This window comes from Tachypleus tridentatus, chromosome 6 (genome assembly GCF_004210375.1).
Source record: "Tachypleus tridentatus isolate NWPU-2018 chromosome 6, ASM421037v1, whole genome shotgun sequence".
Classification (NCBI taxonomy): Eukaryota; Metazoa; Arthropoda; class Merostomata; order Xiphosura; family Limulidae; genus Tachypleus; species Tachypleus tridentatus.
The window spans coordinates 123,000,488-123,065,955 of NC_134830.1; the positions used below are offsets into that span (position 1 = coordinate 123,000,488).

At 34.0% G+C, this 65,468-nt stretch overlaps 1 protein-coding gene across 1 annotated transcript; it reads left to right on the plus strand.

Annotated features, from left to right (window-relative positions):
- The first annotated feature begins 13,427 nt into the window (after nt 1-13,427).
- LOC143251702 (protein DENND6A) lies at nt 13,428-60,692 on the plus strand. Its single transcript, XM_076502951.1, has 20 exons — nt 13,428-13,673; nt 17,400-17,438; nt 17,723-17,875; nt 20,702-20,782; nt 26,851-26,956; nt 28,448-28,527; nt 31,487-31,543; nt 32,911-32,966; nt 33,484-33,544; nt 37,872-37,933; nt 38,355-38,450; nt 39,183-39,277; nt 41,812-41,880; nt 42,591-42,655; nt 43,926-44,015; nt 52,956-53,009; nt 54,601-54,710; nt 59,891-59,993; nt 60,138-60,212; nt 60,432-60,692. Exons 1-20 carry the CDS (start codon nt 13,521-13,523, stop codon nt 60,552-60,554), a joined length of 1,728 nt encoding a protein of 575 aa, XP_076359066.1. The 5' UTR covers nt 13,428-13,520; the 3' UTR covers nt 60,555-60,692.
- Nucleotides 60,693-65,468: the final 4,776 nt, after the last annotated feature.

Sequence of the window (65,468 nt, forward strand, 5' to 3'; positions counted from 1 at the left end):
AAGGTCTGTTCTGAAGGTGTAAGGTATGTGTATGTAATATACATTACCAAGGTCTGTTCTGAAGGTGTAAGGTATGTGTATGTAATATACATTACCAAGGTCTGTTCTGGAGGTGTAAGGTATGTGTATGTAATATACATTACCAAGGTCTGTTCTGGAGGTGTAAGGTATGTGTATGTAATATACATTACCAAGGTCTGTTCTGGAGGTGTAAGGTATGTGTATGTAATATACATTACCAAGGTCTGTTCTGGAGGTGTAAGGTATGTGTATGTAATATACATTACCAAGGTTCTCTGTATACTGGAGGTGTAAGGTATGTGTATGTAATATACATTACCAAGGTCTGTTCTGGAGGTGTAAGGTATGTGTATGTAATATACATTACCAAGGTCTGTTCTGGAGGTGTAAGGTATGTGTATGTAATATACATTACCAAGGTCTGTTCTGGAGGTGTAAGGTATGTGTATGTAATATACATTACCAAGGTCTGTTCTAGAGGTGTAAGGTATGTGTATGTAATATACATTACCAAGGTCTGTTCTGAAGGTGTAAGGTATGTGTATGTAATATACATTACCAAGGTATGTTCTGAGGATGTAAGGTATGTGTATGTAATATACATTACCAAGGTCTGTTCTGGAGGTGTAAGGTATGTGTATGTAATATACATTATCAAGGTCTGTTCTGTTCTGAAGGTGTAAGGTATGTGTATGTAATATACATTACCAAGGTCTGTTCTGGAGGTGTAAGGTATGTGTATGTAATATACATTACCAAGGTCTGTTCTGAAGGTGTAAGGTATGTGTATGTAATATACATTACCAAGGTCTGTTCTGGAGGTGTAAGGTATGTGTATGTAATATACATTACCAAGGTCTGTTCTGGAGGTGTAAGGTATGTGTATGTAATATACATTACCAAGGTCTGTTCTGGAGGTGTAAGGTATGTGTATGTAATATACATTACCAAGGTCTGTTCTGAAGGTGTAAGGTATGTGTATGTAATATACATTACCAAGGTCTGTTCTGGAGGTGTAAGGTATGTGTATGTAATATACATTACCAAGGTCTGTTCTGGAGGTGTAAGGTATGTGTATGTAATATACATTACCAAGGTCTGTTCTGGAGGTGTAAGGTATGTGTATGTAATATACATTACCAAGGTCTGTTCTGGAGGTGTAAGGTATGTGTATGTAATATACATTACCAAGGTCTGTTCTGGAGGTGTAAGGTATGTGTATGTAATATACATTACCAAGGTCTGTTCTGTAAGGTAGGTGTAAGGTAGGTGTGTATGTAATATACATTACCAAGGTCTGTTCTGGAGGTGTAAGGTATGTGTATGTAATATACATTACCAACCAAGGTCTGTTCTGGAGGTGTAAGGTATGTGTATGTAATATACATTACCAAGGTCTGTTCTGGAGGTGTAAGGTATGTGTATGTAATATACATTACCAAGGTCTGTTCTGGAGGTGTAAGGTATGTGTATGTAATATACATTACCAAGGTCTGTTCTGGAGGTGTAAGGTATGTGTATGTAATATACATTACCAAGGTCTGTTCTGTAATATACATTACCAAGGTGTTAAGGTGTAAGGTATGTGTATGTAATATACATTACCAAGGTCTGTTCTGGAGGTGTAAGGTATGTGTATGTAATATACATTACCAAGGTCTGTTCTGGAGGTGTAAGGTATGTGTATGTAATATACATTACCAAGGTCTGTTCTGAGGTGTAAGGTATGTGTATGTAATATACATTACCAAGGTCTGTTCTGAAGGTGTAAGGTATGTGTATGTAATATACATTACCAAGGTCTGTTCTGAAGGTGTAAGGTATGTGTATGTAATATACATTACCAAGGTCTGTTCTGAAGGTGTAAGGTATGTGTATGTAATATACATTACCAAGGTCTGTTCTGGAGGTGTAAGGTATGTGTATGTAATATACATTACCAAGGTCTGTTCTGAAGGTGTAAGGTATGTGTATGTAATATACATTACCAAGGTCTGTTCTGGAGGTGTAAGGTATGTGTGTGTATAATATACATTACCAAGGTCTGTTCTGGAGGTGTAAGGTATGTGTATGTAATATACATTACCAAGGTCTGTTCTGGAGGTGTAAGGTATGTGTATGTAATATACATTACCAAGGTCTGTTCTGAAGGTGTAAGGTATGTGTATGTAATATACATTACCAAGGTCTGTTCTGAAGGTGTAAGGTATGTGTATGTAATATACATTACCAAGGTCTGTTCTGGAGGTGTAAGGTATGTGTATGTAATATACATTACCAAGGTCTGTTCTGGAGGTGTAAGGTATGTGTATGTAATATACATTACCAAGGTCTGTTCTGGAGGTGTAAGGTATGTGTATGTAATATACATTACCAAGGTCTGTTCTGGAGGTGTAAGGTATGTGTATGTAATATACATTACCAAGGTCTGTTCTATACAAGGTGTAAGGTATGTGTATGTAATATACATTACCAAGGTCTGTTCTGGAGGTGTAAGGTATGTGTATGTAATATACATTACCAAGGTCTGTTCTGGAGGTGTAAGGTATGTGTATGTAATATACATTACCAAGGTCTGTTCTGGAGGTGTAAGGTATGTGTATGTAATATACATTACCAAGGTCTGTTCTGGAGGTGTAAGGTATGTGTATGTAATATACATTACCAAGGTCTGTTCTGGAGGTGTAAGGTATGTGTATGTAATATACATTACCAAGGTCTGTTCTGGAGGTGTAAGGTATGTGTATGTAATATACATTACCAAGGTCTGTTCTGGAGGTGTAAGGTATGTGTATGTAATATACATTACCAAGGTCTGTTCTGGAGGTGTAAGGTATGTGTATGTAATATACATTACCAAGGTCTGTTCTGGAGGTGTAAGGTATGTGTATGTAATATACATTACCAAGGTCTGTTCTGGAGGTGTAAGGTATGTGTGTGTGTAATATACATTACCAAGGTCTGTTCTGGAGGTGTAAGGTATGTGTATGTAATATACATTACCAAGGTCTGTTCTGGAGGTGTAAGGTATGTGTATGTAATATACATTACCAAGGTCTGTTCTGAGGTGTAAGGTATGTGTGTGTAATATACATTACCAAGGTCTGTTCTGAAGGTGTAAGGTATGTGTATGTAATATACATTACCAAGGTCTGTTCTGGAGGTGTAAGGTATGTGTATGTAATATACATTACCAAGGTCTGTTCTGGAGGTGTAAGGTATGTGTATGTAATATACATTACCAAGGTCTGTTCTGGAGGTGTAAGGTATGTGTATGTAATATACATTACCAAGGTCTGTTCTGGAGGTGTAAGGTATGTGTATGTAATATACATTACCAAGGTCTGTTCTGGAGGTGTAAGGTATGTGTATGTAATATACATTACCAAGGTCTGTTCTGGAGGTGTAAGGTATGTGTATGTAATATACATTACCAAGGTATGTTCTGAGGTGTAAGGTATGTGTATGTAATATACATTACCAAGGTCTGTTCTGGAGGTGTAAGGTATGTGTATGTAATATACATTACCAAGGTCTGTTCTGGAGGTGTAAGGTATGTGTATGTAATATACATTACCAAGGTCTGTTCTGAAGGTGTAAGGTATGTGTATGTAATATACATTACCAAGGTCTGTTCTGAAGGTGTAAGGTATGTGTATGTAATATACATTACCAAGGTCTGTTCTGAAGGTGTAAGGTATGTGTATGTAATATACATTACCAAGGTCTGTTCTGGAGGTGTAAGGTATGTGTATGTAATATACATTACCAAGGTCTGTTCTGGAGGTGTAAGGTATGTGTATGTAATATACATTACCAAGGTCTGTTCTGAAGGTGTAAGGTATGTGTATGTAATATACATTACCAAGGTCTGTTCTGGAGGTGTAAGGTATGTGTATGTAATATACATTACCAAGGTATGTTCTGAGGATGTAAGGTATGTGTATGTAATATACATTACCAAGGTCTGTTCTGGAGGTGTAAGGTATGTGTATGTAATATACATTACCAAGGTCTGTTCTGGAGGTGTAAGGTATGTGTATGTAATATACATTACCAAGGTCTGTTCTGAAGGTGTAAGGTATGTGTATGTAATATACATTACATTACCAAGGTCTGTTCTGAGGTGTAAGGTATGTGTATGTAATATACATTACCAAGGTCTGTTCTGGAGGTGTAAGGTATGTGTATGTAATATACATTACCAAGGTCTGTTCTGTTCTGAGGTGTAAGGTATGTGTATGTAATATACATTACCAAGGTCTGTTCTGAAGGTGTAAGGTATGTGTATGTAATATACATTACCAAGGTCTGTTCTGAAGGTGTAAGGTATGTGTATGTAATATACATTACCAAGGTCTGTTCTGAAGGTGTAAGGTATGTGTATGTAAGGTGTATACATTACCAAGGTCTGTTCTGGAGGTGTAAGGTATGTGTATGTAATATACATTACCAAGGTCTGTTCTGGAGGTGTAAGGTATGTGTATGTAATATACATTACCAAGGTCTGTTCTGGAGGTGTAAGGTATACCAAGGTGTATGTAATATACATTACCAAGGTCTGTTCTGGAGGTGTAAGGTATGTGTATGTAATATACATTACCAAGGTCTGTTCTGGAGGTGTAAGGTATGTGTATGTAATATACATTACCAAGGTCTGAAGGTGTCTGAAGGTGTAAGGTATGTAAGGTATGTATGTAATATACATGTTCTACCAAGGTATGTTACCTGGAGGTGTAAGGTATGTGTATGTAATATACATTACCAAGGTCTGTTCTGAAGGTGTAAGGTATGTGTATGTAATATACATTACCAAGGTCTGTTCTGGAGGTGTAAGGTATGTGTATGTAATATACATTACCAAGGTCTGTTCTGGAGGTGTAAGGTATGTGTATGTAATATACATTACCAAGGTCTGTTCTGGAGGTGTAAGGTATGTGTATGTAATATACATTACCAAGGTCTGTTCTGGAGGTGTAAGGAGGTGTAAGGTATGTGTATGTAATATACATTACCAAGGTCTGTTCTGAAGGTGTAAGGTATGTGTATGTAATATACATTACCAAGGTCTGTTCTGGAGGTGTAAGGTATGTGTATGTAATATACATTACCAAGGTCTGTTCTGGAGGTGTAAGGTATGTGTATGTAATATACATTACCAAGGTCTGTTCTGAAGGTGTAAGGTATGTGTATGTAATATACATTACCAAGGTCTGTTCTGGAGGTGTAAGGTATGTGTATGTAATATACATTACCAAGGTCTGTTCTGAAGTGTAAGGTATGTGTGTGTAATATACATTACCAAGGTCTGTTCTGAAGGTGTAAGGTATGTTCTGTGGATGTAAGGTATGTGTATGTAATATACATTACCAAGGTCTGTTCTGGAGGTGTAAGGTATGTGTATGTAATATACATTACCAAGGTCTGTTCTGGAGGTGTAAGGTATGTGTATGTAATATACATTACCAAGGTCTGTTCTGGAGGTGTAAGGTATGTGTATGTAATATACATTACCAAGGTCTGTTCTGAAGGTGTAAGGTATGTGTATGTAATATACATTACAGGTCTGTTCTACCAAGGTATGTGTATCACATCACCAAGGTGTAAGGTATGTGTATGTAATATACATTACCAAGGTCTGTTCTGAAGGTGTAAGGTATGTGTATGTAATATACATTACCAAGGTCTGTTCTGAAGGTGTAAGGTATGTGTATGTAATATACATTACCAAGGTCTGTTCTGAAGGTGTAAGGTATGTGTATGTAATATACATTACCAAGGTCTGTTCTGGAGGTGTAAGGTATGTGTATGTAATATACATTACCAAGGTCTGTTCTGAAGGTGTAAGGTATGTGTATGTAATATACATTACCAAGGTCTGTTCTGAAGGTGTAAGGTATGTGTATGTAATATACATTACCAAGGTCTGTTCTGGAGGTGTAAGGTATGTGTATGTAATATACATTACCAAGGTCTGTTCTGGAGGTGTAAGGTATGTGTATGTAATATACATTACCAAGGTCTGTTCTGGAGGTGTAAGGTATGTGTATGTAATATACATTACCAAGGTCTGTTCTGGAGGTGTAAGGTATGTGTATGTAATATACATTACCAAGGTCTGTTCTGGAGGTGTAAGGTATGTGTATGTAATATACATTACCAAGGTCTAATATACATTACCAAGGTCTGAGGAGGTGTAAGGTATGTGTATGTAATATACATTACCAAGGTCTGTTCTGAAGGTGTAAGGTATGTGTATGTAATACATACATTACCAAGGTCTGTTCTGAAGGTGTAAGGTATGTGTGTGTAATATACATACACCAAGGTCTGTTCTGGAGGTGTAAGGTATGTGTGTGTAATATACATTACCAAGGTCTGTTCTGAAGGTGTAAGGTATGTGTATGTAATATACATTACCAAGGTCTGTTCTGAGGTGTAAGGTATGTGTATGTGTAATATACATTACCAAGGTCTGTTCTGAAGGTGTAAGGTATGTGTGTGTAATATACATTACCAAGGTCTGTTCTGGAGGTGTAAGGTATGTGTATGTAATATACATTACCAAGGTCTGTTCTGGAGGTGTAAGGTATGTGTATGTAATATACATCACCAAGGTCCTGTTCTGGAGGTGTAAGGTATGTGTGTGTGTGTGTGGAGGTGTAAGGTATGTGTATAATACATTACAAAGGTCTGTTCTGAAGGTGTAAGGTATGTGTATGTAATATACATTACCAAGGTCTGTTCTGGAGGTGTAAGGTATGTGTATGTAATATACATTACCAAGGTCTGTTCTGGAGGTGTAAGGTATGTGTATGTAATATACATTACCAAGGTCTGTTCTGAAGGTGTAAGGTATGTGTATGTAATATACATTACCAAGGTTTGTTCTGAAGGTGTAAGGTATGTATATGTAACATACATTATCAAGTTCTGCTCTTGCCTACTGTAGAGTTAGTTAATTTCATCTGCTACACGTGCCACATCAACAGGTAATAAAATAATTAAGTTAGTTCCTAAAGACAGAATTCTGATTGTGGCATTTTTCCAGCTCTTTATTAGCCAGAGTACTCAGTCCCTGAAGTACCAGTTGCTTGCTTCATGTGTTTTGTAGTTGAGTTTGTGGTGTCTTGTCTGTGTATAGACATCAGTCACACAATTATTAATGAAATGAGAGACTGCCATCAGATTGATTCAGATAGTTATTAGAGATCTGTCAACATATGACCTATTAAATGGTCACATTTTATTTGTTCATCCTTCTCATGTACACAGTTTGCAACTGACGGAAACATACTTTTAATGAGACTCTTAAGTAGCTAGTTTATCAGATAATCAGTAACTACAGTGAGTTTGGATATCCTTTCATGTTACAACATCTAACTACGTTCACACGAGTTCCTCTAGGAATGTCATGAAGTAAATATATATTAATTTTTCTTTATTTATGTTTTCTTATAACCTATTAAGTTTTCAATTTTTACATTTTACTTTTGTTAAAAATATAGTTAAGTAATAAATGTACATATTGTTGAAATGAAAGACTTAGTACTGTGTTATAGCAGTAACTTATTATTTTAATCATCTGACTCGACCCTAATAATTCACACTCACATTTTGGAAAACGTTGCTTTACGTGAATGAGAACTTGAAACGATTCAAGACTAAAAATAAATACATAATATGTAAATATATCATATATAAATGTGAAGATACGAATACATTAAGCCCGAATCGAGGACAAGTTATAACTGAAAAACAACCAAAATTTTGGTGGGTTGTGACTTGTCTTAAGGTTTACTTGTTTGTCTATTGATAAGTCTTCAGATTTAACTGAAGCGTCGTATCCTGTGATTTAATTAAAACTTTTTTGTTTTAAGTTTAACTGAATGTTTCCAGCCTTAAGTTTGAAACGAATTAAAAACAACGCAATAACATAAAACGTCAGATATGAATATTAAATTAATTTTTAAAGAAAACAAAACATAAAAAATGTACACTGAAATGATTACAATGGAAGTAATATGTTGATATTTAAAGTACTATGAAATAAAAACAGAAACTTAACATTAAAATCATGCATGCAAAGAGGTAGAAGGTGGCTTATTTAAAACATGAATGTTAAGAAAGATCATATTTAGACAGTTTATTACGTATTTTAAATATGAACAGTTTTAAAACAGCGAAAAACACGGTTATGATTGTATTATTCGTTCAGTAGCCATTATAATACACACATATTTAGTTCAATATCTGTCTGATGTTCGCATTGTGTTTAAACCTGGCTGGCTCCTGGAACATGCAAGTGCTAACGAAATTTCTGTAAAAATTATTATAAGAAAAATGAAATAATAATTTCATTTGAAATAATATTAATAATGGTTAAAAGCTTGGAACTCATATTTTAAACAAAACTGTGTGTTAAATATAGAAATGAAGGTAAAAAATAGTGTAGATTAGATGGCTTGGATACCACACTGCAATATAAACTTTAATTCTTGCCTGTAGGCTTATCTCCAGGTTGTTTAAAATGTTATTAATTTATAAATAAAACTGATATGTACATTCTTAGAAATATAGCCAATGATTTAGCCGGCAGACTTGTAGAAAAAGACCAAACCGTTACATAAAACAAACATACAAACCAGTGAGACGCGTATGATAATAGAATATATAAAAACATAATCAGTAAATAGGCTTAAGAAGGTTACAGGTGTCACTCACTATTTCTTTCAATGTTGAAACAGATTAATAAATAAGGTATTGCACGTGTAACAATATTTTATCCTTCCTTCGTCACACCAAACGCGCTCGCTCTTTTAAGCGTGGGGGCATTATAAAGTGACGGTTAATCCCAATATTCGTTGGTAAAATAGTAGCCCAAGAGTTGACTGCGGGTGGCATGACTAACTGCCTTCCCTCTAGTCTTACACTGCTAAATTTGGGACGACTAGTGCAGATAGCCCTCGTGTAGTGGCCCGGCATGGCCAAGCGTGTTAAGGCTCGTAATCTGAGGGTCGCGGGTTCGCATCCTCGTCGCACCAAACATGCTCGCCCTTTCAGCCGTCGGGGCTTTATAATGTGACGATCAATCCCACTATTCGTTGGTAAAAGAGTAGCCCAAGAGTTGGCGGTGGGTGGTGATGACTAGCTGCCTTCCCTCTAGTCTTACACTGCTAAATCAGGGACGGCTAGCACAGATAGCCCTCGAGTAGCTTTGTGCGAAATTCGAAAAATAAACAAACAAACAAACCCTCGTGTAGCTTTACGCGAAATTCAAAACAAACAAACCTTCCTTCGTTATAACGATCGGCCTTGACAATATAATTTGGCTGTTACATATACGCATGAAAACACACATACAGACGCACTGCTATATAATATTTGTAAATGATTTTTGTATGTGGTTTAACAATACCTAAAGTACTTAGTAAACCCATATATCTTTTGTTTGATTAGATATTCTGACAAAGGCCTGGAAGTTGAATCTGACTTGGTTTCAAAATATGTGATTATTTACACACTTTAACCAATTAAAAGAGAACAACGTCCTTGGTTCATCCGCTCCTACAAGTGAATGGGTCGTTTCAACCAGTCAACAAACCATAGAAGCGTAATTTTTATGTTTTACATCAATTTAAAATATTTTTTATTTAGCTAGATAAATAAAAATAGTATGCGTTTTCTACCTCCTTATTTTGATATACACGACATTTGCCATTTATTCTGGTGTATTACATACTAAAACCTAATGATGTAATTACATTACAGATCTTGTACCAAGGGCTGGATATGATGCCAGACAAACAAAGTGAAAGATAGCGCTTTTTACACATATTTAGTTGTTTGTCTTCAAGCGAAAATACCTTAACATTATATGTGTGTGTTTAGGAATAGCTAAGCCACATCGAGCTATCTGCTGTGTCCACTGAGGAAAATCGAACTCTTTATTTTCGCGTTGTGAATCTTCAAACTGTTCCACAAAGGGGCTTATGGATTTTGTTCCAGGCAAATTAATTAGGGTATGAGAGTAAGACAAAAGGAATAATATTGACGATGATATAAATACATATGTTGCGAGGTCAAAGATCGCCATATGTCGAAAAATCGTTCTGAGTGCGAGTTATGTAGTTCAAAAATGTTTAAACATGATGATTAATATAACCGAGATTTGTGAAGGCAGAAATAAAAAGAACAATGACAAACACAGTGTCTAAATTGTGATGACGTTTACAGTACTGTTTATTTGATTCCAATACTGATTGTTAGAAGTAAAGAAGAGAGGAAAAGCTGGAAAAATGAAAATAGTATTACATGATGTCCTTACTTTTGAATTCACCGACTTGAGGGAGGTCAACAGAACCTACTGCCAGATCTTTTTGGACAAAAAAGTGATATTTGACCATAACTCAGTTATTCAGAGAACCACATGAATACTTGGTAATAATATTTATATTTATTGTAAAGTTCTTCGGGACGTCTTCTGTCATCCTTCATTTTGAATTGTTGACCAGAGAGAAAAGGCACCACCCAGGGACGTAGATTTTTTACACCCGATGAGGGTCTTTAGAACCTGCTGCTAGATCTTTTTAAACAAAATAGTGGAATTTGACCATTACTTTGTTATTGGCTAGAGAAAGATCAGAAGAACCTGCTCCTAGATATTCTTGGACCAAACAGTGGGATTTGACAATCACTTTGTCATTGACTAGATAGAGACCAACAGTATATCCTACCAGATCTTGTTGGATTGAATAGTGGGATTTGTTCATCATACTGTGGTATTCTTGATTTAAAGATATAAATAAAACCATAAAAAGTACTTCGAATATTTGACTTTTCCTGAGAAAGAAACTGATTACCACGACAAAGTGTTGATTATTTCTGCATTTTTTATATTACGTTTTTCCGATGTTGAGAAGACCAGATTAAAATAAAACTAAACAAATTTAAAACTACAACACGTTTGTTTGAAGTTAAGCACAAAGCTGCACAATGGGCTATCTGTGCTTTCTCCACCACGAGTACTGAAATCCTGTATCTAGCGTTGTAAGTTCCCAGACATATTGCTGTGCCACAAGGGGTATTAAAATAAGATGTGTATAATCAACTGTGGAAATAAAACAACCGGAAAAATAGGACTTGTGCAGCGGGCTCTAGCTCTCTCAAATTTAAGAAACAGATACTATGAGAGAAACAAGTATTAAGTATTTTAATATTAAAATTCTTATAATGTACTTGAGACTTCAAAGAGAGGGACGCGAATTTTTTGTTTTAAGTATTAATAGTATATAAACCCCCAAACCCTCAGTTTCATAGTATTGTGTAATAGCCATTGGACTGTATACAGCCTCACACCGTTAATAGGTAAGTGATGCACAGGAACATTTAATATTTCACGAATAATTATAGCATTATGGTACAGGTGTTAAGCTGTAATCATGTTTCTACAACTCCATTTATTTCACTACTTACTGTAATTGTTAAGTACTCTAAGAGAAGAGGTAAACTTGTTATTGTGATTATTAATAAGGTAATTATTGACATACCAGTAATTACGAGCCAGTATTAGGAGAAACGTAAATATATTTATAATGTATTTAATTTTCTGTTGTGATTAACTGGATCACCAGATAATATCAGACGGAGGAGGATCCTGAAGTAAAGAAGAGAAGAAAAGCTAGATAAATAAAAATAGTATGCGTTTTCTACCTCCTTATTTTGATATACTATTACACGACATTTATTCTGGAGTATTACATAGTGAAGAGTGGCTTTTAGCTGTTTTATTTCTAGTTGTCTCTCTTTCTTTATTATTCTTTGAATATACCACATATTCTTCCCATAAACAATATTGTTGATATACTATGAAGATTGTGTAATAATGTAAATTGCAGTGTCCTTCAGTGGTAGATTAAGTGATATCTTGAGGTTACAGCCTCTCCTATGTTTGAGTGAGAATGAACAATACTCTGTCAGAGCTAGTCACTCTGAGCAAATTCAACTTCACCTGCAAAGTAGGGAATCTTAAATTTAATTTGTCTGATAGATCAACTTGGTGTGATAGGTTTTGAGATAATATTCTACTGCTCAAAGCAAGGAGAGGCAAACAGTGTTTATATTATGTTATAATAAAAATTGTTAATTGAACTGGCTGTGATGACTGTTTGTTAAAGAGGCACTTGTAAACATGTATTGGTGACTGTACAGTATACTTGTATAGAACGATGTGTACAAAGTCTTCCACCTTTTGCTTGATTATTTACTTGTATTTTCACACTGTGTCCAGTTTTTTTATTTCGGTCTCATGAACTCAGGTGTCCAAAGAAACACTGTATTACTTCATATCTCATAATGGCTGGTATAGGTATTAACACTTTTATTGATAAAGAGAGAACAACGTTTCGACCTTCCTAGCTCATCTCCAGATTAAGAAAGGACTATATTACTTTGTATTAGATATCTTGTGGGATTTCCTGTTACCCGGTGAACATATCCTCTTGCTTTAGAACTAATCAATTTTACCCTGATAGACACCATAATACTGAAGAGTGAAATTTGAAAGTTGACTTCATCATTTTTAAGGTGTTAATTCGATTAAGACAATAATAATATATTATAATTTGCTCAACAACCTGTTTTTACACTTTTCGTATATTGCTCACAAGATCACTGTTCAACTTAAAGAGGTAAAATAAAAGAGAAACATTTAACGCGTTATATAATCACCCTTTTTGAATAATGGATATTTTAATAATTTTAATTGTAGGTTATAAACTGATAAATAACTGGGCTTAGACTTACAAAGCTAGAAATCGGGTTTTGATATCGTTGACGAGCATAGCACATTTAGCCGTAACTACAAACAACCAAACCAAAGACATAACTTGTACTGCTCGAAGTTTGACTCGGATTAGTTATATCGATAATAAGATATATGGGGTGGTTGTGAAAGTTACGTGATAGTGTCATTGTTTGTGTATTAAACTAGAACATTAAAAGTTGTTTGAATGATCTGAAACAGTAACTAGGATTTCAATTCAAATTCTTATAATTTCATTTGGAGATGCCCCCGGCCCAGTGGTAAATATGAAGGCCTATAATTATAAAATTTGGATTTCGGTACCCGTGATAGGCACAATGCAATTATTCACGGTGTAGTTTTGCGCTTAACAACAAAGCAAGCGATTATTTCAAGATTACGTATGAGTAGCTAAACATGCAGATACGATATTGCATTCATGTTTTTCTTTCTTTAATTTGAATCAAACAGGTTTTTTCATTCATTTTTTGGTATTTGAGTGAGATAAGAGTTCTACTCTAAATATAAATATCAAGACTGATATGTGTTTTATTTGTTTTCACACGACATTAATTTCGAAAAATATGAAAATGACAAGCTCTAATAGCATAATAGGCTTAATAGTAAACATGCAGATACGCTTGGTAAGTTTTGACAAAGCTCTGGGCCAGAGGTTAAGAATAGCGTTGCTATCAACATGGCGACGTACTGTGACGGTGGTGAAGATGAAGACAATGATTTTGATGTTGGAGGAGTGAAACCAACTGTTTTACCATGGGATAAATTTAATCAGTGGGTGTATGGAATATGCATTGTCACATTTGATTTAGAACTCGGACAAGCAATGGAAGTAAGCAGTCTCACTTATCTTTTTAATTCCAAAAAACCGAGATGATCTTCTTAAGTTCTACTAACTTCCAGTTCTGATGTAGTTACATATTATAGAAATTTGGAACACAAGTACAAAAATTAAAGAACTCTTGAATTAAAACTTAGTTTGACTTAGAATTTTATTTATACGTTGTAGGTTTATGTTCTAGGCTAATAAAAACAATCTAGCCCAATCTTAATATTCTTTTTTCTTTTAATTTGACAATATGACACCAGAAGTATCAATATTAAAAAGAAATAAGTATATAGCCCAATATGTGGCAAACTTAGTGCAGTAGCTTCAGAAATAAATACGTTAAATTTATGTGAAGAAGTAGATATTACAATAATTATGATGCTGACAGATAGATATATAACATAAGCATATTATTATTATTAGAATATTAAAGGAACAGTAAGCTATTCAAGTAAAATCTTTGCTAATAAATACAGAATATAATTTATAACAATATAAACAAACATTTTTGCAAGGGTCTTTAACCCTCACTTTATTTAGTGATCTTATATTTGCCCTTGGTATTTTTAGTGTGACTGTAACCAACTGACCAAACAAATTTGTAAAATTATTATTTTTTTAATGCTAAATATATAGGAAGCCCCAGCAGCAGGTTTGAAGGTATTTCTTTCAGATATTTTTGGGACATGTAGTTGTTAAGGCCTGTGTAACCAACAGAGTTATAGACTCACAGGCAGTTTAATGTATAATTATTTCAAAACCCAGTAATGTTCATATGGGCCATTGACCAGATATAATTACAAAATAACCAGTAATATTATACTTTGAACTGACTGATTGTATACAATTTAAACAGAGTAATTTAAGTGAAAGTTTTATATGGAAATGCACAGCCTTGTGTTGTATGTAGACACATTTAAACATAATAATTGTCTTTACAGCAGTTATATTTTCTCACGTAGATAACAGTAAGGTACCATTTTGTGACTGAGGACTACGCTTGCACATCCATTCCTGAAAGAAAGAAAAATAAACATATAAAGCCACCACCCACATCAACAGTATTATTCATAAGTGCTTGTAAGGTGGAATATTTCACTATTGCTTGTGGCAAATTCACTCTAAGTTAAAAATTGAATTAGAAAAGTAAAACTATCCTAATTCCTAATTTGTCTTTTCCAAATTCTAGATTTGTGGTCTTTATCCCTTTAATTCCATGGATACAAGTTCAGTAAGGAAGCCATTTTCCGTTCTTTTCACAAGAAAGATTAAGACATCTTAACTTCCCTTGAACTCTTACCAGTATTCCTTCTAAGATGAAATCAAAACTATATAGATTATTTCAAGTAAGATCTAACTAGTGATTTGTATAAGGAATTATTTACCTATTTTATCTTGTAATCAACATTTACACCAGTACATCCCAGAGTCATGTTAACTTTGACACCAACAACAAAGCAGTGTTTTGATGGCTCGAATAATTTATATTTACATGTGTTAGTCATAGTTAAGTTTTTTGTTGTTTTTTTGTGGGCAGTTTTGGTTCTTTTATTCTATAAAGAACATTTGGGTTATTGAGAGGGCTCAAACAAGAGCTATTAAGGTTCATATGGAAATGGATGTTGATAATATAGGATTATGGGAATAGGATGTTGATGTTGGTTATATAGGATTATAGGAACAGATGGTAATGCTGGTTATACAGGATTACTGGAATAGATGTTGATGTTGGTTATGCAGGATTACGGGAGTAGGGTTTGATGTTGGTTATGCGGGATTACGGGAGTAGGGTTTGATGTTGGTTATGCGGGATTACGGGAGTAGGGTTTGATGTTGGTTATGCGGGATTACGGGAATAGATGTTGATGCTGGTTATATAGGATTATGGGAAAAGATGTTGATGTTGGTTATGTAGGATTACGGGAGTAGGGTTTGATGTTGGTTATGCGGGATTACGGGAGTAGGGTTTGATGTTGGTTATGCGGGATTACGGGAGTAGGGTTTGATGTTGGTTATGCGGGATTACGGGAGTAGGGTTTGATGTTGGTTATGCGGGATTACGGGAATAGGGTTTGATGTTGGTTATGAGGGATTACGGGAGTAGGGGTTGATGTTGGTTATGAGGGATTACGGGAGTAGGGGTTGATGTTGGTTATGCAGGATTACGGGAGTAGGGGTTGATGTTGGTTATGCGGGATTACGGGAGTAGAGGTTGATGTTTGTTATGTGGGATTATGGGAGTTGGGGTTGATATTGGCTATGTAAGATTATGAGAATAGATGTTGATGTTGGCCATGTAGGCTCAGATTTTCTAATTTATTCTGTCCTGAAGAGAGAAGGGTGAGAGATAATTAAATTGAAGTATAAAAAATATGAAGGAATTGAGACAGTTTTTCATATTGAATTCTGAGAGCAGTAGGATGATAGATGATAAATGTAACAGTTGAAAAGTTCAGATACATCCTCACTTCAAACAGTTTTGTTTGTTTTGCATGGTGATAAGTCTGTGGAATAAGCTGCTGTTAAAAAAAAATTAAAAGCTACAACTTTAAGAAAAGGGTTAATGAATATTTGAGGGTATAGATGCTATATTTAGTGATTCTTGGACTGTATGTTGAGGTAGATTGATATTCCATATATTATATTTATTCATGCTGCTGAGTGAGTACCCATCAATTTTATAACCCAGGTGCATTATCTTGTACTTAATATAATTAAGGGGCACTTACCAAGTTTCCTCCAACTAACCAAATGATCCATGTCATCAATAAACCTTAATAATGTATTAATTATGCTTCTAATAATAATACTAGATAAATAAGAAAATAGGCTTAAGCATGACCCTGCCAGTAGTGAAATAGTTCTGATTTGCCCAGATCTTGATAACTGCAAACTAAAGTTCATCTTTAATTCATTAATTCAACCTCAACTAGAAACATTCAATTAGCTTGTTCAAATATCATCCAGAAATCTTTAACTGACTAGTCCAAAGAATATCTAGCCCTCTTAAACTGATTAGCTTAAAATCATCTAGAAATCTTTATCTGATTAGCTCAGAGATCATCTAGACCTCTTAAACTGACAAATATAAAGATGGTTTAGAATCAGTCAACTGGCTACCCCAAGATTGTTTCAAAACCTTTAACTGACCAACCCAAAGATTACCTAGAAACTTTTAACAAACTCAAAGCTCAGTTGGAAATCTTTAAGCAACTAGTTCAAAAGATCATTTAGAAACCTTAGCTAACCTAAACCTCATTGAGAATTCTTTGACTGACCAAAAGCTCAACTAAAGGTTTTTAATTGGTCAACACAGAGACCAACTAGAAACCTTTAATTAGTATAATAACTTATATTTCATCTTTATTTTTATTTTTAATACTCCTATTGTAATGACATAACTTATAAAAAGAAGAAAAAAAAGTACAGACTTGATGTCTTTGGTTCATCCTCACTGTAACTTTATTGTGTTTATTATACCAGTAACATTTTTAAGCTTAAGTTCAACTTTTTTATGTTAATTTCTGTCTTCAGTTGTATGGCTAAGATATGTAGCGTAATAAATCTTTGGCTTAGTGACTTAAAATTCATTGAAAACTTATTATTCTTAAGGATGATATTTCTGAATTTCAAAATAGATGTGTTAATTGTTCTGAAGACTATCATAAACCTGATTCATTGAACAATCTTGATTTGAATCTGAAATATGTTTTCTTTATTCTTTGGTAGATGGTGTATCCAGGTCACATCAAGCTTACAGAAAAAGAGGTTGGTGTTAACTTTACCAAATATAATCAAACTAAAAAAAAAAAAGTGGGTTACACCAGAGAATCTGTAATTAGAGTATTTGTGTGTATCCTGATTTAGCATGCTGAGAAAGTTGTTGTCTTTGATATACATTTTTTTGTACTTTTATGTTCTAGATAAAAGGTAAGATAAAAAGTACATACATTCCTTAGTACTCTGAAAGAGCAATTTATATAAAGTAACATAGACAATTAGATTGTAAATACATGTTATTTCATTAGTAAACAAATTTTTCTACCTTTCAGAAAGCCAATATCTGCTATCTTTCTTTTCCTGATTCAAATTCAGGATGTATGGGAGATACTCAGTTTCATTTCAGAATACGCCAGTGCCCAGTCAGAAGGCTGCTAATGACAATGAATTCCAGCTATAATCAAAACTGTCCAGTTGCCTTGAAGGTAAGATCTCATATTTTTCAGAGACAAATATATACCATCTGTCCAGTTGCCTTGCAGGTGAGATGTCTTGTTTTCAGAGACAAACATATTCCATCTGGCAAACTGCCTTGCAGGTAAGATCTCTTGTTTTTAGAGACAAACATATTCCATCTGTCCAGTTGACTTGCAGGTAAGATCTTTTTTTTTTCCCAAGACAAACATATTCCATTCAAAAATGTTTAAACTCTCACATAACCATTATGTACCTACATTATTGTGGTGTTTAGTGAAAATCTTTTATATTGTCTTTTCAAGACACCCTATTTATATAAAAGGTAAAATTTTGAAAAGAAAGTGCCTGTGGTAATACCTTGCAAAATCATTGTGAATATTTCATTTATCACATATAAACCAAAAAATGTTAAGACAGCTTGCATGTAAATCAAAATAAGGGTTAAATTTTGGGTTATATAACTCACAACACCCCAAAACCTACTACCACTCTCTATTTACAATTAATTGTGAGTATATTAGGTAATCTTAAATTCATTAAAATAATGTTACAATTAGCATCACAGTAAAAACATCTGTTAGTAAAAGCTGTCCTTAAATACAAACATCTAAGATAAGTAGCTGCCACTTATAGTCTAGTATTACAAGTAAATAAGAACTATAAAACCTTTTATATTTTCTTGACATATAATTATTTTCTTTTCTTGTTTTGTGTATTTTTTTTACTAACACAGTAGTGAAATGATTTGATAAGTTTTGTTTATGCTGTAATTTGTTTTTGATAAACTATAATTTTGAATTTTGCTGTTAGGTACAGTTTGAGAATTTCTCTTTTAAGAATGTGCTTTTGCTTCTTATATTTCACTATAGTTTTATGGTGTTGAATTTTGGCCCATCAGTTGAATCCTGATTATCCAGGGTAATTAAGGGGAAAGGGGCATGAATAACACAAAAGTATAGAAGATATAAAGCATGTAGAAGCTTACATATGTGTGTCTGTTTCTAAAAAAAATAAAAAGTTGAGAACCAGAATTTTACATAACATATATTCAAAGTTTTACGTAGCATACAGCTCAGTAGGCTTAATATAATGGTTTAAAATAACAAGTCTTTGGTTTTTATATCACTCACTCTTGAATTGCCAAACACAACTGCAAGAGATATCACTGTTGAGTCTCACTTACTATTTTTAATAGTTTCAAGGCTGTGTCGGTGCATGTTGACATTTTATTTTCAACAGGTGTAAAAGTTATGACACTGAAGAATAATAAAATAATGAAACAAAATAAGAGAATAAAATGTTGTGAGAGAAGGTTTCTGTTGTAACTATAGCTGAAATAGTTACAATTATATAACAGCTTGGATCATGTAGTGGTTAAACCACAAAGCATATAATCTGCTGGAAGTCAACATTATACTCTTGATGCAAATGAAATAGCTTCAGTCTTTTTATTTACACACACACATACATACTTGCACACAGTGTTTGTTTGTATAATTGGTGATTGTAGCTTTTCTTGAGACTCGTGATGACAAGAAACCAACTTGAAGTAAATATGTATTCTTAAGACAACTGGTATGGGTATTAAAACTTTAGGGCCCGGCATGGCCAAGCGTGTTAAGGCGTGCGACTCGTAATCTGAGGGTTGCGGGTTCACATTCTGGTTGCGCTAAACATGTTTGCCCTTTCAGCCGTGGGGGCGTTATAATGTGACAATCAATCCCACTATTCATTGGTAAAAGAGTAGCCCAAGAGTTGGCGGTAGGTGGCGATGACTAGCTGCCTTCTCTCTAGTGTTACACTGCTAAATTAGGGACGGCTAGCACAGATAGCCCTTGAGTAGCTTTGTGCGAAATTCCAAAACAAACAAACAATTAAAACTTTAATTAAAGTACAAAACAACATTTTGACTTTCGTAGGTCACCTTCAGGTTAACAAAGAAGATGGCCTAAGAAGGTCCAAACATTTTTCTGTACTTTATTTTAATTAAAGTTTTAATACCTATACCAGCTGTCTTGAGAATACATTTTTACTGAGACTAATTGTACACACACACATGTATGTGTACACACATTTATTTGTGTAGTTACAGCTATATTGCACTATCTTGTGTACCTTTTCCTAATACATTACCAGGCAATGATATAGAAATAACTTGAACAACATTGTGGTCACATTGATAATATATATGTCTGTGCATGTGTTTATATCTGTACATACAAACATGTATTCTATATGTGTGGTTGTGTGCGTGTGTATATGTATATACTTTTTATTATATATATATATTTTTTCTTCCATTTATTAACTAAGTAGATCTGGTCATATTGATAATTTATATATATATTTGTGTGTGTGTATCTATATATACTTTTTGTTACATATCTATTTTGTTCCATTTATAAACTTTAAGTAAATGTGGGCATATGAATCATACGTTTTCAAGTTGCTTTAAAAAAGGAAAAGATGCTTTATTTTCTCAGCCAGCATAATATTCACATTATGCACACATAATAAGATTGTTTATGAATGAACATAATATTATAAATGTGTTTTTAACCCCAGGATGTGTACATGTATAATTTATGTAAGAGAATTGGTAGAGAAAATTTTCTTGGTACAATCTATATATCATGGTGAATTCTATTAAGTTTTATTACAAACAGCATTTCTAAATATCTTTCAATTTTTAAATTCTCTCACTCTGTTGATAATAAAATATTTCAGTGCTGGTTGAAGCTGTTCTTCATTGTAATCTAGTATTCTGAGTATAAACATTAACATTATTTGTGTGCACAGATTTTCAAATGTTAAATATGTCTTTCTATTTTTAGATTGAAAGTCCATACCTGTATGGCTTTGTTTACTTCCGTCAAGTTAAAGATAAAAGTGTTAGAAGAGGCTACTATCAGAAGGTTTGGTACTTTTAATACTTTAAAATTTGATATGGAAAATATACAACAGCTAAGGCTTAGTTACAGAAACACAGGACTAATCTGGCAAAAATGTGTAACAAAGAGGTTGCGTCCAAATATTATAAGATATTGATAAGTTGCTCTTCTCTCAGATGTAAGATTCCAGATGTTTTCTTATTTGTCAAATTATTCTTTTGTTAAGATGCTTTACATTCTTTGACTGGACTGTGAATGTTGGCTCAGTTGATAGATTTACACCACTTCTGTTGTCAAACTGGCCATCCACTCAACTCTGGTGTAAATAGACTTTATCTGAGATTAATTTTGGTGTTTACATCAAGCCACATGCTATAAGTTAGGCCATCAGAGACACAACATTAGTACAAATAGACTTTATCTGAGATTACTTTTGGTATTTATACCAAGCCACATGCTATAAGTTTAGTCATCAGAGACACAATACTAGTATAAATAAGCTTTATCTGAGATTACGTTTGGTGTTTATACCAAGTTACATGCTATAAATTAGATCATTAGAGACCATATACTAGTATAAATAGACTTTATCTGAGATTACTTTTGGTATTTATACCAAGCCACATGCTATAAGTTTAGTCATCAGAGACACAATACTAGTATAAATAAGCTTTATCTGAGACGTTTGGTGTTTATACCAAGTTACATGCATTAGATCATAAGAGACCATATACTAGTATAAATAGACTTTATCTGAGATTACTTTTGGTATTTATACCAAGCCACATGCTATAAGTTTAGTCATCAGAGACACAATACTAGTATAAATAAGCTTTATCTGAGATTACGTTTGGTGTTTATACCAAGTTACATGCTATAAATTAGATCATTAGAGACCATATACTAGTATAAATAGACTTTATCTGAGATTACTTTTGGTATTTATACCAAGCCACATGCTATAAGTTTAGTCATCAGAGACACAATACTAGTATAAATAAGCTTTATCTGAGATTACTTTTGGTGTTTACACCAAGCCACATGCTATAAGTTAGGCCATCTGAGACACAATATTAGTACAAATAGACTTTATCTGAGATTATGTTTGGTGTTTACACCAAGCCACATGAGATTGTTTGTAACCCATTCACTGCAGCTGTCATTTGTTTCTGCTGTAAGCTACAGCTGTGTCAGAAATGGAGTTTTGTTGATGTCATTCTGCGTGCTGACTAGAAAAGACAAAAAATATTTGACCCATTGTTCAGTTACAATACTTAGGCATATGGAGAGTGCTTTGATACCCATAAATACAACTTATCAGTTTTGGGAGGAAATTTAAAAATGAAATCTCACATATGGCACAGTTGCAGTGCATGGAAGAAGGCTGACCTGTCTACACAACAACCACAGGAAATAGGTTAAATGGCTGATTGACAAACATTGTCTAAATGATGTGGATCTTTTTTGAAGGTACCAAAAGGTGTTATTGAACAATAAAACTATGGCTGAAACAAATTATGAGCAAAGGTCTTTCTTTAAGATAGTTTTTAGGATAATAAAGTTTATCAACTGTAACAAAAATTGTTTGTAAATGGCTAAAGAAAACCTAAAACACAACAAAATATTTTTTTTTAAGCCAAGAACATTCTTTCTAGAGATTCACAAAGTTATTAAAGTGCAGTGGTTCTAAGTAAGAGAAGTTTTTCTTTCATCAGACATTATTTTTGTGTTAGAAATTGTTTATATGGAGCCAATTAAACTTGTAAGGGAGTGCAGGTATGTGAAAAAAGATTGGCAAAATTGACTTAATAATTAGCAACTTTTTGTTGTAAGTGAAAACATATTACAAAAATATTGAATGTTAGAGGTTGTGAAATTATTTTCTATCTTGTAAGTTAAGTTGTACAAAGGATGGCAGAATTTTAAGATAGGGAAATTTCAGAATAAAAGAATATAGTCAACCATATGTGATTTTATTTTACTTTCTTAAGGAAAATGAACAGAGTATTCATATCTGTCTCTTGAAAGTTTCAGTTTGTATTGGAAACTAACTTGTACAAATGTACCCTTAATATTTATTGAAGCAACCAGTTTATACTTCTGTTCATTACAGATATGAACACTGAATGTTGTATCTGTCTAAACATTAAATGAAATTACACTTTGTTTGTTAACTGAACTAGTGACTTGACAGTAAGAATTGTGATCATTAGGGGTCCTAAGATGGTCTAGAACAGGGGTGTGCAACAGGCGGCCCGCGGGCCACAACCCGGCCCGCCAAGCCATTTAGTGTGGCCCTAGTTGTTGTAATCTAACCATGTGGCCTGATCTGTAATCCAACGCAAATGGAATATTTTTTAAAAGCATCGATCCTACGGGATTCCCAGTCTTCGACTCGACAAACTTCTAAAATTATCTTTGCTAGAGAGGAGCAGGCCGAATTCGATTGGTCGGCCTCCTTAGGGCATGAATAGGTGACGTGCACTAGCACTATTGTCTACGACTCAACGTCATGTCCTGAACCTCGCCTTCGCCCGCTGGCGACAATTTTCCCTAACCTCTGCTGTCCGTCATTCATTATTGGTGAAAATTTTATTACCTTTTACAGTTACTACAAGAGATTGAAGGTAAATTGATTATTATTTAGCATATTGTTGTGACTTTACTGAATTTATTAAAATTTTTGCTTTCAGATGCATCTGATTCTATGTACAGTGTGACCTCGTTATTCGCGGGGTTACGTTCTTTACCCTCCCGCGAATAGCGAAAACCGCGAATATTGGACGCAGTTTTAAAACGTATATGTATGCGATTATATACTATATGAAATGCTTCCCAAACACTAATGATACTTATACTCATTGATGCAGTAATAATGTAGCAATATTGCATACTGTTATGTATTTCACTAAATTGTACCGTGCGTTACCGGGCTGTGCTTTGCCGTTTGCGTTGTTGGGGAAGCTGAGGCAGTCAGCCAATAGCAGTCCAATCTTGTTTGGTGAAGACGACAATTGATAAAACGGCTTGATTGAGTAAATACAACAGAAATCTCCTCGAAAGCCCTTTCAGTCTCTGTGACCTACAAAACGCAGTTCGCGCATAACCCGCGAATATGGGGCCGCGAATGGCGAACCGCGAATAGGCGAGGTCACACTGTATTTTGCTATTCTCAATTAATTTAAGTACCGGAAGGCTATGATCGGGATGCCAATTTAGAAACATGTGTTTCTGTCCATAAGAGGTTCCATGTGTAAATAAATTCTATGTTTTTTCTACTTTGCTATTTTCGTGAGAATAATTTTGTTTTGATTTCAGGGCTAGTAAAATGTCAGCAGTTAAGAAACGAAAATTGATGATGAGGGAAGGTTATTCAACAGTGAATGGTGCACAAAATATCTTGTTGTCCCACATAATCAAGGTGTTGTCTGCCTCGTCTGTCAAACTACAATTGCAGTCATGAAAGAGTACAATATTAGCGACATTTACGCTAACTAAGCATTCCTCCCAGTTTGATGAAATTGTTGGTCAGGCACGAAAGGACAAAATTGAACATTTAAAACATCCATTGAAAAGCAACAAGGTGTTTTACCACTTTCAAGAAAAATTCAGAACTGGTGACAAAACTGAGTTTTAAGCTTTGTGAATGTATGGCAGAAAAGGGAAAGCCTTTCAGTGATGGAGAATTTATTAAAATTGTTTAACAATATTCACAGAATATGCATGTCCAGAGAAAAATATTTGGTGGAGCAAACTAGCCTTTCCCGCTTTACTGTCTCACGCAGGACAAAAGATCTTTCAGAGGACATCAAAGAAACTTTGAAAGAGAGATTGAATTCGGTGTGAAGCTTTCAGTCTGGCTTTGGATGAAAGCACTGATATCAATGACACATCCCAACTTGTCATTTTCATCAGAGCTGTTACTGCAGGCTTTGATGTTTTCAAGAGTTTTTAGATATGGCAAGCCTTTCCTCCACAACCACAGGACAGGATATTTGTGAACAAGTGCTTAAGGTTGTAGAAAAGTTTGAACTGAATCCTTATAAATTATGTGGTGTTGCAACAGATGGTGCTCCTTCCATGACAGGTAGGACAAATGGATTCACCAAGAAATTTCTAACTGCAATTGGAGCACAAGACGTAGTTGTAAGCCATTGCATTAGTCACCAAGAGAGCTTGAGCACCAAAGTTCTGGATTTTGCAGAAGTCATGAAAAATGTCGCCCAATGCGTAAATTATATTCGAACACGAGGATTAAATCATCGACAATTTAAAACTTTTTTAGATGAGCTGGACAGTGAGTATTCAGATGTTTTGTACTTCTCTGCTGTACGTTGGCTTAATCTCTTCAAAGTAGCAGAGATTCTGGAACCTGCGAGAGGAGATCAAGTTCTTCATGGAGAACAAACGTCAGAATGTGGACTTCTTGAGCAATGAGAACTGGCTGAATGACTTAGCATTCCTCACAGACATTACACAGCATCTGTCTGATTTATACTTAAAACTACAAGGGAAAAGTCAACTTGTGAATAAGTTGTTTGAGCATATTTGTGCTTTTGAGAAGAAATTGGAACTTTTCCAGGTTCAGTTGAGAAGAGCCATATTGACCCATTTTACATGTCTTGCAACCAGGAAACTGGAATTTCCTAATCTGGATTGCACCAAATATGGAACCAGTGTACAAAGCTGCTTGATGAGTTTGCAAACAGATTTCCAGATTTCAGACAAACTGAAATTAGATTGAAATTGTTTGCTCAACCTTTTGATTTGGCAGTGGAAGACAGTCCTGATGATTGCCAAATGGAACTCATTGAACTGCAGGCTGACATGGACACTAAAAGGAAATTCTCTGAAAACAGTTTGCTAGACTTTTACAAACTCTGTGTATGTGAAAAGTTTCCCAATTTGTCCGTCATGCACAAAGAATTGCCTCCCTTTTTGGTAGCACCTACTGCTGTGAGCAATTTTTCTCCAAAATGAAGCTCATCAAAACCAAATGTAGAAGTCAGCTGACTGATGAACATTTGACCAGTCAGTTAACTGGTCTAGAACATACTAGATAGCTGTATACCCTACTGACTTCTGAAGGTGTGGTTTATTTTTGTTTTGTTTTTAAGTTTTGCACAAAGCTACTCGAGGCTATCTGTGCTAGCCATCCCTAATTTAGCAGTGTAAGACTAGAGGGAAGGCAGCTAGTCATCTTCACCCACTGCCAACTCTGGGGCTACGCTTTTACCAATGATTAGTGGGATTGACCATAACATTATAACATCCCCACAGCTGAAAGGGTAAGCACGTTCGGTGTGATGGGGATTTAAACTCGCGACCCTCAGATTATGAGTTGAGTGCCTTAACCACCTTGCCATGCCAGGTCCTGGAGGTGAAGACTTCAGTTTTTGTGGACTAGGACTCGAGCAGCCACAGGTTTCATTTAATAAATAAATAGTAAATGTGGTTAAATACACCAACCACTTTTTTGTTTACATTTTCATGTGACATCATTGTAACCACAACAAGTTTGTGGTTTATAACATTATTTAGCTGTTTGTGATTCTGTGCAAGAACATATTATGAAAATTTCATTTGTTCTCCTCCTTCATAGTGATTAAATGCCAAAACCAAGAATTAGTGAGAGGTCATATATTATCATGAAGTTAAAGAAGGGATAATAACTATTAGATTGAAGACCAGTTTCCTTGAAAACTTTGTAGCATTACAGGAGCATCTACAGATTATCTTTGGTAATGTGACATAAACTAGCTTGTATACATTATAAAGATAAAAGCTTTTGCCCCTTACATTGATGCTACCTCAAGATATTCTTGAAACCTGCATGACCATTTGATGCATAATTATTAATGTTAATTTAAAATTAATTCTAACATAATTTCAAGAAATTAATGATAAAAACAAGAAAAATAAAAGCCAAGAGTTTCATTTTATAAATCTAATTTTTAGGCACGTTCTTGAGTTAAGCTCTACTACTTAGTACCTCCAGCTTTACTGTGTAACCTTATAATTTGTCTTACAATTAAAGGAAAAAATGGTTTTGTAAGTAGTATGTTAACAGTTTGGTGTTAATTTGTTTTCAGTCTGTTGTGTTACTGACTAAACTCCCTCTCACCAATCTATACAAAAAAGTTGTGGCCATCATTGCAAACAATTATTTTGAGAGTGGTGAACCAAGTATTGAAGCAGGTAAGTTAATAGGTGTGTGTGTTTTAATGGTGGTCAACTAAGTACTGAAGTAGGTAAGTTAAATCTTTTACAATGGGTTGGGTCAGGGGTCGAAGTCCATGTCATTATATTTGAGTTGCATTCAAAATGTTATTGAACTACTACTTTATGAATTTATGTCAATAAGTTTTTATCAAATTATAGATTATAATTCACACTTTAATGTTATATATGAGTTAATTTCTTAATTTAAAAGTAAATATTAAAAGAATATGTCTAAATATATATTTTAGCGAGTCATGTGATATGTTGAATGCAGCACTGTTTAAAATTAGATGTTTGTGATGTCAAAATACTAAGTCTATAGTTTTGTACAAATTAGGAACTGAAATTACCAATATTAACAAGCTAAAATATAAAACAAGAACTTTGTATCTTTTTATTTTACTTTGATATAGCTTATGTAATGAATCAAACACAGTGGCCCCATTCAACCATTTCCATTTTTTTTCCATATATGGTTCTATATATATTCGTAACATCAGTGCAAGTTATGTAATGTTAGCTAGGTATGACTGGAAGGTCAATATAATAAAAATTATATATATATATATAGTGTTTTGAGACTTAGGCTACTTAGACTAAACATTTGTATTTTTATTTTATAACATGTCATTTTAGCATGACAGAAGTATATCATGCTTATTTCACAATTTTTTATGATGGTTATGAGGTTGGTTAAGTGACAGACTTCACATAGTTAGAATATAAAAAATAACAGAAAATATAAAGTCTTACTAAAAACAAACATTTGAAATGTTTTAGGAGGTCTTAAAGATTGCACAAATAATATTTGAGATTTTTGGGATGAAGAATAGGTTTTCTAATCATAACAAGAAATCACTTTGCACTCAGACTAATAACAAATCTTTAGTAAAAATATTTCATTAAAAATCTGATTTTCTGTGTACAAAAATCTTGTTGTCTTTACTAAAAGTCTACCAGATTTTTTGAAGATACATGTCTTGTATTAAAAGTTATAGTGCATATACTTAATGTATGTAAGACTGTAGACAAACCAGTGTATGTTATACTGAGCCCATTGCAAAAGGGTTAATAAATATCTATGTTTTAATTGTGATGAACCAAGTATTGAAGCTGGTAAGCTACTTAATATATGTTTTGCACTTCTTAGTGGCAAGCCAGTGCTGCCTTTCCTAATACCAGCTTTCATTACAGTATTCCATCAATCTGTCTACTCCCATAGCTTAAGTTTGTGTCAATAAACAATAAACTTTTAGGTTCTGGTCTTGGCTCTGAATGTGATTAATATATTTCTTTTTTTCATATCTTCTATATAAATTTCTGATAGATTTGTTCTACCTGTAATTTCTATTCTTTGAAACAATCCTATGGTTTATCCACCACTTATACGATATCATATATTGTGCTTATATAAACTGAGTTTTTTATAACTTGTTTTGTTTCATATGTTATTATCTATGGAAACAGGTTGTCATGATATTGATCAGTGGGCATCTCCCACACCAGGATCTACCCTACACCTACCATTAATGGGAACAGTATTTCAGGTATAATAACATAGAATGTCTGTTAAGAAGTGTTCTAAGTGAGATATACTAAACTTTGATATTTGATAAATTAGTGACAGATATCATAACATAGAATATCTGGTGAAGTTAAGAAGTGTTCTGGATGAGATAATCTAAACTCTTCACTGATGTGTTGGCAACAGGTATCATAACATAAAATGTGTGGTGAAGTTAAGGAGTGTTCTGGATGAGATAATCTAAACTCTTCACTGATATTTTAGTGACAGATATAATATAGAATATATGGTGAAGTTAAGGAGTGTTCTGGACAAGATAATCTAAACTCTTCATTGATAAGTTGGTAACAAATATCATAACATAAAATATTTTGGAAAGTTAAGGAGTGTTCTGGATGAGGTAATATAAACTCTTTATTGATATGTTCGTAGCAGATATCATAACATAGAATATCTGGTGAAGTTAAGAGCTGCCTTAGAATCAGGTTATTAGGTTCCTGTTGTGTATAGTTCTCTTTTCATTATTCACATTACTTTTATCTCTTCTCACTAAATCATTTTTTAAAGATTCTATAGGAACATGGAGCTACTTATTAAATACCATAATCCACATTTAAATATATAAAATTTATGTAAGGGTGTTTAGTCATTTAAGTGTAATTTATTCTGTAGCAGAACATTAAATGTTCTAAGAAGTGTAATTTTGACTAAATAAAAGAATGTTTACAGTTGTTACTACTATCACTAGGTACAGTTATGGGGATGTCACTTTTGTTACATACGCTGCTGGCCAAAATCTTAAGGCCAATGAACAAAAAGAGAAAATATGCATTTTGCGTTGTTAGACTCAACCACTTATTTGAGTAGAGCTTCAAAAGATGAAAAAAAAAGGGAAAATAAAAATAAAATACTTTTTTAGCATTTAATGGGGAAAATGTGAACACTATGAAATTAGCCTAAATATTAGCTGGTCAAAAGTTTAAGACCATACTGAAACAAAGTGTTAATCGGTAAACACGTAACGAAATTTAGTCATTTGTGTTTAAGCATTAGCATTGTCAACATCTCCCACTGACATCTCCTGTGTTACATCAGGTAAATATATGGCAAAGGCTAAAAAATTGACAGAGTTTGAACGTAGCAGAATTGTCGAACTGGAAAAGCAAAGTCTCTCTCAATGTGCCATCGCTGGTGACATTGGGCATAGTAAAACTGCTGCTGCAAATTTCTTAAAAGACCCTGAGGGATATGGAATGAGAATTTCAAGTGGTCAGCCCAAGAAAACTTCGCCGGTGTTGAGGAAGAAGAATCGACGGGTTGTCCGGCAAGACACCAGCTAATTGTTGAACCAGATTAAGGCCCTTATGGATGTAGAATTCAGCTCAAGAACAATAAGATGGCATTTACGAGAGAAAGGCTTTAAAAAGCGTAAACGTCTTCAAAGGCCATGCCTCCTTCCACACCACGAAACAGCTGGGTTAAACTTTGCTGAGAAGTACCAAACATGGGACGAAGAAAAGTGGATGAAGGTTTTGTTCTGGGATGAGAAAAAATTTAACCTGGATGGTCCAGATGGCTTTCAGTGTTACTGGCATGATAAGAATATCCCACCGGAGACATTTTCTACATGTCACAGTGGAGGAGGTTCCCTCATGATCTGGGGTGCTTTCTCCTTCTATGGAACGACGGAGCTTCAGGTTATATAGGGGCTTCAAACAGTAGCTGGCTACATTGACATGTTGGAGAGAGCATCTTTATTGACTGAAGGCCCTCGCTTGTGTGGAAATGACTGGATCTTTCAGCAGGACAACGCTGCAATCCACAATGCCTGCAGGACAAAGGACTTTTTCGTGGTGAATAACATGATTCTTTAGGACCATCCAGCGTGTTCGCCTGAACTGAACCCCATTGAAAATGTTTGGGGGTGGATGGCAAGGGAAGTCTATAGAAATGGACATCAATTCCAAACAGTACATGAAGCCATCTTCACTACTTGGAATAACATTCCAGCCAGCCTTCTGCAAATGCTTACATCAACCATGCCAAAGCAACTCACTACTGACACTTCTTGTTGGGCATTTTCTACCCTGTTTAGGACTTCTTTTTGGTATGGTCTTAAACTTTTGACCAGCTAGTATTTAGGCTAATTTTATAGTGTTCACATTTTCCCTATTAAATGCTGAAAAGTTTTTTATTTTTATTTTCCCATTTCTTATTTTCATCTTTCGAAGCTCTACTCAAATAAGTGGTTGAGTCTAACAATGCAAAATGCATATTTTTTCTTTATGTTCATTGGCCTTAAGATTTTGGCCAGCAGTGTATCAATCCATGTCTTGTTGGTATGAAATGGTCCATTTGTGACAGATCTTTATCTGATAATTAGAAGGTCTTGCTATGACATATTTATCCCTGGCAGCTATAATTTTTGCCTGTGAAATATCTGCCACTAGTGGTTAGAAGAAGTCATGTCAGTGGGTTTATTCTGCATTTGTTAATATTCTTATGTGACATTATCTTCTCTACCAAATATTAACTGGTTCTAACAACTCTAACGTGTCCTAACCACTTGGACTTTAGTCTCATAACTGTAAATAAATATGCATGTGTTCTTCTTTGCTTGCTATTACTTTTGCTTTGGCACATGATGCAGGCGTTCTCTACAAGGCTGAGGTACCATCTAACCTTGTATACTGTTTTAGAAATCTTGTCTTATTTAGTTAATCTTATCTGTCTGTATTCCTGGTTTCATTAGTTTGGGAAATAGTCTTATTTAATGAACCTAATCTCTTCTTGTTTCTGTGTATTACATTAAGTTCATGAAATATAGTCTCTTTATTGGTGAACCTTACTTACAGAATTATTGTTAAGAAACCATAGATTTTATTTATGTGTATGTGTATAAATTGTGTTTCTACTTGCTTTTGTTATCACTAGAAATGCCTGTAACATATTGATATAAATATTTGTTTTTTGTCCTTCAGATACGCATTCCTAGTCAATCAGACAAACCAGGGGTTTCTTCCGGCCACCAGTTACTTGCATTGTTTGTTTTGTCTAAGAGTTAATTCTCTTGGCTGTGTATCTTGTGTAAAAGATATTTATTTTAATTGTTTTTTTTGTCTAAAAGTTAATTCTGTCTACTCTGTATCTTATTCTAAAATATCTTGCAAATCTTAAGTAATAAAACTGAGATAATGTTTTTTTTTAAATAAAATTTTAAGAATTTTTTGTTAAATTAACACTGATGTATTTTATAGTTAAATCAGATATTCAGTAAGTCATTGCAGTCGTTTCTTTTTAATAACTTACTTTGTTTTTTAATTATTCAGACCTTGTTTTATACTTAATACCTTTGATAACAAGGCTTGTGTGTATTTCCTTTAGATGTTTCAAGATGAGAATGATTCATTGTTATTTTATGTGATATCTTTCATGTCAGGGTCTACTTTTTTAATTCGTAATAGCTTTCAAGATGGGGACTATATATTTAATTATCAGGACTATATATTTTGTTACTTAATAATTGAATGATAAAATTGTCTATTTTGTTTTTAATATCTTTAATTATAAGAATCATTTAATTACCCAGTATTTTTGTGATAGGGATTTTTTATTTTATTACTCAATATCTTTCATTATGGAGATCATTTACACTATTATTTGATATTTTTCATTATGGGGATCATTTACATTATTATTTAATACAGGGTGTTCGGAAAGTTACTGTGCAGTTTGGTAATCATATTTTATTCAATCTATTTCAAGCCAGCAACTGATAGTGGTGTTTAGAAACAAAATAAAAAGGATCCAGGCCTATATTGATGCCAATGGAGGTCACTTTCAACATTGTTTATAATTGTCATTCATATTTACCTCCTGTATTCTATATTGAAACATGTCTGTTAATAAATATATAAGTGCACAGTGACTTTCCGAACACCCTCTATTTTTCATTATGGGGCACATCTACATTATTATTTAAAATCTTTTATCATGGGGAGCATCTACATTATTATTTAAAGTCTTTCATTATGGGGATCATCTACATTATTATTTTATATCTTTCATTATGGGGATCATCTACATTATTATTTGATATCTTTCAGTATGGAGATCATCTACATTATTATTTGATATCTTTTATTATGGGGATTGTATGTTTTGTTACTTAATATCTTTCATAATGAAAATTTGGTTTCTTATGCTTTGTTTTCATTACATTTTTGTACTGTAGTATCTTTCATTAGGGGGACTACCTGTTAGACTTTAATGCTTGTTTACACAACTTACAAAACAATACTTGCCTGTAGTTGTTCTTATTTTTGCTGTAAATAGTAACTGAAGGAATATATGGAAGAGTTTTTATAACTATTCTGTGGTTCACATACATTTTTCTTTTGCTCAGCCAGCAGTCTTAGCTCCAGTAATAGTCCCTTCTGTTAATGAAAGTGATATTTTCAGGTAAGAAATATTCAAGTTTTTGTTGTTAATATGTTCTTTTATGACACTGATTTAGGTGTAAAAATTAAAAAAACAGCTAAGCTATCAGTATCAGGTAATGTTGACTAAAATTTTAAAAATTAAATGTTTTAATTGATGCTCTAAAAAAAAGATAGTTTTTGTAATTACTCAAACTAATTGGCTTTGAATATGATTTGTCAGATCTCTTTATTTGAAACATGTATTTTAATGATTTTTTTGTATTATAAAAAAATGATTTTGGTTTTGATCCCTTTCCAATAAATATTAAATAACTAAGTCCTATATAGATGAATTGATAGATTGATTTTTAGTATAAAGTCTTCCATGTAAACACTCGAAAATAGTGGAAAGTGGATTATAATAAGTTGTTATTAATTTCCTGTTAACATCTAAAAATCAAGTAAGATTTACTGACTGTTTCACTTATTGAGGATATGACCAAATGGCATTGATGGTGTTTCTAATTTGTTTCTCTGTAATTTTTTACTTTTTGTAGGTGTTTGATGCCTGTATTGTCCCATGTTCAGTTACTTTGGGAACTGGTGTTGACTGCTGAGGTGAGGCAGTTTGAAAAGGTTTTTAACATTTTGTTAGGATAAATGTTTTATCTTATTGTAAATATTCAAACATTGTTAGGATAAATGTTTTATCTTGTAAATATTCTGACATTCTCTTAGGATAAATATTTTATTGTAAATATTCTAACATTGTTAGGATAAATGTTTTATCTGATTGTAAATAATCTAACTTCAGTTAGGATAAATGTTTTATCTGATTGTAAATATTCTAACATTCTGTTAGGATAAAAGTTTTATCTTAGTAAATATTTTAAGATTGCTAGGATAAATGTTTTATCTTGTAAATATTCTAACATTGTTAGAATAAATGTTTTATCTTGCTGTAAAAATTCTGAAATTCTCATAGGATAAATGTTTTATCTTATTGTAAATATTGTAACATTGTTAGGATAAATGTTTTATCTTGTAAATATTCTAACATTGTTAGAATAAATGTTTTATCTTGCTGTAAATATTCTGAAATTCTCATAGGATAAATGTTTTATCTTATTGTAAATATTGTAACATTGTTAGGATAAATGTTTTATCTTGTAAGTACTCTAACATTCTGTTAGGATAAATGTTTTATGTTGTTGTAAATATTCTGACATTCTCTAAGGATAAATGTTTTATGTTGTAAATATTCTGACATTCTCTTAGGATAAATGTTTTATCTCATTGTAAATATTCTAGCATTGTTAGGATAAATGTTTTATCTTATTTTAAATAATCTAACTTCAGTTAGTATAAATGTTTTATCTGATTGTAAATATTCTAACATTCTGTTTGGACAAAAGTGTAATCTTATAGTAAATATTCTAACATTCTGTTAGGAGAAAATTTTTATAGTAAATATTCTTACATTCTGTTTGGACAAAAGTTTTATCTTATTGTAAATCTTCTAACATTCTGTTAGGAGAAAAGTTTTATTTTATAGTAAATATTCTTACATTCTCTTAGGATAAATGTTTTATGTCATTGTAAGTATTCTAACATTCTTAGGATAAATGTTTTATCTTATTGTAAATATTCTAACATTCTTAGGATAAATGTTTTATCTAGATTGTAAATATTCTGACATTCAATTAGAATAAATGTTTTATCTTATTGTAAATATTCTGACATTCTCTTAGGATAAATGTTTTATGTCATTATAAATATTCTAACATTCTTGGGATAAATATTTTATCTTATTGTAAATGTTCTAACATTCTGTTACGATAAATGTTTTGTCCACTTTCATTATTCAAAATAAACTCATTAATGACTGCTATCTCTCCTTTCTCCAAAATGAAATTAGTGAATATCCAACCATATTAACCCTAAAAAGAGTCAATTATAACATCTCCTCTCCACAAAAAACAAACTTTTCTAATATCCATCTGTTAATTCCAGGTAAAACCCACTCATGACTTAAGTAAACACCATGCATATCCTACTGTATTGATTCCAGATAAAAACTCTCATGACCTCCCAAACCCCTAAAGAAAACACTATGAATATCAACTGTTGTTATTTCTGAGATGATTTTCTTGATGATAAAGGAAACTTACAATTATTTTACTGTTAATCATATATCAGTTTCAATTTTTATTTTAGCTATCCATAATGCTGGACTATCAAATGTGTACAGTTTGTTACGTCACAAACCTTACATTTATATTGTACCACTTTTGATGAAGTTAGCATCTTCTGATTCACTTAAAAAAGACTAATCTGAATTTATATTTTATTTGTTACTTACACGTGAGTTTGACCTTTTAAACACTTAATGGTGTAAAGAAAACTCACAATATTACTAGAATTATCAAAATATTCACTGTTTCTAATACCTGTTACATATTTCTTTGCTGTCTACATTTTTTGCATCTTTTTGAGGTGTTTGTTTGTTATTGTCTCAGTATTAAATATCTTTCATTAGTATTTCTATATTATTATATATTTATTCTATTGATTCATTTTTAATATGCATTCTGTTAGAATTGGTTGTTATTGATTCATTGTTTAATACATTCTGTTATAATTGGTTGTATGGATTCATTGTTTCATATACATTCTGTTAGAATTAGTTGTTATTAATTCATTTTCTTATATACTATTAGAATTGGTGTTCTTGGTTCATTGTTTTATATACATTGTTTGAATTTGTTGTTATGAGTTCATTGTTAGAATTGATTGTTATTAGTTTATTGTTTATACATTCTGTTAGGACCAGCATGACCTGCAAAACATTTACAGTAGTTTTCATGCCATTAACCATAAGTTTCCTCATTCTATCATTTTCATGCACACAATTTATGCTATGCTTTCTTGCAGGCATTTGTATTAGATTGATAAATCCTGATTTATTTGAAAACTTTTATGAGGTTAGACAAATCCATGTAATCATAAATTTTATTTAATGAAACTATACATAAAGTAAACAATAAAGTATAGTAATGGTACTTATAATAGTGTAGAAATTATGAAACATTTATGAGCATTCAGTTTATAACACAATTTTATGAGTTTAAACAAAGAAACTCACAATAATGATGAATCAAACTTATACTAAAGAAGAAAAAGGAGTCTATGAAATGAACCAAAGCTAAATTATTACAAATGTAAAGTTGTAATAAAGACAAACTTAGCTGAATATGCAGAAACTTCTGAATATGTGTTTACAAAGTGATAAACATGTAATTTGAACAAATGCAAAAATGTAATATAAACCTAAATAAATGAAAAAGTCCTTAGAAATTGTACTTAGTGTTTTTTTCTTTTTTAAGAAATTACATGGAGGTTATATGTTGTTTGTATGCAATAATTTGCAAATAAAAAAAAAAACCATAGTTGAAATCAAAGCCAGTTGTCATGACAACAACATTGTGCCATCAAGAAGTGTGCTTAATTGAATTAAACATTTTGATTAAGTAAACAACAAGTATGGTGATTCTGAATTAAAAAAAAAAAAGAGCCAATATGCAATCCAGACTTCTTGGACAAATACCTTTTTAATGATACAACATTTGTAATGTTTGATCAAGAAATTTGTGATAAAGGTTTGGAACAAACAAATACAAGCATGTTATTTATACATGTTGACTGTTACTGGTTAATTATTTTATATATTCTGTTAAAATTGACCATGATTGTTTAATTTAATTTATATTCTATGCTAGCATTAGCTGTTATTGAATATTAAGATATATTTTCACAACAGTGGTGATGAATTCATTGCATTTAGGTTTTATGTCTTGGTACTCTAATTGTTTGTGCAATGAAAGCTCTTTTAAAAGAATAATGTGTGGTTTATAAAATAATAAAAAAACTTACTGTCTAGAATTAGAATGAGATAAAGTAGGTGGAGAAAGGATGTATTTTACTGATTAGGAACAACTCTTGAAAAATAAACTAGCTTAGGTGGAAAATAAGACAATAGCAGAAGAAAGAAGACACTATAAGAACAGAATAAGCTATAACTGAAATGGTTCTTTTACTATATAAAAGGAACGGAATGAGCTATTACTTAAATGGTTATTTTGCTATACAAAAAAGAAAACAATAAGCTATAGGTTAAATAGTTCTTTTACTATACAAAAAGAGCAGGATAAGCTATAAGTTGAATGGTTTTTTAACTATACAAAAAGAGCAGAATAAGCTATAAGTTAAGCTATAAGTTGAGTGGTTCTTTTATTATACAAAAAGAGCAGAATAAGCTACAAGTTGAATGGTTCTATAACTATACAAAAACGAGTAGAAGAAGGAAGAGGCTATAAGTTAAATGGTTTTTTACAATACAAAAACAAGCAAAGTTTCAAGCTAAACAGTTTTTTTAATACAAAGTTAGAAGATAAATGTTTTGTGGTTTAAAGTCATCCAAACTATGTATGGATTTAAATGCTGAACTTGAAACAACTCAAACCAGCTTAGGTTGAAAGAATGATTATATGTTATAAACACCACTGTAAGTGGTTGAAAGAATGGTTATATGTTATAAACACCACTGTAAGTGGTGACCCTTCAGTTTACAAGTTCAACTAACAACAACTAAGTCACTAGATGATGATTTAACATTCTCTAGTTAAAGTGTTTGATAATATAACCTGCAGTAATCAAATAGGTTGGTATTATATATAAATTGCTGTAATCAGACAGGTTCATAATATAACATACAGTAATGACAGAGGTTTGTAATATAAACTACAGTAATCAGAGAGGTTGGTAATGTAACCTGCTGTAATCACAGTTGATGATATAAGCTGCAGTAATACAAAATGTTGGTAACATAACTTACTGTAATGACAGTTAATGATATAACATTGAGTAATCAGTTTTTGTTTTCCAGCCTGTTGTTGTAATGGCTTCTTCTCCTACTGTCTGTTCAGAACTAGTCCAAGCCCTTGTAAGGTATGTAGCAAACTTAGTTGCTCATGTAATTAATTTCTCCATAAAGACCTTTAAGATGTGCTTTTGTAAATTAACATAGTATAAAATGAAATGTACTTTACTTTGGCAGTTATTCTCACATATCCAGCAACTATCTTTTTGTAAACAACAGAGTGAAGAACAGTAAATTGTGAATCACTAGTTTACACAACAAAGAAATATTTAAAGCATCATTAACTGTATTTAAAAATAATATTGTTAAAATCAATTTTACATAATCAGAGCAACATAAACTATTTTCAAAATAGTTTTTACCTCACCCAAGGTTTCAAGAAATAATATGTTCATGTGTAGAACATTTATTCTGAGAAATAAATCTTTACAGGAGTAGACTGGAACTTTTATGTGCCAGTTTTTTACAAGTTTGTTTTTAATCTTCAAGCATGATCTGGCCTCTACAGTATTGTGCTGATTTCCGACCTTACTTCACCATACATGACAGTGAATTCAAGGAGTATACTACAAAAGTCCAAGCTCCGTAAGGTTTTTCCTTGATGATATTAAATTCAAACAAAATAAAAGTACAATGTTGTTTTTAGGATATGTGCTTTAGTGTTGTACTTCTGCCTTTATGTACTGTACTAGGGAGTTTGGTATATTCTTTTGGTGTTGTACTTGTGTCTTTATGTACTGTACTAGGGAGTGTTGTGTATTATTTTATTTAGTGTTGTACTTGTGTCTTTATGTACTGTACTAGGGAGTGTTATGTATTATTTTATTTAATGTTGTACTTGTGTTTTTATGTACTTTATAGGAACGAGATACATGTACTGTATAAACAAATGTATGTTATGCTGTTCTTTACAGGAACAAGATATACGTACTGTATAAACAAGTGTATGTAATGCTATTCTTTACAGGAACAAAGTATATGTACTATATAAACAAGTGCATGTGTTTATGTACTGTACTAGGGAGTGTTATATATACTTTTATTTAGTGTTGTACTTGTGTGTTTATGTACTGTATGAGGATGTGTTATGTATATTTTTATTTAGTGTTGTACTTGTATCTTTATGTACTGTACTAGGATGTGTTATGTATACTTTTATTTAGTGCTGTACTTGTATCTTTATGTACTGTACTAGGATGTGTTATGTATACTTTTATTTAGGATGTGTTATGTATACTTTTATTTAGTGTTATACTTATATCTTTATGTACTGTACTAAGGAGTGCTATATATACTTTGTCCTGTGGTTTGTTTCAGGCCACCTGTCATACTGGGTGTAACTAATCCTTTCTTTGCTAAGACCTTACAGCACTGGCCACATATCATCCGAATAGGAGATTGCTCCATAAATGGTAAGGTGTATTGTTCATTAGGAAATCTTGTAACAATGTGGCTTAGGTCAGTTTTACCGAAGAAACATGTCTTGAGTGTTGTTAAAGGTTTAATATTTAATTCTGTACATTATGTATTAAAGGGACTAGATGAATTAGGGTTAACATTTGTTTGCCAAAATATAAAAAAAAACCTTGTTCTTTGCCAGTATTTAAGAAATCCAACACTCTTACTGCAGGTCATGTGTCAAAGGCAATGTTATCATGTTTGTTGAATTGGATTGAAAATGTTATCGAACCAATATTTTATGAATTTACATTAATGGTTTTTGTCTCGATGTGTAGATTATAATTTTGTTTAATATTATTCTGTATTCAAATTCATAATTTAAAATTTAATACTTAAAAAAAACTTAAACATGGATTTTTGTACTTCATATGATATGGTGAATGCAGCATTGGCTCACATTAGATGTTTGTGGTGTCAAAATACAAAGTCTATAGTTTTGTACAAATTAGGAACTCAAAGTACCAATATTAAGAAGCTAGAATATAAAACAAGAATGTTATATTTTCTATATGCTGAGATATGTCTTATGTAGTGAATCAAACATAGCAACCCTGTTCACATTTTTCCATTTTTATAGGGTCCCTTGTATATGCTTACTTGTATATTTGACATATGAATAACCAATTGAAAGCATAGAATGTCCCTTTATGACTTTCCTAGACACTTTCTTGTGTTAGGATTCCATCTCATTCTTTCAAATTAAGGTTTTAAGCAGATAGGTTGTGACTTTAGTCTACTTGAAATTTTATATTTTTTTAGACCTAAATGCAGCTTAGTTATTTGATAAATTTTAGTGGAATTCTGCATTGTCAGTATAGTTATTTATGATTTTTCAGTTATTCAACTGTATATATTAAACCTAAAAAAACATTTTGTTCGATATCCTCTACACGTAAAATTTCTTAAGGCTTAGCAATCTATACAAGCAGCAACTAAGTACAAAGGCCATAGCTAGAAGAGATAATTGTTAGCTTTTCCTTTTTATTTACTGTTCTGTGTTTTTTCAATAAATAGTTTAAGAACTTGTTTCTAAATAGTAATATAGTAACAGAACTGTATTTTACCAAATGCTAGTCCACTAAAATACGGCCACGACAAGGAAGACTAAAGGTATAATGGTCAGTTTTGTGTTATTGAATGTGGCATGAGTACATGTACATGATATCGTTGTAGCTCCTGTGACGTTAGCCAGGCTTGGCTGGAAAGTTAATGTAATAAACTTAACAAATTCATGATGAGGAGAAACCCACTTGAAGTAAAAATGTATTATTAAGATGGCTGATATGGGTATTAAAACTTTAATTAAAATAAAGTACAGAACAAGATTTCGACCTTCTTTGGTTGCCAATGGTCAGCTGCAAACTCTGTTTGTTAACTTGAAGATTACCTAAGATTACCTTGAGAATACAAAAATAGCAAATGTATTTATATATAAATGTATAATGTTATGAGATTTAAGCTATTTAGACTAAACATGTATTTTTGTGCTATAATTTGTAACCGTTCTAGAGCAAAAGAAGCATAAGTTATACATTTATTTCATAATTTTTATGGTGGTTATGAGGTTGGTCAGATTGACAGACACCACGTAGTTAGGGTAGAGTAAAAAACAGACAAAATATAAAGTTTTACTGAAACAAATGTTTAAAAAGTTTTTAGGAATTTTTGAGAGTTAACCCAAGTTATATTTTTAGGATGAAGAATAGCTTTTCAGTCATAACATGAAAATCAGTTTATGTTCTGACAAGTAATGAAAGAGACTTGATATTTTCTAAAACAAATCTATTAAAATACTCTTTAGTAAAAACTCTTGCTATCTTTACTAAAAGAAACAAATGTTTTGAACATACACATACATCATTAAAAGCTATGGTATAAGTAATTAATGTGTTAAGAAGACTGGGTGAACGTACTCTGAATAATGTTATATACCACCCAGCATATTGTCTGACCACTGAGTTGTTAAAGTACTTGGTTATATAAATAGTCAGTGGAGTAAACAGGGTATACTTTATGAAGTATTTACTTTATCTCGGAATACAAAGCCTGTCTATTATTATTTCTAATTTAAAGTACAAACCTTATAACAGTGTAGGTGTTAATGCTGTCAACACTTTTCCTACTTCAAATCTCAAACTGTGGTTTGTAACTAATGTCTGCAAACTCCTTTTGCATTCCATTTTGTTATTTAAATTTAAATGGTGTTGGATACTAATTTGATATAATAATAATGTTCTCTCTGCACATATGTATAACTAGAAAATATGAAATTTATTAGTGTCATGTATATATACTATATCAAATTTGTTAATGTCGTGTGTGTGTGTATATATATAATGTGTCAAATTTGTTGATGTCGTGTACATATATGTACTGTAACAGTTATAAAATACAAAAGGTTCACAAGGAATGTCATAGAATAGTAAGAAGGAATATAATTGGTGTGACCTACAGGTTGATGTGGTTATATATGTTTGTGTTTCAGCTCATCTCACTGGACGTAGACACAAGATAAAAAAGGCTGAGAACCTAAAAACACTTGATTCTAAACCAGGTTAGATATTGTTCATGTAAGAACAAGATAATTAACACTAAATATGTTAGCCAGTCTTTGTGTGTAAGGTGAACATTACTTTCTGAATAGTTGTGTGGGACTGGATTGAACATTTTAAATGAACATTGCCTTCTGAATAGTTATGTAGGACTGAACATGTTAGATGAACATTACCTACTGAATAGTTATGTAGGACTGAACATGTTTTAATGAACATTACCTTCTGAGTAATTATGTAGGACTGGACTGGACTGAACATGTTAGATTAACATTACCTTCTGAATAGTTCTGTAGGACTGGACTGAACATGTTAGAAGAACATTACCTTCTTAATAGCTATGTAGGATTGAATATGTTAGATTAATATTACCTTATCATTAATTATGTAGGACTGGACTGAACATAACATTACCTTTTGAATAGTTGTGTAGGACCTGGACATGCTAGATGAACATTACCTTCTGAATAATTATGTAAGACTGGAATGAACATGCTAGATGAACAGTACCTTCTGCATACTTACGTAGGATAGGAATGAACATGCTAGATGAACATTGTATTCTGAATAGTTATGTAGGATTGAAGAGAGTAAATTGGAAGAAAAAGTCATCATGAGTGCTTAAATATAATTAGTATATAATTAACCTGGAACAAGCCTGTAAATTAGTTAACTTGTAAATGGAGAATGCATTAGTTTATTTCTTCAATAGGACTCTACACCAAGTACAGGCCATTCCTGCAGAAAGATAAAATCATTCTGAAGAAGCTGCTGAAGGTAAGTGTAACAGTAATTTATTTAGAAATTCTTGATGACAAGTTTAGTCTACTTTGTTAACTTGAAGATGGCCTAGGGAGGTCAAAGTTTTGTTCTTTTCTTATCAATAAAAGTGTTAATACCCCATACTACCTGTTTTGAGATATGATAATTTAGAAAGTTAGGGATTGAAAGCTAGGCTTAGTAAATCTGTATGTCATTAGTTGGGCTTAAAATGTGTTGGAATTCTTAAAATGGTCTTGGACTTCACACGTGGTAATTTGTTGAAATGCTTCTAGTTGAACCTGGGCCATTTGTTTCCTATTTCCTGACAAAACTACATTAACAAATAACCACACCAGTATATTGTAAATAGTAGTATTGTTGTGGGGAAGAAAACTACATTGACAGATAACAACACTAGTGTATTACAAACAGTAAATTTGTTGATGAAACTTTGTAGAATGGATGGCAACTGCTTGTTGTGGAGACACAAGTGTAGAGGACGACATTTTGAAAGTCTTTCGTCTTTTGTCATCATGAATACTCTGCCTAAACAATCTATCAAAGAGTAATTTTGTTGTGGGGGAAGAAAACTACATTAACAAATAACATAGACATCATTTTCAGTTAATTTTTAAATTTTCATTCATATCAGCCATCATAAGTGGATGTAATGTGTGGTTATGTTTTCTCTCATCAAAGTAAAAATGCTGTTTGGGTTCTAGGTTATTAAATAATTACCAGTGTATTTATATCAACTTACTGCAGATAGTGGGAAGTTTTCATGTGTTAGAATACGTACAATATTTCAAACACTGGTGTGATCATTTTCAGATATTCAAAATTAATTGTTCTGTATTGTATTAAAAAATGATCACAATAGTCAATGAAACATTGTATGTATTCTAACATATAAAAATTTCCAACCATCTACCAGAAACTGGAAATACAGTTGAGTTATACTAAATGGTATTGTTTGGGGGGAGATGACAATATTCCTTTATAACACTTTTGGAGTTGGGAGTTACAGGTGCACCAAACATTAACAGAGCAATAAAACACACAAAAGTGTTAGTATATTATTGAAAAAAATATTCTATTTTTCATATATTTTAAATAAGAATTGAACCTCATCTGAAATGGAAAAGTTGTACTTCAACAGTCTGATTCTTATAAGCAATAAATTTAAAATCTTTCAAAATTCTTTGATATTGTTCATTTCAATCAAAAATTGTATTATTTTAACTCAGTATTTATTAGTTTGTGTTATAAATATTTTTTCTTTCAGGGAGTTCAAACCAAAAGACCCATTGAAGTACAGAATGCCATTTTAAGGCGATATCTTTTAGAATTAACTCAGAGTTTTATGATTCCCTTGGTAAGTTGATCTCTCAATATTTTGTAACTTCATAATGAGTTTATAGTTTGGTTTTATGCCTTACATTTTCAAAATGTGTATTTGTATTTCTTGTCCTACGCCATTCGACCATTTCTGCGATCATTTCATTAGACCTACGTTTGATGATAAATCTACTTCAATCCTCAGATGTGATCAAAGAAAACCTACTTTGTGAAATTATCTTCCACAGTTTTTATTTTTCCTCATAAACTGTTTAAATACTGTAGTAAAGGAAGTCCAAGACCTTCTTTGAATATCAAGCTTGGAATATCTCCACTAGATGGTGTTGGAATGTCCTGCATTGTTTGACTGTTTCTCTGAATGTGTGACAGTAGTTTGATGACAGAATTGAAACTGATGTGGAATTGACTCCATTATGCCATGAACTCTCATGATTAAGTTAAAGTATATTGGGAGACTAGGCTAGGTTCAGTTCAGTATGTCATGAGAGTAGGCCATGTTTAAAGTCCAATATGTCATGAGAGTAAGCCATGTTTAGTCCAATTATGTCATAGGAGTAGGCCATGTTTAGTCCAATTATGTCATGAGAGTAGGCCAGGTTTAACGTTCAGTATGTCATGAGAGTAAGCCATGTTTAGTCCAGTTATGCCATGAGAGTAGGCCAGGTTCATAGTTTAGTTTACTGTGAGAGTAGGCTAGGTTTAAAGTTTCATATAATGTAAGGCCAGGCCAGAGTTAACCCTCTTGCTACAGGCAGATCAAACTGAGAATTTCAGGACCATTTTAAGAATTTCATTGAAAATGTGATTTAAGCTACTTTATTATCATATTACATGAATAAACTCAGCATCAAAAAATAGTAAAGGAATCAAGTTTTGATATTGTGCAAGTCATAAGTTCTTAAGTTTGTATGGAAGTATCTAATATAAATGTCAGTCTTCCTTAGTGTGAGAATATTTGTTCTCTGGGTCTTCCTTCATGTCTAACATGTTCTTTTTTTTTACATTCTTTTTCTGTTTGTGTTCCTGTCTTTGAAATGTTTTTTTTTCATTCATCAATAGAGGAAGTCCCATTGTTCTCCTAAAGTTCCCTCTCATAAAAATATGTTTTGTTCTTAATTAGTTTTATTCTAAGATAGGTTGCTCAGCACATTTGATTGATATTGATCTGAAACTTTATGAGTTGCAAAAAAATTAATAATCTTTGCATTATGTATGCTACATAATTTTATATGTATATATGTATATGTAATTTTTGTATATTATTAATTGACAGTTTGGATGATATAAAGCATGACAGACAGACAAACACCTGGCTATTTTATATGTATATAGATAGTTTAACATAACTCATTTAAGTTTTCAGTGTTTAATATGTAAAGAAATATTAAATCTACATGTTTTAAACTAATATAAATAATGTTAAACCTAACAATTTATACATATTTTAAAATATAATATATAAATAATGTTAAACTTAACAATTCATACGTGTTTCAAATATATAATATATAAATAATATTAAATCTGTTTATACGTCTTAAAAGTTGCAATATATAATAAATATTAAACAAATCTATACCTGTTTTAAAGATGTAATTTATAAATATAGTCCAACCCCCCTGTTACATTCAAATGTTTGTAGTATTCGAAGATAAAATATATATAAAGTTGTATATTTATATAGTAAAGTGTTAGAACAAGAGAATATTTTTATCATTCTTTCCATTTCATGGCCCCTCAGTGTGGATTCCTGTATGTGGTGAGGGGACCTCCCAGAGAAGGTTCTGTTCTTTCAGTTTACCTCCTCTGGGATCTAAACATCCACCCACGTGTTTGCCGTGTGTGGAGACCTGTGAAGGGGAGGAGAGGATCCTAGCGGTTGAGGGATCCAACCCTAACACACCACTTGGATTCCTGTAGGTGGGTGGCCCCCCTAGGGTCAATCGGCTGGTCCACTTGGGTTAGGGTTAACCAAGTACCAGTGTTGGAAGTTTTCAACGGGTGTTGTGGACATTGTGTCTGATGTTGATGTTTGGGTATAGTGCTCACGAAACCCTGGCATTGCTGCAATGTCCTTGCATGACATTGTAGTGCGTACCCTCATAGGGCTCCATGGTGGGTGGAGTCACTGAGTACTGAAATTTTCCTTTTTTCCTATGGATCCTTCTATGAAATATTTAAATAAAATAGTGAAAAAAACAGTGAATAGGTAAACGACCACATCTTGAAGACTCTGAGCAGAAATCTTCAACATCTGTAACACTTGTACCCCAATTTCTTATATTACATTCTCTTTCAGAAAAACCTATAGGGCAAATGTCCCCCTTTTTTATTCAGAAGAGACTAGAGGGACTTGCTGGCTCTCCAAAGTCAGTAAAGAAGCTTCGATATGGAGACATATTGGTTAAAACATCCACATCCCAACACAGTGAACTCCTTGAATTCAAAGGCAATTGGGGATGTACCGATTGAGGTTACACTTCATGCTACTGGATGAATTTGAAGAACGTCTCCGAGTCATAGATTCTTGCTGGTCTCTCCACTCAAGAAGTTTCTGCAGTGAGGCGCATCTCCACTCGCACAGACGGAGTAACTCTGCTGACAAATATCCTTGTTTTGACATTTATATCACCACGTGCACCTGCCACCATCAAGGCAGGTTATCTAATTTGCAGGGTATGGCCGTACATTCCAAACCCTCTTCGATGTTTCCAATGTCAGAGGTTCGGCTACTCAAAGACGTTCTGTCGTGGTTCCCTGACATGTGCTCGTTGTGGTGGCAAGGACCACGATGCCTATGAGTATCACACGGACCCACATTGTGTCAACTGCAATGGTTTCCATCCTTCCTACTTTCGTTCTTGCCCAAAATGGTTGGAGCAAAAAGAGGTGCAGCGTTTGAAAATGACCCATAACATTAGTTATCCTGAGGCTCGGAAACTATTGTCTGCCACTTCATCTCGGACATATGCTGCTACACTTTGTTCCACAACTACAGTGAGAGTACAGACAGATCTCTCTGTACCTCCAAGACAATCATTTTCAAAACAGATGAAAAACCTTTTAACCTCTATGGTTAAAAAGGTTGATGAATCGATTTCTACACCCATCTCTGTTCCTCCCATACATTTCAACAAATCTCAAGATCCACATCCTTTAGTTTCAAATACAGGCATTTCTTCTGATACATTTTTTCTTCAACCCCACGATGCAAAACAATCATTCGTTCACGTCTTCAGTCACTGGAATCCCTTTCCAACAACAAAGACCTGCCCAATCGATCCAGGGCAGGATACATGGAGGTTGATAGACCTCCTCCGAATAAGGACAGTAATGAAAAACGACATGGTCATAAACTTTGCCTACCCGTCATTAAAAATGGCCACCTTGATACAATGGAACTGTCGAGGTTTATGTTCTAATTTGGATGATATCAAAACACTGATTGCTTCCTACCATCCTGTATGTTTTTCCTTACAAGAAACATTTCTCAAACCTGCTGATACAGTCACCATTCAGCAGTTTTCTCTGTACAGAAATGACAGGCTGTGTGATGGACGAGTACGTGGAGGGGTGGCACTGTTGGTTGATCAGCATGTGCCCACCCTGTCTTTGTCACTCAACACACTCTTGGAGGCCGTAGCCATCCATGTTTCCTTGGGTCACACCATCACTGTTTGTTCTCTTTACCTGTCCCCTGGAGAGGCATATGATCAATCAGACCTTGATGCTCTCATTGAACAGTTGCCGTCTCCCTTTCTAATCCTGGAGGACTTCAATAGACACCATCCCCTCTGAGGAAGTGCTGTAATTAATAGGAGGGGTTGCTCTGTAGAGCGTATGCTCTCTGATCACAATCTTTCTCTTTTCAGTACTGGTACTTCCACTTATTTTCACGCACCTAGTCAGTACTTTACTGCTAGTGATCTCTCGGTTTGCTCCCCTTCATAATTTTTCCATTTTTCATGGAGGGTTGACAATAATCCACTAGGCAGTGGTCATTTTCCTATACTTTTGAGAGAGACTGGCCGTGGTCAATGCCACCCTACCCGCATACCCCGGTGGAAGCTGGATCAGGCAGACTGGTCCACTTTCACTGCTCTTGCAGAACTTGATCCTGCCATCGTGAATCAGCCATCAATAGACTACTGTGTGGCAGCAGTAACTGACTGTATTATACAAGCAGCTGCTCAGTGTATTCCTAAAACCTCGACACGTTTTCCACGATATCCTTGTCCGTGGTGGAATCCTGCTTGCCACTTGGTATGGAAGGCTCAAAAACGGGCCTGGGATACTTTCCGTAAATATCCCACACTTTCGAACCGCATCTTTTTCCAATGGGTCCATGCACATGCTAGGTGGGTGAGACGTCAAAGCCAGAAGGAATCTTGGATTAAGTTCACAACTAGCATATCTTCTACCACCAGTTCCAAGGTCATATGGGACAGGATTCGAAATGTCAGTGGGCACTACAATTCTGTCTCCCTCTCCATCTTACTCTCTGATGGCCAAGAGGTAGCTGATTTCCGGAGCATCGCCAATACTCTAGGTGAAAGCTTTTGCCAGGTATCTAGCACTTCTGCTTGTTCCTCCACCTCCTTGGCCATCAAGACTCGGGCAGAGTGTTCACCTCTTTCCTTTCGTACTTACTGTCTTTTTGACTATAATTGTCCCTTTACACTGGTGGAACTGAAAGTGGTCCTTCATCGGTCTGGTAGTACATCTGTTGGACCTGATAATGTACACTATGACATGCTGCGTTATCTCTCTCCTGCTTCTCTTGATATTCTTCTAATTGTTTTTAACCGGATCTGGCAGGAGAATGTTTTTCCTGATGCCTGGCATCAGGCTGTTATCTTACCTTTCTCTAAACCTGGGAAAGATCCCAGGATTCCTTCACATTACCGTTCAATTGCTTTGACGAGCTGTCTCTGTAAGATCTTGGAGAGGATGGTTAATGCTCGTCTTGTTTGGTTCCTCAAATCAAACAACCTCCTCTCACCCACCCAGTGTGGGTTCCGATGACAGCACTCCACCATGGACCACCTAATTCGACTTGAAACATTAATCAGAGAAGCCTTTCTCAAATGCCAACATCTTGTTTCAATATTCTTTGACATTGAGAAGGCTTATGACACAACATGGAGGTATGGCATTTTGTGAGACCTCCATATATATGGGTTACGTGGCCATTTACCCATGTTTATTAATAATTTTTTAATGGACAGGAGATTCCAAGTTCATGTGGGTTTGACACTTTCCTGTTCTTTTGTACAAGAACTTGGGGTCCCTCAGGGCTGAGTTTTGAGTGTCACACTTTTCAGTATAATGATAAATGCCATCACTGAACAATTCCATCTTACTGTTGCAAACTGCCCTCAGTCGTGTACTGAAGTGGACCACGGCAAACGGCTTTAATTTTTCTCTCTCTAAAACCGTTTGCACGCACTTTTGCCACCAATGGGGTATCCACCCTGATCCTGAACTCCATATCGGTGAAGTTCTCTGCCAGTGGTCCCTGAGACCAAGTTCTTGGGGCTTATCTTTGACCATGAGCTGACCTTTATACCACACTTAAAGCAACTACGGGTCAAATGCGCAAGAGCACTGAACATCCTCCATGTCCTTTCTTCTGCCAGTTCAGGAGCGGATTGATGTTCTATGTTAAAGATATATCGTGCTCTTATTCGTTCAAAACTCGACTATGGATCAGTTGTCTGTGGCTCTGCTAGACCCTCAGCCTTAAAGATGCTGGACCCCATTCATCATAAAGGACTTCCCACACCTCCCCAGTTCAGAGCTTATATGTGGAATCTCATGAACCTTCTCTGCACCTTTGCCGTTTGCAACTGCCTTTACTGTATTCTTCGAAACTTTGCTTCTTACCAAAGCATCCCACTTGTGGACCTGTTTTTCTTCCTCAGTGGGCCTTACTTTTTCAAAACAGACGATCTTCCATTGCTCCTTTTGGCCTTTGCATCCAGGTGCAATTGGATGAATTAGATCTGTCCTTGGAAGACATTGTTGAATCCACTGGCCAGCCCATCCCCCCATGGCTTATTACAGCCCCCAAATGTGACCTTTGTTTAAGTCATCTAAAAAGGCAGATACTCCCAATTGGAAGTGCCGTCTTTTATTTACTGAACATCTTTTGAACAACCTTTCTATTCCAATTTATACGAATGGTTCAAAATCAGGTGACTCTGTGGGCTTTGCCATGGTTTGTTGCGGTTCGGTGGTTGTGCGCAGAATCCCCTCTACAGCTTCTGTGTTCACTGATGAACTGTATGCCATATCTCTTGTCCTGGATCAAATTGAAGCTGAGCAGTACTCCAACTGCACTATTTATTCTGACTCCCTTAGTTCTCTGCTGGCCTTGGACTCACTTCACGTTGGCTCACACCCTGTTCTTGCTGATATTCAAAACCGACTAGCCCATTTCTTATTAACATCTACTTCTATCCAGTTTTTCTGGATACCAGGCCACGTTGGTATCCGTTTGAACTACCCATTAGTCATCCTGGCGAGTTGTTATTACACTTTTGCTGCATGTCATTTAACACTTTTATTACTTTACCTTTTAGTACTGGCCGTAATGACACATAACCCAAAACCAGGACTGGAAAGACCAACTTCAGGTGACTGATGGTGGTTCTTGTACTTACCTGTTAGTCTTCCTGGCAGGTTATGATCATTACCATTCTGCTACAGGAAGTCCTTTACAACTTTGTAGACTGGATGTCAACATTGGTTTTATGCCAGTTTCTGTTTTTAATTGCTGTTTTGTTTTTAACTTTGTTTCCTTTTACAAATTTTACTCCATTTACTTTACTTTTACCTTTTTACAGGACATTTGGCTAATTTTTATTACAATTTTGCTGTATGTCTTTTAACACTTTTCTTATTTTACCTTTTGATAATGGCTGTTATGACAACATAACCCGGAACCAGGACTGGAAAGGCCAACTTCAGGTGACTGACGGTGGTTCTTGTACTTACCTGTTAGTCTTCCTGGCGGGTTATGATCATTACCATTTTGCAAGAGAAAGTCCTTTACAACTTCTCTTACTCTGCTTTCTCTCTTAACATTGTAGACTAGGTGTCAACATTGATTTTATAATTTTTGTGTTTTTCAATGATGTTTTGTTTTACCTTCATTCCCTTTTATGTATTTTACTACATTTAATTTATTTTTACCTCTTTACTGGACATTTGGTGCAGATAGCCCAGCTGCTTTGTGCCATAAAACACTAAATCAATCAATCAATCCATTTCATGGTGTTAATTCTTTCATCATATCATTATGGAACGTAAATTCCAACAGGATGGTAATGTTCCACTGATCCTTGTTAATAATTGAATAAGCCGGGGTGAGAATACTTATCATTGTTTAAAATTCCCATATACTTGTACCAAGGGCATGTTATAATGGTTCTGCCTGAATGAACATAATGATCAAATTTAAGGTCTGAAATAATTGTTATGGTACCCCATGCAGTGTCTTAACTATATAGAAATAAACTTACATATGGTACTGGAGTATGCTAAAAGAAATCAATTTAATAACACTCCACAAATAGACTTTGATAAAGAAAAAAGCATTAAACACTATATAAAGTTTTCTTGTCCTGTAACAGCCTATGAAACATAGAGAATCCTCAGTAGAACTGACTTTACATAGAAGCTATACGTGATGCTGGTTAGACTGTCCATCAAATTGCAACAGATTTGAAATGCTCACCAGACACTGTCAAGTAAACCATAGATCATGAGACTAAGACAGGTAAATTTGACAATATGAAAGGAAGAAACAGAATACCTGAACTCAATGATGTTGATGTTAAATACCATTGTTTATGTAGCCTTCAGGACAGAAGGAAGGCTGTCACTGATACCAAGCATGAGATAAATGGCCACGTACCAAATGATAGAAAAGTGTCCAGATATACAGTATCAAAAAGACACAATAATAATGAATTACTTTGTTGGGTAGCAGTTAAAAAGTAACTTTACTTCAAGCTCCAAATATTGTCAAGAGAGTGAAATTTGCTAAAAAGTACAAAAACTGGACTACAGATAACTGGAAAAAGAGTGTTATGGATAGATGAGTCCAAGTATGAAATATTTGGTTCAAAGCACAAGCTATATGTCTAGAAGAAGAAAGGTGAAAGATACTTAACTCAATGTAGAGCACCTACCATGAAGCATGGGGAAGGGAATATAATGGTGTGAGGGTGTTTCTCTGCTGAGACAACAGGAGATATTTGCAAAAATATATGGAATAATGTATCAGCAGGAGTGCCATTAGATACTGATTTGTCATGGTGTAGCCAGTGGTTTGTATATTATTGGTAAAAAAAACGTACTACCAAGAAGATAATGACCACAAACACTCATCCAACCTATTCAGAAATTAGCTAAGAAAGAAGCTGCTGGAGTCATTCAACTGATACAACAACCCCACAGAACCCCAACATCAAAGCAGTTGTGCATATCTGGAATTTGATTGATTAACAAATCAAACATTACTTCCAAGGAAACTTTAAACTTTATGAAAGTGTATTAAGAGACATTTGGAGTAAAATCCCAAAGGACACAGATTAAATATGCTGTAACAATGCCTGAAAGACTGTGTAGTTATTAAAACTAAAGAAGACACATAAAATATTAACTGTTTATTGAACTTAAACACTTCAACTGGGTATCTGTTGTACTTTCTATGAGATTAACAAAATTTTGATGGTTCATCTGTGATTGACCTTCCATTGTTCATTGAAAGTAGCCAGAAATCTAATTTAATTTCTCCTAACACATTTGCACAGTAGTTTATATACAGCTTGGTTTAAAGCTCTTAAGTTTCCATGGTGCTTTGGTTTAATTCTTAGTTACATTGTTTCCCATGATGTTTTCATATAGATGTTAAATAATGTTTCTAATGTTCTTTCTGTTTTGTCAGGAAAGGTATATGGCTAGTCTGATGCCTCTTCAGAGAAACATATCTCCTTATAAGGTTAGTGATAGTTGTATATCTAAAAACAGTGTTAATTGAGAAACATGTCCTTACAAGGTTAGTGATAGTTGGATATCTATAAACAGTGTCAACTGAGAAACATACCTACTTACAAGGTTAATGGGAGTTATATATATCTAGAAATAGTGTTAACTCAGAAACATATTTCCCTGCTTTACAATAGTGTGTACATATTATGCTGTTTGTTAACACTATCACTGTTTACAGTACTGTATAGATAACAGGCTACTTCCTAACAGTCTGTTTTACATTAATGAATAGATAACACATTACTTCTTAACAATTGCACTGTTCTGTGGTATTTTGCAGATAAGGTACGAGTTTAATATTTGATTGCTTATGGTGTTATGTAGATAATATACTATCAATATACTCCTTGTAATGTTTTGTTCTTCAACCTTAGTATGTAGATGGTAGTTTAATATTGTATTGTTTAACAGTAGTGTAAAGATAAGATGGTAGTTTAATGTTGTATTGTTCAACTGCAGTTTGTAGATAAGATGGTAGTTTAACATTGTATTGTTCAACTGTAGTATGTAGATAAGATGGTAGTTTAACATTGTATTGTTCAACTGTAGTATGTAGATAAGATGGTAGTTTAACATTGTATTGTTCAACTGTAGTATGTAGATAAGATGGCAGTTTAACATTGTATTGTTCAACTGTAGTATGTAGATAAGATGGCAGTTTAACATTGTATTGCTCAACAGTAGTATGTGGATAAGATGGTAGTTTAACATTGTATTGCTCAACAGTAGTATGTGGATAAGATGGTAGTTTAACATTGTATTGTTCAACAGTAGTGTGTAGATAAGATGGTAGTTTAACATTGTATTGTTCAACAGTAGTATGTAGATAAGATGGTAGTTTAACATTGTATTGCTCAACAGTAGTATGTGGATAAGATGGTAGTTTAACATTGTATTGTTCAACAGTAGTGTGTAGATAAGATGGTAGTTTAACATTGTATTGTTCAACTGTAGTATGTAGATAAGATGGCAGTTTAACATTGTATTGCTCAACAGTAGTATGTGGATAAGATGGTAGTTTAACATTGTATTGTTCAACAGTTATATGTAGGTAAAATGGTAGTTTAACATTGTATTGTTCAACAGTTATATGTAGGTAAGATGGTAGTTTAACATTGTATTGTTCAACAGTTATATGTAGGGAAGATGGTAGTTTAACATTGTATTGTTCAACAGTTATATGTAGGGAAGATGGTAGTTTAACATTGTATTGTTCAACAGTAATATGTAGAGAAGATGGTAGTTTAACATTGTATTGTTCAACAGTAGTATGTAGATAAGATGGTAGTTTAACATTGTATTGTTCAACTGTAGTATGTAGATAAGATGGTAGTTTAACATTGTATTGCTCAACAGTAATATGTAGGGAAGATGGTAGTTTAATATTGTATTTTTCAACTGTAGTATGTAGATAAGATGGTAGTTTAACATTGTATTGTTCAACAGTATTATGTAGATAAGAGGGTAGTTTAGTATTGTATTGTTCAACGATAGTATGTAAATAAGGTGGTAGTTTAATATTGTTTTATAAACATTCTTAGGGAACTCCACAGCTTGGTCCTTTTAACCCAGATGATTTTATTAAAACTGTTGATCAGTCCGGTCCACAGCTGACAACAGGTATTAAAGGTGATTGGTCAACATTGTACAGGTAAGAAATGAAGACAATAATCTTGTTGTCAAATTTGCACAACAAATTGTGGTATAGATGAAATAATGATTGTTCCAAGGTATGTGTCTGTAATTTTTTTACTGTCATATAGTAGAACTTGTTTATATATACCAAGGTATGTCTCTGTACTTTGTTTAATTGTTGTGTAGTATAACTTGTTAACATGTACGAAGGTATGTCTCTGTACTTTGTTTAACTGTCATACAGTAAACTTGTTAATATGTATGGAGGTTTGTCTCTGTACTTTGGTTGGTTGATTTAGTGTTTAATGGCACAAAGCAGCTAGGCTATCTGCACTAAACGTCCAGTAAAAAGTTAACAGTAAAGTAAATGAAGTAAAATTCATAAAAGGAAATGAAGGTAAAACAAAACAGCATTTAAAAACACAAATAGCACAAAACCAATGTTGACATCTCATCTACAATGTTAAGAGAGAAACTACAGTAAGAGAAGTTGTAAAGGACTTTCTGTAGCATAATGGTAATGATCGTAACCCACCAGGAAGACTAACAGGTAAGTACAAGAACCACTGTCAGTCACCTGAAGTTGGTCTTTCCAGTCCTGGTTCCAGGTTATGTGTCATTATGGCCATTTTCAAAAAGTAAAGTAATAAAAGTTTCAAAAGACATGCAGCAAAATTGTAATAATAACTTGCCAGGATGACTAAAGGGTAGTTCAAATGGATAGTTCAAACAGCAGCATCAGCCACCTTAAGTTGGCCTTTCCAGTCCTGGTGTTGAGTTATTTAATGTTATGGCCATTTTCTAATTTCAAATTGAACTTGAGAGATTGTGATTTTTAAAAGGGAATCACATTAAAAAAGGTTTAATGTATAAATTTAAAACTTAAACATTAAAAACATTAATGGCCTTTTAAAAACTAAAAACTTTATCAAGATGTACAGTGTTACCATTACCAATAACACTGTCTAATGTTATGGACAAACTTTGGGACTGAACAGTGTTAAAATGGTGCCGTCGTTGAGAGTCGTAATGATGGCAAGAAAGTAAAATATGGCTTATAATGATCTGAGTGTTACATAGACTACACACTGGTGCATCAGTTTCAGATAAAAGAAAATGTTGAGTTAAAAAACTGTGACCAATACGTAGTCTACTTAGAACAACTTCCTCCTTCCAATCCTTAAAGAAGCAAGAAGGCCAAAGTACAATATAGGGTTTTAATTGGGAAAAGCTTGTTTTCGCGTTGCTCACTCCAAGTCGACTTCCAGATGGCACGAAGCCAAGCCTTGAATACAGGATCATAGTCCATGTATGGAATAGGCACAGTGGTGATAGTGCCAGAGCAGATAGATTTAGCTGCCATGTCTGCAAGCTCGTTCCCACGAATACCAACATGGCCTGGTATCCAGAAAAACTGGATAGAAGTAGATGTTAATAAGAAATGGGCAAGTCAGTTTTGAATATCAGCAAGAACAGGGTGTGAACCAACATGAAGCGATTTCAGGGCCAGTAGAGAACTAAGTGAGTCAGCATAAAGAGTGCAGTTGGATCAATATGATCCAGGGCAAGAAAAATGGCATACAGTTCAGCAACGAACACAGAAGCTGTAGAGGGGATTCTGTGCACAACCACTGAACCGCAACAAACCATGGCAGAGCCCACAGAGTCACCTGATTTTGAACCATCCATATAAATTGGAATAGAAAGGTTGTTTGAAAAATGTTCAGTAAATAAAAGACGGTACTTCCAATCGGGAGTATTTGCTTTTCTCAGATGAGTTAAAGAAAAGCCACATTTGGGGACTGGTGGGATGGGCTGACCAGTGGATACTACAATGTTATCCAAGGACAGACCTTATTCATCCAATTGTGCCTGGACGCAAAGGCCAAAAGGAGCAATGGCAGATTGTCTGATCTGAAAAAGTAAGGCCCACCGAGGAAGGAAAACACAACCCCAGGTGGGAGGCTTTGGTAAGGAATGAAGTTTTGAAGAATATAGTAAATACAGTTGCAAACTGTACAGTACAAAGAAGGTTCATGAGATTCTACGTATAATCTCTGAACTGGGGAGGTGAGGAAAGCCCCAGTGCAGAGTTGAAGTCCTTGATGATGAATGGGGTCCAACATCTTTAAGGCCAAGGGTCTGGCAGAGCCAAAGACCAGTGATCCATAGTCAAGTTTCAATCGAATAAGAGCACTATACAACTTTAGCATAGAACATTGATCCATTCTCCAACTGGTGGTAGAAAAGACACGGAGGATGTTCAGTGCTCTTGTGCATTTGACCCACAGCTGCTTGATGTGTGGTATAAAGGTCAGCTTATGATCAAAGATAAGCCCCAAGAACTTGGTCTCAGGGACCACAGGCAGTGAAACTTCATTGATACAGAGTTCAGGATCATGGTGAATACCCCATTGGCAGCAAAAGTGCATGCAAATGGTTTTAGAGAGAGAGAAATTAAAGTCGATTGCCGTAGTCCACTTCAGTACACGATCATGGGAAGTTTGTAATTGCCGCTCAATATATCTCATGTTCAACGACTGACATGAGATGTGAAAGTCGTCAACATGGAGCCCGTTTGCAACACTAAGAGGGAGTTGTTCAGTGATGGCATTAATCTTCATACTGAAAAGTATGACACTCAAAACACAGCACTGAGGGACTCCAAGTTCCTGTAGAAACGTACGGGAAAGTGTCGAACCACCACAAACTTGGAATTTCCTGTCCATTAAAACATTTTTAATAAAAATGGGTAAATGGCCACGTAACCCATATATATGGAGGTCTCGCAAAATGCCATACCTCTATATTGTGTCATAAGCCTTCGCAATGTCAAAGAATATTGATACAAGATGTTGTTTGAAAAAGACTTCTCTGATTGACGTTTCATGTCGAATCAGGTGGTCCATGGTGGAGTGCTGTCGTTGGAACCCACACTGGGTGGGCGAGAGGAGGTTGTTTGATTCAGGGAATCAAACAAAATGAGAATTAACCATCATCTCTAAGTTCTTACAGAGACAACTCGTCAAAGCAATTGGATGGTAGTTTGAAGGAATCTTGGGATCTTTCCCAGGCTTAGAGAAAGGTAAGATAATAGCCTGGTGCCAGGCATTACGAAAAACATTCTCCTGCCATATCCAGTTAAAAGCAATTAGAAGAATATCAAGAGAAACAGGAGAGAGATAGCACACCATGTCATAGTGTACATCATCAGGTTCAATAGATGCTCTGCCAGACCGATGAAGGGCCAGTTTCAGTTCCACCAGTGTAAAGGGACGATTATAGTCATAGAGACAGTCAGCTTAAAAGGAAAGAGGTGAATGCTCTGCCTGAGTAAGATCGAGAGGGTGAAAGAATTGTAGTGCCCACTGACCTTTCTACTGACTCTGTCCCATATGACTTTGGAACTGGTGGTTGAAGATATGCCAATTGTGAACTTAATCCAAGATATCATCTGGCTTTGACGTCTTACCCACCTTGCATGTGCATGGACCACCTGGAAAGTGATGCAGTTTGAAAGTGTGGGATATCTACAGAAAGTATCCCAGGCCCGTTTTTGAGCCTTCTGTGCCATGTGGCAGACAGGATTCCACCACGGACGATTCTCTTGGAGGCACAGAGAGATCTGTTTGCATTTCCACTGTAGTTGTGGAATGAAGTACAGCAGCATACATCCGAGATGAAGTGGTGGACAGCAATTTCCGAGCCTCAGGATAACTAATGTTCTGCACCTCTTTTTCCTCCAACCATTTAGGGCAAGAATAAAAGTAGGAAGGGTGAGAACCATTGCAGTTGACACAGTGTGGGTCCGTTTCACACTCATAGGCATCGTGGTCCTTGCCACCACAATGAGCACATGTCAGGGAACCATGACATTACGTCTTAGAGTGGCTGAACCTCTGACATTGGAAATATCGGAGAGAGTTTGGAATGTATGGCTGTACCCTGCAATTAAGATAACCTGCCTTGATGGTGGCAGTGGACATTGTGATGTAAATGTCAAAATGAGCATATTGGTGGGCATTGTAATTCCATCTTTGTGAGTGGAGATATGCCTCACTCAGAAACTCCTGAATTCAAAGTAGCATGAAGTGTAACCTCTATAGGTATATCCCCAATCGCCTTTGAATGCAAGAAGAGTTCACTGTGTTGAAATGTGAATGTTTCCACCAATATGTCACCAGATCAAAGCTTCTTTGCTGACTTTGGAGAGCCAGCAAGTCCCTTCAGGCCCTTCTGAATAAAAAAGGGGGTCATTTGCACTAAAGGTTTCTCTGAAAGAGAATGTAGGATGAGAAAATGAGGTACAACTGGTGGTATAGATGTTGAAGATTACTGATCAGAGTTTTCAAGATGTGGTCATTTACTAATTGGCAATTTTTTCACTATTTTATTTAAATTTTTATTTGGATGATCCATAGGAAAAGAATATTTCGATGCCCACTGACCCCACCCACCATGAAGCCCTATGACGGGATGCACTTGCAATGTCAAGGAAAGACACTGCAGCAACACCAGGGTTTCATGAGCACTATACATAAACACCAGCATTAAATACAATGTCCACAACACCTGTTGAGAACATCCAACACTGGTACTTGGTTGACCCTTGTCCGAGTGGATCATCCAATTGACCCAAGGAGGGCGACCCAAAGGCTGCCTATCTACAGGAATTCAAGGCCAAAGTGGTATGTTAGGGTTGGACCCCTAACCACCAGGATCCTCTGCTCCCCTTCACGGTTCGTCACGCATGGCAAACACGTGGGTGGATGTTTAGATCCCAGAGGAGGTAACCTGAAAGAACAGAACCTTCCCTGGGAGGTCCCCTCACCACGTACAGGAATCCACACCGAGGGGCTCTGTACTTTGTTTAACTTTTGTGCAGTATAACTTGTTAGTATGTACCAAGGCATGTCTGTACTTTGTTTAACTGTTGTTTAGTAGAACTTAATGTGTACCATAGTATGTCTCTGTACTTTGTTTAACTGTAGAACATGTTTGGTTAAGGAGGTGCTGAAAGTGATGTTCCAAAACTAAATAGTAAACAAATAGAATCCATGAAACTGCCAGTGGTTTCCATTCTGAATACGTTGTTAGTTTGAGTTTTGTTTTATGATATAACTGAAAATTGTGAAACTTATGGTTATTTTTATGTCGTTTTTTTTTCCCCATATGTTAAATCTGTATTTTTTTCAGACGCTTCTTTCGTTGCGTCAACTTTGCTGGCTGGTACAATACCAGGTATAGTGAGGTAACTCAGAAATTGCAAGCACTGCATATTGAGGCCATCTCAGATGCTGTAAGTTTATTTCTTCAAAGTGTTTATTTTGTAAAAGTTAGTAATCTTAAATAACTTATTATACCTCTCAATGCATGAATGTTTTTTGACATGTTTGATGCTTATTTCTCAGAATCAAAGTAGCTAAGAGTTATTTTCTTGTAGGATCTGTTGCAGTGGGTGCAGGACAAGCAAGAAGTACAAGTTGTTGACTTAGTTCTTCGTCTCAGAGATAAAATGGTAGATTGAATTTCAAACAATTTATAATTACTATATGTACATGATTGTTTGAATTTATAACAGTCAAAATAGTATTATGTGCATACTTATGTCTTTACTAGAGTGGTTACTTTGGTTACTTTCTTACCAGATCAGCCAAGATCGTACTTTAGTTACATGTTCTCAAGTTTTACTTCTCAGTTCTGAACTTTATTAGAGGATATTTTATATTTGTTCCAGATGACAGCAGAAACTGAGAAGTTGCCACTTTCTCCAGAAACATTGTCAAAGTTACACGGCCACATGGAAGGTATTATAGAAACACTACCTGATGATTTACGCAGTGTACTCAAGTCCAGTTGACCTGGAAAGGTGGGGTTATTGTAAGCCTGATACCAGTACCTTGTGATATTGTTCATGCTTCAGATATGTCTTAGAAGTCAGCAGTGGAGGTGCAAAAGTGGGGTTTAAAGTAGTTTTTGTTCAATGAAGGATTCATCACAAATAGAGATGTTACAAGTAATGGTAGGGAAACAGGTGTTACCAAGTAGTAATACAGAAACAGGTGTTACAAGTAGTGGTACAGAAACTGATGTTACAAGTAGTGGTATGGAAACTGATTATCGGTAATGTGTAGGTAACGTGTGTTACATCTGGTTTTGTGTATTTGGCTTCTGCAGCTGTCTACTTTATTACTTAACCGTAACGTTAGGTAGCATGTGTAACATCTGGTTTTGTATAATTTCTTAGTTCATGGTTTATACCTTGCTATAATTATTTTGTCAGACTTAAGCTATCATATAGCTTAATTGTAGCTTGTCTTGTGTAAGTTCTGGTGGATTTGTTCAGTCATTCAAGGTCTTCAGATGTGACAAGTTGAACAAGACAGTAGTTTAAGTTTAAAAGAATTACAGAAATAGAAATTTCTGTGGAGTGCTCACTGATGTAGAGCTCTGGTACATTTAAGTGATACAAGAAATGTTATTAGAGATGGGTTCTATTGCAAAGCTGGACTGTTTGAGTGTAGGATTTCTCTGTCATTTAGAAAGGTATTAACATTCTAATTGTCACTACATTCTAAAAATCTACAGTTTTTAGTGTCATATGATAGAAAGTTCTTACTGTAATTACTTTTCTAAAAATTGACTATTTTTAATACATATAACCTGTACCAGTAGTTACATTTTAAAATTACTTCTTACTTCTATATACTGGACAAATCATACGAGTCATTAAGTTTTATAGAACTGGCTGTTGTGGGTGACTAGTCATTCTTTACATTTTAAACATTAAATGGTTTCATTATGAGTAACTAACTTTGCCAGTCATTGTGTTATAAATTGTAGTGAATGTGAAAGGCTATGATGTAAAAACACTGTTTTATAATACTTGTGGTGAGCACAACAAAGATAGTACATTGTTTAGCTTGCATTTAATAACAAACAAACATTTGAAAGGACTGACTGCTTGTTGTGCTCAAGTGATTGACCTTAATAGTTGTGCCACTTTAAACATTAGAATATTGGAGGTTCTCCCATGAAGAAAAGAAATCCCATTTAAATTTTTATGCCTAGAACATTGTTCACTTTCAGTCTTTATGTATGTTTAATTATAATAATTTACATGGTAATTAATTATTGACATAAAACATGCTTTATTAACAAGCTAATTCATGGGTGACATGAAACATGCTGTTTTTACACATTAACTGGCAGGAGATATAAAATGTCTTATTATTAAATTGGCTGATATGTGAAATAAAATATTTTATCAACATGGGTGATGAATACTTAGAGAATGTTTCTTTAGTGTGTTGGATGCCTGAAAAATGAAGGATCACAGAAGCTTTCCTTGTTGAACTGTGTTTAATAAAGTTATTTATGAGTTAAGGAAAACTCCTTCTGAATAGCATGATACAGATCATAGTATAAAATACAATATTTTACTACTTTAAATATAAGGTCGTAAGGCACAAAACTTTGTTTAGTATAAAGTTAGTACAAACCACGGACCAAGAAAGGGAAGTTAAGGAATCCAAGACGTGTTCGTCTTGCCAAAAACTGTGGTTTGTTCATTTTTCTAAAGTTTAATTTATTCTCCAAACTAATTAAGGTGTCTTAAGATATTTTGGATTGGTTGTAGCCTGAAGAGAACTTACTTAAAAAGCTGTAATTTTATACAGCTTGAAAGGTCAGACTTAGTATTAATAAAAACAAACCTTTATGTCAGTGAATTGTATTGTGAGAAGGTACATGTGGTTGCCTGGTTACATAATCTTATTACTTCAATTAGATTTGAATAAAAAATAGTAAGAACAATTTGTTCTTATAGACAGTTCATGTAACTACTCAAACTCACATTGAAAATGTTGTCTCTGTGGTTTTATACAAATATTTTTGCATATTTCATACTTATAAATTATGTTTGAAAGTATTTGTTTTTATTATTTATTTTGCTTTTTATTTCTTATTAGTAAGAAATTCAAGTTTTCTTAATGGCTTTATGTTAAATATATTAAGTGTAAAACATTTTAATAAATTGGAAGCCAATCTTTCTATAGAAAGGAAAACTGTAGAAGTGGTTCATTCTACTGTAGTTATGCTACCTGTGGGGCATGTTACTGTATAAGTACGACATGTGTGGTTCATGCTGTTGTAGAAGTGCTACGTGTGGTTATCCTGTAACAGAAACCTGTAGTTTAATACCACAGAATATATACACTTACAAACCAATCTTTATCTAAAGAAAGTTCATGTAACTACACAGAACTCACATCAGAAATATTGTTGTTTTGGTTGTATACAAATATTTTTGTCATGTTTCATACTTATAAATCATGTTTGAAAGTATACATTTTTGCTTTGTAATTATAGCAAGAAATTCAAGTTTTCTTAATGCCTTGTCATGAACTGACTGTACAGATTAACATTAAATATATTAAGTGTAAAACAGTATTTTTTATAAGATATAACCTAGAAAAATACTGACTTAAAAATCATTATATGTGAAATAATTTAGATTCTAATCTATCATGTATTTATAAGATGATTTAAAAAAAACCAAAGATACTGTTTGTACTGCCATAATAATGAAAACATGTTACAGAGATGTTTTATGCTATGAGTCCATGTTTCAAGCATCATATACATGTGATGACATATTACAATTTAGTCTAAACCTGTGTGGACCATGTGGTTTAGTTATCTTCATGGTGTTCTTGTATCCAGTTCTCTCATGTACAACAAAAATTGTAAATTATTTAGTGCTTTTTTTTTATGTATGTACTGTGAATTCAGGATTAGAAGAGCTGAAATATTAGTTTCAAAAAAGGCAAACATTAGAATCAGCCTTTTCTTTATGAATATTGACTTAAGTTCATTAAAACCTGTTTGTGTCAGACGACAAGAGAAAACATGGATAATTAAATACATCAGTTTATTTACTTTTGTTATGTTTAAAACTAAGACAGTTTCCAAACATTTGTTACCCCCAATATTGCTGGATAGTTTTCAAACAGAACAATATTTGTATAGATCCAGTTTTTATTTAGGTATTGTTAGGACTTTACGTTTGTGTTGCATAATGATAAAGTTGAATCTGAAGTAAAATGATAAATGTATCCAAGAGAAATTCTGAGAATCTCTTATCTCTTGCTAAAGCTGGAAATGAACAACTTGTTTCAAATATTGTGATAGATTATATCACATTACATACTTACCATTTACACTTGTCATGAACTGGTGGTCGGGTTTCTCCAGAGAGCTTATTTTCTGTTATATCTACAATACATAGATTTAGATTTTATAAAAGTTCATGAAATATATACAGAATCTAGGAGAATCAAGTTGGACATTAAGGCTGAAATGTGCTGGGACAGTCTTGAAATGTAGTTTTTAATATTCCTTTTCTGAGAGATCTTGTTATATTGTCAAGTTGTGTAAAGTTTTGAACTTAATAAATTTTTTACATGACACAGTCTGCAGTGATTGTAACTGCAGTACACACCAGAATCGCTGCTGTCGTAAAACGTGAAAGTGTCTTAACAGAATGAACCCTGATTGTATCTACAATATTAAATTTCAGTTCAAGTGAAGTGGATTTTTAATCAAGATTTGATTCTCGTTTCTAAACGTTAGTGTATGTGTAAAATAACAAGTTTCCCAGAAACATATATTTTACAAACATAAAAACTACGTCCTTTTGTTCTGGTAAATTACACTATATTAACCCTATGCTGACATTAGTGAAGTTTTATAGAGATATGTTATCAGTTGTGTGAAACTTCATCAATGTGTCAGTAAACTTGTCATCTACATCCAGTTTATAATTACAGTTCTAAGATTATATAATTTGATTCTTAATTTAAGAAGGAAATATTTAAATAAATGACTAGTCCTCCTATTAGTCACATAAGGCCTGTCTCTGTCCTGAATTCCCCATTTTAGGTTTCTTTGTTCCATTATTTATGTTTCACAATTATATACAGCACTAATAGATCCTGGTGGCCTAGAATTTAAAGAAAGAACCTCCAAACTTATTTTTGAGATACCAAAATTTTTGTAACACACATTAAGTGTTCCTTCAAACTCTTTATGGTTTTGAAGTCATTTCACTGTATCCATCTTCTTAACAGTGTCCTCTCTTGTATTCCAATAAACAGAATTAAATCTCCATTTGTACTCTTATCATCTTAAATAGTTATCTTCTAGTATATGCAACAGACTTGTAACTAAACACCGTTACCTTCTAGTATACATGACAGACTGATAACTAAACATGGTTAACTTCTAGTATACACGACAGACTGATAACATTTACTTTCAGGTTTGGTTTAGTCTTGAATTTCGTGCAAAGCCACTCGAGGAATATCTGCACTAACCGTCCCTAATTTAGCAGTGTAAGACTAGAAGGAAGGCAGCTAGTCATCATCACCCACTGCCAACTCTGGGGCTACTCTTTTACCAATGAATAGTGGGATTGACCCTTACATTATAATGCCTCCGTGGCTGAAAGGGCGAGTATTTTTGGTGTGACGGGGATTCAAATCTGCAACCCTCAGATTAAGAGTCGAGTGCCTTAACCACCTGGCCATTCTGAGCCGTTTACCCTGAAACTGAGAGAAGTTGTATAACATTTTGTATTGACCAACCTGTGGTTGTATTTCTGCCATTAATTGGATGACATCCGAACTAAAGTTATAATGCACTGATATGAATGTAACATGCAACCATTCAAATTAAAATGCATATTTGAAAGCTATATGAATTACTTTTTGGA

Bases quoted from the DNA above. Each gene is read 5' to 3' on its own strand.
- LOC143251702 (XM_076502951.1), top strand. From the start codon at position 13,521: ATGGCGACGTACTGTGACGGTGGTGAAGATGAAGACAATGATTTTGAT. The intron at 41,881-42,590 runs GTTAGATATTGT...TTTCTTCAATAG, and splicing joins AACACTTGATTCTAAACCAG to GACTCTACACCAAGTACAGG. The intron at 54,711-59,890 runs GTAAGAAATGAA...TATTTTTTTCAG, and splicing joins GATTGGTCAACATTGTACAG to ACGCTTCTTTCGTTGCGTCA.